General features: G+C 44.0%; 1 protein-coding gene across 1 annotated transcript; it reads left to right on the top strand.

Moving 5' to 3' along the window:
- Positions 1-22,315: 22,315 nt before the first annotated feature.
- NDFIP2 (Nedd4 family interacting protein 2) lies at positions 22,316-65,709 on the top strand. Its single transcript, XM_056862136.1, has 9 exons — positions 22,316-22,528; positions 38,873-39,032; positions 42,893-43,029; positions 45,088-45,147; positions 50,741-50,828; positions 56,306-56,430; positions 59,828-59,894; positions 64,037-64,142; positions 65,616-65,709. The coding sequence occupies exons 1-8, from the start codon at positions 22,316-22,318 to the stop codon at positions 64,138-64,140; spliced, it is 954 nt and encodes a 317-aa protein (XP_056718114.1). The 3' UTR covers positions 64,141-64,142; positions 65,616-65,709.
- Positions 65,710-72,089: the final 6,380 nt, after the last annotated feature.

Raw genomic sequence — 72,089 nt, 5'->3', positions numbered from 1 at the left:
CACGCATCCGGAAATAAACCTTGTGATAATATTTTTATCTAACATTTTGTGTGGGTTGATGTAAATTCTTAACCCAAATTGTGGGTCTTGCCACGTTGACAGTTTCTCACACACCCTGATGCACAATGAACAGCGCTTCCAGATGTGTGTACATCAACCTGTGATGAATCTGAATTGGCCAATGTGGCTACAGAATAGGGTTGCCAGCTCCGGGTTGGGAAATACCTGGAGATTTTGGGGGGTGGAGCCTGGGGAGGGCGGGGTTTGGGGAGGGGAGGGACTTCAATGCCCTGGAGTCCAGTTGTCAAAGGGGCCATTTTCTCCAGGGGAACTGATCTCTATCGACCAGAGATCAGTTGTAAAAGAAGAAGAGTTGGTTTTTATATGCCAGCTTTCTCTACGGCTCAAGGGAAAATCAAAGCGGCTTACAATCACCTTCCTTTCCCCTCCCCATAACAGACACCCTGTGAGGTAGGTGGGACTGAGAGAGCGTGACTTGCCCAAGGTCACCCAGCTGGCTTCGTGTGTAGGAGTGGGCAAACAAATCCAGTTCACCAGATTAGCCTCCGCCGCTCATGTGGAGGAGTGGGGAATCAAACCCGGTTCTCCAGATCAGAGCCCACCACTCCAAACCACCACTCTTAACCACTGCATCATGCTGGCTCTCCTACAGGAGAGCAGGAGATCTTCAGCCACCACCTGAGGGTTGGCAACCCTACTACAGAAGTAAAAGGTAAAACCACTAGTCATGATTTATGTCCATAGAGAATGAAATGGGGGGGGGGAAACATCCTACGTACCGAGGATAGATGTGAGCTGACAACCTTGAGGTGAGATTCTCCATGTTCCTGGAATGCACAGAGTTCCATAGCAACACACTTACAGTCTTAACTGTTTAAACCATTGTTTGTAGAATGCTGTGACAGTGCTTGGAATTTGACATCGGTGTGGAACTTGACATCAGGATGGGCTGTGAAGATCCTGGAGCGGCTGAGATGTGAAGCCTGGTCGTGACACAATCCGTCTGTAGGCCGGGTTCTGCTTCCTCTATGAAAATGAGCACAAGAGGAATTTGCCCAACTAGTATAGAATACAGGCAAAATGGATTGCAGGTACTTTGTCTTCCTTGATTCCAATAAATAAATATCCTGAGGAGAATCGTGATAATCTCCGAGTAAACAGAACAGAATATAGGCGGTTGAACTCATTTTCCTCAAGTTTAGTGGAAAGAAATTGCCGATTTAGTGGAAATGTGAAAACATTTCATGTCAATTTTCAGATCAGGTGACTCAGAAGACCATCACAAATTCAAGACGAGCAGAAAAAAAACAGGCAGAGTATTTTTATTTTTATTTTAAAGCTTTGGGGAAAAGATTTGAAAGACCCAGTAAAGCCAGAGGTTTGGGCATTCGTGTTAAGAAGTGGTCTAAATTTTTCTGTAAACCTCTCTGCCAAAGAAAATTTAATAAAAATGCTATACCAGTGGCACCTGTCGCCCTCTAAATTGGCAAAAATTTATCACACAGCCTAAATTAATGAGCACATGCATTTATCAAGGGCTAAAGGAGATTGTTGGGTATGTGGGTAGGGTTACCAGGTCCCTCTTCGCCACCAGTGGGAGATTTGGGGGAGGGCTGAGGGGCGGGGTTTGGGGAAGGGAGGGACTTCAATGCCATAGAGTCCAATTGCCAAAGCGGCCATTTTCTCCAGGTGAACTGATCTCTATTGGCTGGAGATCAGATGTAATAGCAGGAGATCTCCAGCTAGTACCTGGAGGTTTAATTCTTTCTTCTTCGTTACAGGTATTTCCAATTAATCACAGCTTATTCAATATCAATATTAACGTGTGATTAATTAAGCACACTTCATGAGATGCAGAGAAGGAATGAACAGCCGCAGAGGCGCTTTGAGATTTCCAAATAACCTTGGACAAATCTATGAAAAAATTCATTAACTTGAAAGAAACACTGAGTTGGAACCTTGGCTGATGAAGCTACGCTATAGTAGCAAAAGTATGATAGTTAATCCAGACACCGTTCTCTTCTTGTTCCATGTTAGAAAGTCTTAAGACTGTTATTGAATAAGCTGTGATTAATTGGAAATACCTGTAACAAAGAAGAAAGAAGTACAAAAAAAGAGTATTCATACTTACCTTATATTTCTGTTATATCTCACATTTGGCTTTCTTGTATTGTCTTAGTGCATACCTGCATATAAGTTGTTATTTCACATTGTTCACACTTACTGTTGGTTGTTGTTATGTATAGTTAAACGTGATTTTTGACAAATATATATTTGTTTGAACTTGAGTTATTATACAAAGAGCCTAGTACTATTACTTTGCTTAAACTTGACTTATAGTATATGGTGATTTCTTGTTAGTACCTGGAGGTTGGCAACCCTATATGTGGAGCAGCTCATGCAAATTTTATACATTTATGGTGGGAATGCAGCAGAGCAGTACAATACTGCAATATGATTGCTACAGTGATCTCTTAAGGTATAAGGGGAAAGCTACCATTATCCGCTAAGGATTTCTTGTTGAATTACACAGCCAAAAGTCCAAAAAGTTTGAAAAATGGAATATTTTTTTTCTGTCCAAAATGAGCAGTTAGTTCGAGCTGGTATATTTCAATTATGTATTTAGCAATTTATGTTTGCAACCGTTGGTTTTTTATTGTATTTATTTAAAAATTAAAAATATCAACAACAAAAACAAGTTCAAGACCAAACTTTTTTTTCATTCTGAAACTCAGAATCTTGATAATGGGATTCTACAGAAATTTGTGGCCTTGTTGGACTTCCTGTTATTGGACTAGAGATCTTGGTTAGCAACATTAATCTTGAAATAACTTGTTTTCAAATTTGGCTTGCATATGTTTGAGTTTTTAACCTTTTTTAAGCGTTTGGTTTCATGTTTTAACAAATTTCCTTTCACCTCAGATCCTTCTAATTTGACCTGTAGCTGTCAATATGAGACTTTATGCTGCATGAACTTACTGTCATCTTTACTATTCCCACCACTGCTTGATCTTGGTGTGATACTTCTTGTTGTTTCCCAGGTCGTTTATGTACGGGCACTTTCACTATGTTTGCTCCCGGTCTGTCTCGGTTGTTTCTTGGAGTTATGCATGAGTTTTCCGTCCATTAGAGTAGGGCTGTCAAAAAAAAAAAAATTCGGTACAGTTCGGATTCGGCCGAATTTGGCCCTTGTGGGTTCGGTACGTGCCGAAGTCCGAACTTCCCCACTTCGGATCCATTCAATTCGGCGGGAATTCAAAGTTCGGATAAAAAAATTCGGCCGAATAAAGCCATTAAAAACACAACCGCGCCTTTCCGCGGCTCTGGGGGGGCATTTTTGGGCTTAGAGGTCCCAAACTTTCAGCAGAGCTTCAAAGGACGTATATTGAAAGACTCCCCGAGTTTTGTAAAGATTGGGTCAGGGGGGGCTGAGATATGGGCCCTGAAAGGGGTCCCCCCCACCCTTAATGTGTACCTCTCAGCAGAGCTTGCCGCCCACGCACAAAGCTCCCAGCCCCGACAAACAGCTGATGAGAGCAAGGGTGGGGCAGGTGCTAAGAACTTTGCAAAGCAACACAACTGAAAAGCAACACCTTTGCAAACATGCAAAGGGCGGGGCAGGTGTGAAGAATTTTGCAAAACAATACAACTGCAAAGCAACACAAGCACGCAATGCAACACCTTTGCAACAGTGCAAAGCAACACCTGACACCTGGGAGTTTGCAAACCATGGAAAGGGACAGAGGCAGCTAGTTATGCATAATGAGCAGGAGGGGGTGGAATTTCTCCTTTTGCATTGGACTTGGGACCAGGCAGATGCATTCTTTAAGTCACCATTTGAAAACCAGTTTTGAGCAAGCATCAAAATAACCTAACTGATCTTATGAATGAGGAAAAACCTGAAGAATAAAAATGAAGCCCCCTCTCAAACCAGGGAGAGAGAGACTGGAGGGGGAACACACACCCCAGGCAGAACCGGCAAAAGCCCCCTTTGGCTCCCCCCCCCCACCCACAGAAACTGCTCCCTCCCCACACACACACACAGAAAAGAAAAATTATAGATTAAAGCCCCCAAAGGGGTCTTACTGTGGCTGTCTTCTGTTCCAGCAGGAGGGGCTGGGAGGCTGGGTAATCCAATATGATTCCATTTGTATCCAATATAAGATCCATATGTATGCATCTCTCGAGGGTGATCCATTCATCCCAATAGGGAAAAGGGGAAAGCCCATATCTCGGGGGGCCCTGACCCAATGTTTACAAAACTTGGGTGGTCTCTTAAAAAGCCTTGACTGAAGCTCCGCTGAAAGTCTGGGGTCGGCACACCCAAAAATGCGCCCTCTGCAGCCACGGAAAGAGAAAAGGGGGGAGCCGATATTTCAGCCCCCACTGAACCCATCTTTACAAAACTTGGGTGGTCTCTTAAGAGGGATTCTCTGAAGCTATGATAAAAGTTTGGGGGCTGAACCCCCCAAAAAGCGCCCCCTGCAGCCACGAAAATGGAAAAGGGGGAGAGGAAAAAGGGGTGGAGCCCATATCTCGGAACCCCCTGACCCAATGTTTACAAAACTTGGGGGGTATCTTAAGAAGCCTTGTCTGATGCTCCGCTGAAAGTTTGGGGTCGGCACACCCAAAAATGCGCCCTCTGCAGCCATGGAAAGAAAAAGGGGGGGAGCCCATATCTCGGGACCCCCTGACCCAATGTTTACAAAACTTGGGTGGTCTCTTAAGAAAACCTGTCTGAATATCCCCTGAAAGTTTGGGGTCTGTACCCCAAAAAATGCGCCCCCTGCAGCCACGGAAAGGAGCGAATGTGCACAAGCACCCCCTCACACACACATGAGGATTTCCCTCTCTCTCTCTCTTTCCCCGGCCGGCCGCACATCAGCTGATTCCTCCAGTACTCAATCCTGACTGATTGGCCAGAAGAAGACCCAGCTTGGCCACCGATTGGCCAGGGGAGGAGAATGCTGCTTACTGAAGGTTATGCTGCTTACTGACGGCCCCGAATTGGCCGAATTTATTCGCGAACTCCCGAACTCGCTGAATTCGCCCCCCCCCGGTTGCCCGCCAGTTTTGAGTTCGGTTCCTCCCGAACTAAAAACCGCCGAATCAAGGGAAATTCGGCTGATTTTCAGTTCGGGCCGAACCAAATTGACAGCCCTACATTAGAGATGACCTCGCTGCCAGCCCTAACAAATCCCGGGACTTCCTGTTCCTTTATTAACCTGATTCTTCCATCTCCCCTGAGCTCAGCCCGGGTGAAATCCCCATGCATAAGGCAAAGCGCTGGACACAGAAACGTTGGTTTCTCTCACAGACAGAACTACAGCCAATTACAAAGCAGCGTGTCAAGGGGCGGGGATTCAAATGCTTCCTTGGGTTTCTCCTCCTGTTCCTTTCAAATACCTCCATTTTTGTTGTTGTTCTTAAAATGCTTTTTTATTAGGCAATTGGGGGGTTTTTTTGGGGGGGGAACTTCTTTCTCACTACAGCCAATTACAAAGCAGCATTTAAAGGGGCGGGGACTCAAATGCTTCTTGATTTCAGCTTGGAGACTGCTGGTGCATAGATTCCCAACAGGAAAGTGTGGGTCCAGCGAGCAACGAACCTCAGGTAAAACTACCATGCATAAACGACCCCAGTCTCTCCTTGTGGCATAATGTGGGCTGGCTAGCACTTAGTTTTACCAGAGGGTCACTTAGAGGTGGTGGATGGCAGGTGGAGAACCTTCCTCAACTGCCAGAAAGGAGTTTCTGGCCAACCCTGTATCCATAAAACTCTACCCCCCACCAACACACCCCTTTGGGCAAGATAGTTCCTGAAGATGCTGGGTTTGGTGTCAGAGCCCTCACTTGCTCTATCTCAAATGCAAAAACAAAATCAGGCACAACATGCCCTCATAATTAGGCCAAAGCTAATTTTTAAATATATAACTGTAGTGAAATTATTGCTACTCTGTGTAATTTCATTAAATAGAGCCCTTAGTGAACTGCGTTCTCAAGATCATGTTTGCTGAAGTAATAGCCTTCTCATTTAGGATTATTATAAGGGCTGCATTTTCACTACAATTTCATTCAGGATATGGAGTATTCAGGATTTTGATCTTATTGACTGTGAACTAAAAGAGCCAGCGTGGTGTAGTGGTTAAGAGCGGTGGTTTGAGCGGTGGAGTCTGATCTGGGGAACCTGGTTTGATTCCCAATCCTCCACATGAGTGGAAGAGGCTAATCTGGTGAACTGGAGTTGTTTCCCCACTCCTACACATGAAGCCAGCTGGGTGACCTTGGGCTAGTCACAGCTCTCTTAGAGCTCTCTCAGTCCCACCTACCTGGGGAGGAGAAGGGAAGGTGATTGTAAGCTGGTTTGATTCTTCCTTAAGTGGTAGAGAAAGTCGACATATAAAAACCAACTCTTTTTCTAAAAAAAAAATTGGTATCGTAGTTATTAACTGAAGCGTCATGCATTTGGTTTTTTTGTAAATGCACGTGCTCATTGCTTCAGGCCATCTGTGTGATAACTCCTTTTCTAGAGATGTTTCAAGTCTCTTTTCTCAGTTGCTCTTACAATCCCACCAGAGGGAGCTCAAACATTGTTTGTTGCTCTCAGCTCCCTTATCTTATTGGTTGCCCTGTCCGTTTTAAATAATGAAATGTCTTTTCCCATACTAATGGGGAGAAAGTTCAGAATTGAACCAAATGGTAAAGCTGAAACTTTTCAGGCTTTTTGTAAAAAAAAAAAAAAGAAAGAAAGAAAGACAAAATACATTTTCTTATATGGAAAAGTATGTATGGATAGGGCTTTAAGAAAAGTGTCTAACAGCATTTGAAGCAAAAACACGGCGCATGATTATGAATAGCAACTTCTTTCCAAAAGAATGTGTCATATTTATTTTAAATCATAGTTCTTTCTGAGCCTGTCTAGCATGTGCGTATTGAACATGGGCTTGCCAGCCGCCGTTCTATAATAAACCATAGAGATTTGGGTGAGTCCTAGAGTGTCACCCCCAGTGTAATAATGTCACTTCTGGTTTTTGCTGGAAGTGAGGTAGCATGATGCCGTTGCCCCACTTCTCCTACCTGCCTTGGAACCACTGTTGGAAAATGGGGAAGCAGTGGAGTAGAATGTCTAGTGGTTAGAGTGACTAAGTATGATCTGGGAAATGGATCTCCATTGGCTCTCCATTTGCTCTCCATTGGAGAGAAGATGGGGTATACATTAAATAAATAAATGAATTGGAGAAACTCTGGATAGGATTGTTGTTGCTTTGAAAGAAAATGCTGATGCATCCGAGTTGCACAAACAATACCCTTTTAATGGTAATATACGTTCAGTTTGCACTGAACAGAATGCCTTCCTGTTGCCATTCATCATTGCAAGGACCAACAATCACTGAAAAGTCTGTTGCCCTGTAAATCTGAAATCAGAACCACTTGGTTAGGGTGGCCTAAATATGCAGTCCAGATAAAAATAGAAATTAGCACCTGACCGAGGGTTTCTCCGAGGAGACGATACGGTCTATATATGTACACAAAGATACATGCAGATTAGGCTAATCTTGCCAAGGAGACGCACAGCCAAAAGAACAACATTGGGGCTACAAAGCAGTGGGATTGATTTAAAAACGTCCCAATTGAATTGCAACTCTTATATGAAATCGATACAATACAATGTTGTTATGCAAACCAGTGAATGCCTCTGGAGGAGCCTTACAGATAAATCCAAAATAATTGCAACTTTACACAGTGCTTTATTACATCATCTGCGCCCACGTGGCTGTCTTAGTGAATTTCGGAACAACATTATTGCTTAAACAAAAGGGTGGGGGGAATCCTACTATCTTCTAATGCACAACAGATTCCATGGCTAGTTTACGAAGGGGAGCGGTTGTTACTGTACTGTTGCCTACAGCAAGTGTGTATACACTTATTTTTTAAAATATTTGTTGTCTGCTTTTCTCCCTGGTGGAGACCCAAAGTGGCTTGTTTATTATTTATATTTATATCCCGCCCTCATTCCCGGCAAGCCGGGCTCAGGGCAGCTTATGATACCATTCCCCCTTCCTCCATTTGGGAATCAGGACAAATTAGGTTTCACAGACATGGGTAAACGGGTGTGTAAAGATACATGCACGTGAATGTATGACATTCTCACACATTATGTGCTTTGCTGCAGGAAACCCCTGTTTGGTCACATGAAGTTGCCTTATACTGAATCAGACGCTTGGTCCATCAAAGTCAGTATTGCCTACAGACCAGCAGTGGGTTTCCAGGGTCTCAGGCACAGGTCTTTCACATCACCTACTTGCCTGGTCCTTTTAACTGGAGGTGCCGGGAACTGAACGTGGGGCCTTCTGCATGCCAAGCAGATGCTCTACCAACTGAGCCACAGCCTTACCTTTAACAATGAACATATGAAGCTGCCTTATACTGAATCAGACCCTACTCAGTCTGGCAGCGGCTCTCCAGGGTTTCAGGTAGAGGACTTTCACATCACCTACTTGACTGGTCCCTTTAACTGGAGATGCCAGGGATTGAACCTGGGACCTTCTGCATGCCAAGCAGATGCTCTACCACTGGCAATCATAATGTGTGGATTTGTCTAAGCTGCCTAGTTTAATGCCACTATGACTAACACACCTGCTTTCTGTATCTATGCACTGATTAAATAAAATTTCTGTGTCACATTGTATGATATTAGTCTGGTTATGACACCCTACATCTTTCTACTAACTACATTAATCACAGAATTGATTCTGCTTTCAGAAGTGAGTACTTTTTGACAAACCTCATCTTTCCACATGTTGTATTTTGCTTTCAAGAGATATAGCCCCCTAAGGCAGACAGACGCCTCCGTTGGGGGTGTTTTCTTTTGAAGCCCCCCTTTTGCATTCCTAAATCACAGCGAGGTGCAAAGTTATATGTGAGCACTTGAGAAAGGACTGATTACCATTATTCATTTCCTGCTTTCGTCCAAAGACACGTACAAAATGTCTCAGAATTTGTTGTCGAATGTTAGAAGGAAATCATTAAAGGATCAAAAGATGAAGCCTGACTGAAGGTCTAATTCATTATCAGAGCAATGTGTTTCTTTTGCTAATGAGACACATGAAAAGTGCTGCAGATCAAATGAGGTCAGCATACGATCTCATATTTTACCCAGGCTGATTGGCAGCTGGCTCATAAAGCTTAACCAGGAAGCAATCCAAATGGCAAAATGACCTTGATTGGGGGATCCCTGATTGGTTACCTAGACACATAATTTAGCCCAAAATGGTGGGAGAGGGGAGAGTCTGATTGGAATCAGGGCCATGGCCCATGGAAGAGGCGGTTTAAATATCTTCCCTTCCTTTCTAGCATCTGTATCAAAACTACCCCACCCTCAGATCTTTTTGCTCTATTGAAGAAAAAAAGTAGCCACATTATGCCTCTCTTTCCCTCTAACATAAGATATTGGGAGTCTGGTAGGGTTACCAACCTCCAGGTACTAGCTGGAGATTTCCTGCTATTACAACTGATCTACCAGTTTTTAAAGAGAGTAATGTTTTGTATAGTGTTTTAACCAAAATGTATTGTCTTATACTGGCGTTTTGGGTAGGGTAATGTACCTGCAAATATTTTATGTTTGGTCTAAGGACCGTAATAATAACTAGTGTGTGTGTGTATATATATATATATATACACACACACAACTAATCTCCAGATGATAGAGGTCAGTTCACCTGTAGAAAATGGCCGCTTTGGCAATTGGACTCTATGGCATTGAAGTTCCTCCTCTCCCCAAACCATGCCCTCCTCAGGCGCCACCCCCAAATCTCCAGGAATTTCTCAATCCAGAGTTGCCCCCCCCTAGTATGGGCCCATACCAGCTTGCTTTCACCCCTGTTCTTGCCTAGTTTATATCCCATGGCAATATCGTTTTCAAGCCCCTCCTCCCCCCAACAAATACAGTGAGTTTGTATGAAGGACGCTTCTCTGGCAGCATGCGCAGTTCTTTCAAAACAAGTCAAGCCTGCCCACAGAAGTACAAGAGAAGGAAGTGTGTGCACTGCAAACAGACACGACATCCAAAGAATATGAAGCATTTGGCAAGGGCCCAAGATGGATCAACGTGTAAACTAAGAAATGCTATAAAGGAGTGCATCAGAAGTGCATGCATGCGAGCAGGCATGGATTTATGCAAATGGAAGTTGCTTGGTGGAGACCCGTTTTCCCTGTTTACTTGAATACTGTCTGTGCGGACATCAAGGACTGATCTGACCGTAATTAGATGCCCACCCAGCTGTCTGCTGTCAGCCAAAGCGATCTGCTAGATTGGTGGGTGTTCAGTTTGCCCTTTCAAGTAATCCTAGTGTGGGGAACCTTGGAAGTAGATAGTCTTCCCTTAAGGAATGTCCTGGCTTGAGAGTGATACCAAGCTTTCCGTTTTAAGGTTCTAAAAATTCTGTTCCTTAAAAAACAACCACAATGAAACAAAAATCCAATTCGCAGAAGTAATGTAAGAAAATGGCAGGGACATGTATGCATGTCCGTTTAGCTCACAGCAGCAAAGCTTTTATTTTAATAGAGTTAACATAATTAAATCTGCACTTTGCTTTCTGGTGTGGTAAACACGATGTTAGCAAGAAAATGCTGATTTCTTAGTAGTTAGAGAAATCTTAGGCACATGGACCTGAGAGTCTGTCTCACAGCATTATGTCGGATGTCCTGCATAGACATGCATAGGGTTGTTAGACAATACACATTGTAATCAATATGTTATTTAATCTACTACTCTGATCTAATATTACTTCAGAAGAATAATTAAGTAATACGGAATTGTGCTGCATCTGTAGATCAGGCCTAAGAGAGTGAATGCCAGCTAAGAATAACTATATATATTACAAACAATAAGCAGGGGAGGGGGGTAATGAAAAATGCTGTCTAGTTGATTGGCACCTTTTCAAAGTGTTTTTATTAGGTACTCTAACCAATTAATTTACTAACGATTGTAATGCCACTATTTCCCCGTGAGTTTCTAGTACTTAATTAGCCATGCTGGGATTTGGACCAGCCTCTGCAAATAGATTGCAAATAGCTTTGAAATTTCATTTTGCTGGGGTCGGGGAAGGGGCTGCATTAGGATGGGGTGGGGGACTTGGAAGCTTCCCTGCCTATACCTGAGGATCACTGCGTGGTCTTCTGGATTCAGAATGTAATTTCTCATGTTCCGTATTTATTATATTTTTAGCTAGCTATCAAGTTGGATGTCCCACCCTATCAGATTACATGCCGTCTCGTCATATGTTCTTGTAACATGTTCCTGTAACATCTTTTAGAATACAGTTGTGCTAACCAGGTGTTTCTAGCTTGTCTCTCAAGGGAATCTAACAGTTTCCGGAATGCACTGATTTATATTTGCCAACATAAAAAAATTCTCCAACGTATTTTGTCAGAGAGTAGTACGAGAAGAATGTTAACAAAACCAAGAGGCACATTTTGGACTGGGTTCTCTCCTATCCTCACAAAGCTTGGGCAAACCACAATGTTGTTCTTAACACGTCATCTCATCGGCTTCTCTAACTTAGGCAATCAATGATGTGGATCAGGGGGAGGAAATGTACCGTGTGGTGATATTTTGCCGTGGGTCTTTGAAGATTGTTGGATTACTATATCTACCTGACCTTCTTGGCACTCTGTTCCAGAGAAGGAAGAAAAGTTACGTGGTCATTTAAAGTTACAGACTCATTTATTTACCTGTTGAACTCTCGGGTTTGCTGTTACCCCCGTTGGGGGGTTGGGTTTTGTGCAATTGTATATGTTATATGGAATGGATACTTTATATTAGGTGTCATCATGTTTGAAAGAATTTTTTGTTGATATAGCATATAATATTATAGCCTAGAGTTATTGTTTTTTGATTACATGATATCTTGACACAGCATGGTGTGCCTAAACATTATAGGCAATGGGGGCGGGAATGCCCTCTTTGTTGACCCTTTGGAACAGCTAGTTGGCCAATGTGTGAAACAGGATGCAGACACATGGGGCAAGGATTAGACTAGGATCTGGGAGGCCCAGGTTCAGATCCTAAGTCTACCGTGGAGGCTTGCTGCGTGACCCTGGGCCAGTCCTGGTCTCTCAGGCCACCCCTCCTCACAGGATTGTTGTGAGGATGAAATGGAGGAGGCTCAGGAAGCAAGGTTATGATTGCAGGATTCTGTGTCCAGGTACTAGCTGGAGATCTCCTGCTATTACAACTGATCTCCAGCCGTTAGAGATCAGTCTGCCTGGAAAAAATGGCCGCTTTGGCAATTGAAGTCTCTCCCCTTCCCAAACCCCACCCTCCTCAGGCTCCACCCCAAAAACCTCCTGCTGGTTGCAAAGAGGGACCTGGCAACCCTAGGTGATGTATGTATCTCCAAATGATCAGTGTGCAGCTTAAACATTCCAGCATGGATGGTAAAGGTAAAGGTCCCCTGTGCAAGCACCGGGTCATTCCTGACCCATGGGGTGACGTCACATCCCGACGTTTACTAGGCAGACTTTGTTTATGGGGTGGTTTGCCAGTGCCTTCCCCAGTCATCTTCCCTTTACCCCCAGCAAACTGGGTCCTCATTTTACCGACCTCGGAAGGATGGAAGGCCGAGTCAACCTTGAGCCGGCTACCTGAAACCAACTTCCAATGGGATCGAACTCAGGTCGTTAGCAGAGCTTTTGACTGCAGTACTGCAGCTTTATCACTCTGCGCCACGGGGCTCTTGCTCAGCATGGATGGAGATGGCCTTAAATAAGAGAATTTTATTTTCCGTTCAAGAATTGTAGCCTCCACTCTTTAGAATATATTGTGGGTTTTTTTTACACTTTAAAAAAAATTCTCCATAAAGTATCTTTAACCTAATGAAAAGGAACGACTCTGTTTTCCTAACCACCCACCCCCAGAAGCCCTCCTTCCAGACTGCATCGGTAATCCGCAGGGAATTGACTTTTTCATACCTCAAATGTTATGACTCAATATGGCTCAGGCCAGCAACTGATCATGATGGTAAACAATCCGAGGAAACAACGGTGTCTACATTATAAATAAGAACTAAATGAATGTGCCTGACGGCCTTGAACAAAGCAAATGTGTGGGACGGTGCCGTGGGTGGCGAGAGAACTTTTCTGTTCGGTGGTGACCTAACTTCATTTTCCACTGCCTCCTACCTTATGCAGTCATTTACACAGTATGGCAAAGTGCGTATAAAATGGTAGCTGCGTGTATAAGAAAAGACCTCTGTTGCTATGGCATTTTAGGCAATTGTGAACAACAAGCCCTGAAGTGTGATGCAGACAAGGACGAAGTCCAGAAACCCCTTAAAAGTCGCACCGGAAAATAAACAACCCCACACCTCCCAAACATTAACTTTCTGCCAGATCCCTAAAAGCAAGGCTGATGAGATGGGGTGGAGCAGGGACTAAGGGCACAGCATTCTGGGGGTCGGAGTCATTCCTGGGCCCCTGAAAGCCAGGCACAGTTCTGGTGTGGGGTAGTAGCAGTTCATCTGTTGTAATCAAGGTCTTCTGAATGTGAGGTGGTACTAGCCAGCGTGGTGTAGTGGTTAAGAGCGACGGACTCTAATCTGATGAACCAGATTGGTTTCTCCACTCTTACACATGAAGCCAGCTGGGTGACCTTGGGCTAGTCAGAGTTCGTTCCGAACTCTCTCAGCCCCGCCTGTAGGGTTGCCAGGTGCCCGCTGGTGGTGGGCAAACCCCCGGCAATTGACCCCTCTGCCTGCCGACCACCTGAGGGTCGGCGGGCAAATGTGCACGTTCACATCAGTTCCGCCTACCTCAAAAGCTGTCTGTTATGGGGAGAGGAAGAGAAGGAGATTGTAAGCCGGTTAGATTCTCCTTAAAAGGTAGTGAAAATCGGCATATAAAAACCAACTCTTCTTCTTGGGTTGCCAACCTCCAGGTGTGGGTTGGTGATCTTCTGAGAGTACAACTGTTCTCCAGACAACAGAAATTAGTTCACCTGGAGAAAATGGCTGCTTTGGAGGGTGGATTCTATGGCATTATACCCTACTGAGGTTCCTCCCCTCTCCAAACCCTGCCTTCCCCATGCTCCACCCGCAAAATCTCCAGGTATTTCCCAAGCAGGAGTTGGCACCCCTAGGGGGTACCCAAATACACTCTGATTAAGGGCCCCAGGAGGAATGGTTTGAATCCTACTAGCTTTTATATTGGTGAAAGAGGGAGGAAGGTCCCCTTTCCATAGGAGTGCCAACTCTGTGTTGGGAAATTCCTGGAGATTTGCAGGTCGAGCCTGGGAAGTGCAGGGTTAATTTCTCAGCAGAGTATAATGCCAGAGTCTACCCTCCAAAGCAGCCATTGTCTCCAGGGGAACTGATCCCTGTCATCTGGACATCAGTTGTAATTCTGAAAGATCTCCAGGCTCCACCTGGAGGTGGGCAACCTTACCTTTCCACTTCCCCAAAGGATGGGGGTTGTGTAGGGTTGCCCACCTCCAGGTAGTGGCTGAAGATCTCCCGCTATTACAACTGATCTCCAGCCGATACAAATCAGTTCCCCTGGAGAAAATGGCCGCTTTGGCAATTGAACTCTTTGGCATTGAGGTCCCTCCCCTCCTCAAACTCCACCTCCAAAATCTCCAGGTATTTCCCAGCCTGGAGGTGGCAACCCTGGGGTTGTGGGACGTGTGGACAAAAAGCATGTGGGATGTGGCCTGCAACAAGAAGGGGAATGGGGCAAGATTGGGTGGAAAAATTAAGAGGATCCAACCCAATCAGTAGGGTTGCCACTCCGAGTTTCGAAATTCCTGGAGATTTGAGGGTAGAGTCTGGGGAGGGTGGGGCTTGGAGATGGGCCTCAACAGGATATAATACCATAGAGCAGGGATGGGGAACCTCAGGCCCAGGGGCCATATGCGGCCACCAAGGACATTTTTTGTGCCCCTCGGGAGCTCCGTGGCCCTACCGTGGAGGCGGGGCGCAGGGCGGCCCTCCCCGAGTGTGTTCCTGGGGCCATGGCTTACAGGGGTGCTGCAGCGCCCTTTGGGCCTCCTCTCACCACTGTTGGTCAGCGAGAGGAGAGGGGGAGGGACGCGTCCCCCAAGGCTGCCCCCTACAGCCGCGGCGTGCAGGAACACCGCAGCACATTGTAAGCCCCTCTCACTGCCTGTCGGCTGTTGAGCAGCGAGAGGCAGGTGGGGGGGAAGATGCCGGCAGCTCCCGGCGGCAGAGCATGCATGCGGGAGCCGATCGGGCTTCTGGGGGGGGGGGGGGCTTTTGTGGACTCTGGGGGGAGGAGGGCATGGAGACTGGGGCCTGGTTGCGGGGCTCCATGCGCCACCGTGTGTGTGTGTGGGGGGGAGGCTGGGGCCCAGTCGCACGGGGCCGGTGTGTGTGTGGGGGAGGGGAAGGCTTTTCTCTCTTTTCTTCCTTTTTTTCCTTTCTCTCCCTCTCTTTCTCCCTCTTTTCCTGTCTCTTTCTTTGTCTCCCTCCGTCCTTTTCTTTCTTTCTCCCCCTCTCTCCATTTCTTTCTCCCTTTCTCTCTCTTTCTCCCTCCCTCCCTTTTCCTCTTTCTCTGTTTTCCTTCCTCCCTTGCCGATCGACTGTGGGCTGCACCCCCCTGGCACCTCGTTTGCGCCGGCCCACCACTGGCTGCCTTTCCGCCTGGGAGGGGGGAGCGGGGGCTCTCTGCAGGCCTTCACTGTGTGGCCTCCCCTGGGGTTGCCAACCTCCAGGTGGTGGCTGGAGACCTGGCAACCCTAGCCTCTCCCCCACCCCTCTGGGAGATCTACACCTGGTATGGCCCCTGAATGATGTTATAAATGTGCAAATGGCCCTTGGCAGGAAAAAGGTTCCTTGCCATAGAGTCTACCCTCCAAAGCAGCCATTTTCTCCAGGAGAACTAAATTCTGTAGGTTGGAGATCAGTTGTAATTCCTCTAGGCCTCACCTGGAGCTGGCAGTCCTTCCAATCTGTCTGGGGGCCTGTAGGGAGTCTGAGTTTCTACATCTAGTGTACAGGGTCTCCCTTATGAGGAAGGGCTGGAACTCAGCCTTTTAACAAGTTTAATTGTCCAGTTTTGCTCTTGCTAGCAGCCCGTTCATAGCAAGTTCTCCTCCTGTTGTCATTTTTGTGGTTAAGATTAAATTCCTGGTTTATTTATTTATTTATTTTTGGTGCATACTCTCCTTTTTATGATACACAACTCTGGCAACGAGGATTTGATTCTTCTCAGGCACACAGGGTGGCTCGTTGTGGACTAGGGAAAGCACAGGTTCTAGAGCTGGATCTAAATAGTGTCCAGAGCTGTGTGGGAATGATTTCAGAGTGAGCCTGGAGTTTTACGTAGCAGCCAATGGCATCACAGACCCAGTCAGGAAGCATGTTGTATTTACTCAGCGCTACTTAGCTCAAAGAGCCCCGTGGCGCAGAGTGGTAAGCTGCAGTACTGCAGTCCAAGCTCTGCTAACGACCTGAATTCGATCCCAACGGAAGTTGGTTTCAGGTAGCCGGCTCAAGGTTGACTCAGCCTTCCATCCTTCCGAGGTCGGTAAAATGAGGACCCAGCTTGCTGGGGGTAAAGGGAAGATGACTGGGGAAGGCACTGGCAAACCTCCCCACAAACAAAGTCTGCCTAAAAAACGTCGGGATGTGACGTCACCCCATGGGTCAGGAATGATCCGGTGCTTGCACTAGGGACCTTTACCTTTTCTTAGCTCAGGCTCTCTTAGCACCAGCTCAGCATGCTAGCTCTCGTCATGGGGCATATCCTGTCTATCTTAAGAAAGCATTTCTTTACTGCAACCCTGAAAAAAATACAATGTAATGCATTCTCAAGTATAACCAGAGCTCAACAGAAAGTGTTTCTACATATGCTGCTGAACCATAGCATATAGTGCTGCATTGCAGTTTCCCAGACCTGGAGGAGATCCTACATAAGAAAAGCCATACTGGATTAGACCAAGGTAGGGTTGCCAACCATTTTATTCAACAGGACTTACTCCTATCAAAGTATTCTTAGGATGACAGTCAGTGTGAGCTGGGGAGTGTATTAGTCCTCTTATCTTACTACACAAGGAAGTGCTGAATTCAGCCTCTTGGCAAGAATAGTTTAACTATCCAGTTCAGTTTGGTTCTTGCTGACAGCCCCTTCAGTTCAAGGTTTCCTCCCGATGTACCTTTGTCGTCAAAATATCCAGTTGTTTATGCATGGTCTATGTGGCCTCCTTTGCATAATATGTAACATGGAACAATTATTTATTCAGCAAAAAATAAAAGATTAAACATTATGTTTCTAGTATCTTTTTAAAAAACGGATTAGCTGCTGCAAACCATTTATTTGATCATATGACCACTGTATCACAGGAGGAGAACATTTCTTCTCCTTTTTCATGACTGCGGTTTTTACTCATAGGAGAGAAGGAAGTTACATTATATATACCTATTCTATATAATTATCTTAGAAAAGCAGATCTTGAACTTGCTTTGCCCCTTGATTTGTATACATGCACAACTGGCGAAGCAAAGATGGACTGAACAAAAAGAGGTGGTAAATTCCTCCTTTGGATATCTCCATATTGCTATTTTCTGCTTGGGAATGAGCAAGTTGTTAGAGAAATCAGCCCACCTCATCTGTGGTGAGTGTAGTTGTGCGTTCTCCTTGTAAGTTGCAGTTACACTACTAGACCAGCCTTATAACAGGCAAATCTATCTGAGGCGGTAGATTTTGGGTGCTGGCTGCCAATAGGCAGTTATTTGATTATAATTTCACTGATGGGATGATGCTTGGGCCTTTTTATTATTATTTTTAAAAGATGACTGTGTGAAGACACGACAAAGGTTTACAAAACTAGGAAAAACGCAGACCAGGAAATTTCCTCTCTCACTGTACTCAAGCTCATCTTAAGCTGTTCCTAGCTGGAAGCTCGAATCCCCTACAGTACATGGAAGATGGCTGCCAGGAAGAAAACAGGTACTTATTGTTGAAAAAACCTTGGGAGTGGGGTTAGTACTGCACATAGTTAGGTGCACTTTCATCATGGATATACTCCAAGCTGGAAGAGAGCATGCTTCAGAACTGAGGCTTCAATCCAAAGAATGTTTTCCTGGGAGTAAACCTAGGGTTGCCAACCTCCAGGTAATAGCTGGAGATCTTCTGCTATTACAACTGATCTCCAGCCGATAGAGATTAGTTTCCCCGGAGAAAATGACCAATTTGGCAATTGGACTATGGTATTGAAGTCCCTCCCCTCCCCAAACCCCACCCTCCTTAGGCTCCGCCCCAAAAACCTCCCGCCGGTGGCGAAGAAGGACCTGGCAACCCTAAGTAAACCCCTCTCTCTGAGTAGACTAGCTTAGGTTTGTTTCCTGAAAATATGACAGTGTGTGTGTATTGTGAAGCAGAAGAAGCCTGAACTACTGTTCAAAGAGGCATTGAAAGTAGGGTTGCCAACCTCCATGTGGTGGCTGGAGATCTCCCACTATTACAGCAGGCAAAAGATCAGTTCCCCTGGAGAAAACGGCCGCTTTGGCAATTGGACTTTATGGCATTGAAGTCCATCCCCTCTCTGAACCCTGCCCTCTTTAGGCTCCACCCCCAAATCTCCAGGTATTTCCCAACCTGGAGCTGGCAACCCTAACGAAAGTCTCTCACTAGGCAGACCTTTTGTTTAGGGAGCATGAAAAGGATTTAGCCGTGGGGTCAAAGAGTCTGGAAATGCAGAAAGTACAGGGTTAATACCACCTCACAAAAGGGGCTGCTTTCACTCCACAGCACCCAAGGTTAGGATGATTTCCAGCTCATACTCCCGGCTGTTTCAGCACTGGGCGAGAAATGTCATCCCTGGTGATTTTTAGGGAGAAAGGCAAGGCTGCACTATTTAAAAGAGCCTTTGAAAGGGGACCCGTTGTGCTGATTGATAATTTGTGATTGTTTAAATGTTATGGTGTATTTATTGCATAGCAGGATTTTATTATATTGTTGTGTTGTTTTAGTGATGTTAGTCGCCCTGAGCCCGGCCTTGGCTGGGATATAGGGTGGGAGATGAAAGAAAGAAAGAAAAGAAAAGAAAAGAAAGAAAGAAAGAAAGAGAAAGAAAGATTGTCTGTATAGATGAAAAACGGTTTGAGCATAGGACAGAACAACGCTAAGGAAACATTTTAAAGAAACCCTTATAATGGATGGGGAGTCCCAGATTTTGCAAAGCTACTTAACATCTGAAGAAGCGAACTGTGGCTCACAAAAGCTCATAGCCTGCCAGAAATTTTGTTAAGTCTTTAAGATGCTTCTGGACTCTTGGGCCATTTATGCATGGGAGGTTTTGCCATGGATCTCCCGCTCTCTAGACGCTCATTTCCCCCATCCGAATTCTCAGAACTCTAAAATAAGCCCCCCAGGTAGAGTTCTGAAAATTAGGATGGGGAAAATGTGCATCAAGCGCAGTGTTTCTCAACTTTTTTACCCCTGCAGAACCCTTGAAATAATATTCATGTCTCAGGGAACCCCTACATATGATTAGCTTATTCATCACTATTTCTCGTGGAACCCCTAGTGAGTTCTCACGGAACCCTAGAGTTCTGGGGAACCCTGGTTGAGAAACGCTGATCTCTCTGAGTGTGTGTTAAATGCTGTCAAGTCGCTTCCGACTCATGGCAACCCTATGAATCAATGTCCTCCAAAACGTCCTATCCTTAACAGCCTTGCTCAGATCTTGCAAACTGAGGGCTGTGGCTTCCTTAATAGAGTCAATCCATCTCTTGTTAGGTCTTCCTCTTTTCCTGCTGCCTTCCACCTTTCCTAGCATGATTGTCTTTCCCAGTGACTCTTGTCTCTCAATAATGCGACTAAAGTACGACAGTCTCAGTTTAGTCATTTTAGCGTATAGGGTCAGTTCAGGCTTAATTTGATCTATAACACACTGATTTGGTTTTTTGGCAGTCCACGGTATCTGTAATACTCTCCTCCAACACCACGTTTCAAAGGAATCTACTTTCTTTCTATTAGCTGATCTACAGAGTGGCAAATCCAAGGCAAAATCTCCCATGCATAAACTGCCTTTTGCTCCTTTCTACTTCTGAGCTGTAGCTCACGAAAGCTCATACCCTACCAGAAAATATTTTTGTTAGTCTTTAAGGCGCTCCTGGACTCTTGCCCTTTTCTATTCCTAAGGATGAAGGTAATTCAGAGCTCTCTACTGGTGAAAGGCCGTACCAAGCACAGAGAGCATGCTTTGTTGGTTCATGGCTCCCGGATGCCAACGTCCCCAAAGCTTCCATGAGTGTGTGTATGAATACATAGTGTTCTAAACCAGCACTTATATCTGGGCATTACACTATCAGGCTCACCCAGGATAGGGCCGACCCACCCCAGCGCCGTGGTAACCCACACCGAGCGCAGCTAATGTAATGCCCAAATATAAGGGCTGGTTTAGAACACTATGTATTCATACGCACATGCATGTAAGCTTTGGGGAAGTTGGCATCCAGGAGCCATGAACCAACAAATCATGCTCTCTGTGCTTGGTACAGCCTTTCACCAGTAGAGAGCTCTGAATTACCTTCATCTTTAGGTATGTGGTTTCTAGTTACTAAGATCACAAGACCTAGGACTTGCTTAGAGACAGCCTTCGACCAATGTCTATGGCTATGCTAATTAGAGTGAAGTAGACACTTAATGTGCATTGGTGCTTTTGTGTATCAATCTGCTTGTCAGCAGCCATGGGCCTGCCCCATGCGAATGCATAAATGATGCTAAGCTTCCTTTGTTTCTCTGGGGTGAGTAACTCTGCATCTTATTTGTGGGTTATTTCACCCCCCAGGGTCTCTGTTTAGTCACTGGTTCCCAACCGGGGGTCCGTGGACCCCCAGGGATCCGCGAGAACCTAATTAAGGTCCGCGAAACAAAGTCATACACCCATAATAAATTAATATCTTCAATTAAAAGTTCTCTATTATATATATATATATATATATATATATATATTCAAATATTATTCTAAGCACATTGCATCGTCAAACCACCCTCACCGTCAGAAAGTTCTTCCTAATGTTTAGATGGAATCACTCGGTGTCCTAGTCTCTGGAGCAACAGAGAACAAGCTAGTTCCCTCATCAACATGATGCAGCTTAATTAGTTCTTTTCCTCAATTTACTACTGCAATGACTACTGGAAACATAGGCCATTTATTGGATGACAAAAGCTTCGAAGTTACCACTCAAGTACCCGGGTCCCTGGCCAAGGTCCTAAAGGAGGGAGAAAGAAGGAGGGGAACCCTCATGTAATTAAAATATTGTCGAAGGCTTTCACAGTCAGAGCTCATTGGTTCCCGTAGGTTATCTGGGCAGTGTAACCATGTGGTTACCCAGCCCAGATAACCTACGAGAACCAACGACCTCATGCAATTTTTTTTTTTAATAAAATTTACTGACGAACTGTGAATTCATTCCTTTTTTTTTTTTAGATCCACATCTAGCTGTTTCACCTGTTGGTTTTGTTCCCGGAAACGCCAGTAAAGGTTCTGCATTCTGTAATCCTAAATTTAATTCGCAGTGGGCCGCCGTGTTAGTCTGTTTGCGGTAGTCAAAAAAGGGCAAGACCCCAGTAGCGCCTTAAAAGACGACCAGAAAAATATTTTTCGTTAGTCTTTAAGGTGCTCCTGGACTCTTGCCCTAAGTTTAATGTTCCACTAACAGGCGCGCTCAAAAGTTTATTTTCAAATGATTGGAATTTTTTTGTTTTGAACCTGCATTCTGTAATCCTAAATTTAATTTGCAGTGGGTCGCCGTGTTAGTCTGTTTGCGGTAGTCAAAAAAGGGCAAGACCCCAGTAGCGCCTTAAAAGACAACCAGAAAAATATTTTTCGTTAGTCTTTAAGGTGCTCCTGGACTCTTGCCCTAAGTTTAATGTTCCACTAACAGGCGCGCTCAAAAGTTTATTTTCAAATGATTGGAATTTTTTTGTTTTGAACCTGCATTCTGTAATCCTAAATTTAATTCGCAGTGGGTCGCCGTGTTAGTCTGTTTGCGGTAGTCAAAAAAGGGCAAGACCCCAGTAGCACCAAAAACAAAAAAAAAAGCGAACAAAAAAAAGCCCTGGTGGTCCCCCCCCCCCCAAAAAAAAAAGAGAAAAAAAAAGAGGTTGGGAACCAGCTCAACAAAGAACGGTTGCTTTGTTTTCACCTCCTCCTGGTTGTCTTCATTGGACTGTGCAAGACCACCAGCCAGGGCGCTTCGCTAGGAGGCGAAAGGCGCGTGCGCAAAAGGCGTGCGTTCAGGCGCGTGCGCAAACGGCGTGCGTCAAGGCGCATGCGTCAAGGGAAGGAGGAGGCAGCGGAGGAGGAGGAGGAAGCAGGGCGGCAGGGCAGAGGAGCCGAGCCAGGCGGTTTGCGGGGCGGGGAGAAGACCCCCCCTCACCCCACCCCCCGGAGCCGAGGGACGGGGCAGCCAGGCCCCCCCAGGCCGGAGCCGGCCGCCGCGACCATGGAGCACCACCACCAGCCCGCCAGCCGGTACCAAGTGGTGAGTTGGGGCGGGCGGGTGAGGCGCAGGCCTCGGGGGCGACTAGGCCCGCCTGGTTGTTGTTGTTGTTGTTGTTGTTTTGGGGGGGGGAGGGAGAGGAGCTCCTTCCGCCCCCCGGCCCCGGGCCTCCCTCGCCCGCCGTCGCCGGGAGCTGAAGAAAGAAAGCGCCTTTTTTTTTTTTTAACGCACAAAAACTGTGACCGTGCAGCAGAGGCCGGGCCGAGCTGTTTCTTCGGAGCACGGGTGTTGGGGGGTGGGGTGGGGGGCGTGTGAATGGGTAGCCGTCCGGGGTTCTCCTCCTCCTTGAAGGGGACGGAGGCTTGGAGGCACTTGGGGGTGCAAATCCTGCGCAAGGGCTGGAATGGAAGCGCAAATCCTGCGCAAGGGCTGGAAGCGCAAATCCCAAGCAGAGAGGGGACTCCTCCTCCTTGATGGGGACGCAGGCTTGGAGGCACTTGGGAGTGCAGATCCTATGCAAGGACTAAAAGCGCAAATCCTATGCAAGGGCTGGAAGTGCAAATCCTATGCAAGGACTGGAAACGCAAATCCTATGGTGGGGGGGGGAGCGTGTGAATGGGTAGCCATCCGCGGTTCTCCTCCTTCTTGAAGGGGACGGAGGCTTGGAGGCACTTGGGAGTGCAAATCCTATGCAAGGGCTGGAAGCACAAATCCCAAGCAGAGAGGGGACTCCTCCTCCTTGAAAGGGACGCAGGCTTGGAGGCACTTGGGAGTGCAGATCCTATGCAAGGACTGGAAGCGCAAATCCTATGGTGGGGGGGGGGCGTGTGAATGGGTAGCTATCCGGGGTTCTCCTCCCCTATGAAGGGGACGCAGGCTTGGAGGCACTTGGAAGTGCAAATCCTATGCAAGGGCTGGAAGCGCAAATCCTGTGCAAGGACTGGAAGCGCAAATCCCAAGCAGAGAGGGGACTCCTCCTCCTTGATGGGGACGGAGGCTTGGAGGCACTTGGGAGTGCAAATCCTATGCAAGGACTAAAAGCGCAAATCCTATGCAAGGCTGGAAACGCAAATCCTATGGTGGGAGGGGGGCGCGTGTGAATGGGTAGCCATCCGGGGTTCTCCTCCTCCTTGAAGGGGACGCAGGCTTGGAGGCACTTGGAAGTGCAAATCCTATGCAAGGGCTAGAAGTGCAAATCCTATGCAAGGACTGGAAACGCAAATCCTATGGTGGGGGGGGTAGTGTGTGAATGGGTAGCCATCCGCGGTTCTCCTTCTTCTTGAAGGGGACGGAGGCTTGGAGGCACTTGGGAGTGCAAATCCTATGCAAGGGCTGGGAGTGCAATTCCCGAGGACTCCGGTTTTTCAATCGGGGCTGTTTTCAGCCCTGTTTGCGTGCTGGGGTTGGAGGCACTCCGCATTGGGGTTGCATTGCCTTGTAAACACATCTGTTGTGACAGAAGAGCTCGCTTCATAGGAGACCTGAGCCATTTATGCATGGGAGGTTCTGCCTTAGATTTGCCGCTCTCTAAATGTACATTTTCCGTATCTGAATTCTCGAAACTCTGCATGGGGGGTTTCTATTTTTGGGTTTTGAGAATTTGGATGGGGAAAATGTGCATCTAGAGAGAGGCAAATCCAACGCAAAACCTCCCATGCATAAATGGCCCTACACTGTCGCTGTCACTCTCCATATCCTTCTCCCTCCTTTAATAATGTCTAGATGGCAAGGGAGGTCGTCTTGTGGACGTTTACTCGGGAGGAAGCCCCCATGAACGTAGCGGAATCATGAAAAGAAGCAGGTTGTGCAACTGTCAATCCGGCTAGATATACACATATTTTAAAGAGCCTGAGCCTATTTATGTCTTCTCGGAAACGAGCCCCTGTCTGAGCTCAGGCAGGCTTACTCCCAAGTGTATGTGTGTAGGACTTGCTGAATAATTGGCTTGCTTGATTTTTATGTTGATTTTTTAAGCTTACTCCCAAGTGTATGGGTGTAGGATTTGCTGAATAATTGGCCTAGTTGATTTTTAAGTAATAGATTAGTCATGCAAGATGTATTTTAAATTGAATTAGCACCCCCCTCACACTTCCCCAGTTACTGAAGGAAGAGAGAAAGGAGAGTAATAACACTTCAAGCAGATTCCCCCCCCCCCCAGCGTGTTTACATGGGCCACTTCTGCAGATGCAGTCAGTGGATCCTCACTAGGCAGAACTTTTAAGCAACAAAACTGTAAACAGAGGGGGTGAAATATAATTATGCAAAATTAATATCTAATTCGAGAAAGCAGAGAGACAATTCATGACTTGTAGTTAACAGATAAAATGGGTGGCGAGTCCCAGGTTTTGTTAAGATATAAAAGGTATTCTAAGAAATCTCAAGTCTTTGTTCAGTCTTTATTTGGTAGTGGGGGGGTAGTTTTATGCTGCGACAGGGTAGCTCAACTACTTTTCTAGAGGAAGATAACATGGTTTAATAAATAAAAGGTTGGCTCATCTTTGGAACAGGCTGTGTCTAATGTTTTCATGGCCATTTGCTATAGTAACATGCCAGAATTGAAATAGAATAATTAAGACTATCCTCTGCTCAAAAACCTACAGATTAAAATATACCGTTCCCAAAATAAAATTTACACCCACCAATTAATTAACTAAAGCTTACTGATTATGGTGATAAAAAGTTTGTAGTCCTGTAGATAGCTTTCAGTTTTTACGAACATCTCTCTCTTTTTTTTAATGGCATGTCCTTTATGAGCATATTAGGCCCGTAATGTTTTATAACAGTAAAACACCACAACTACATACTTTGTGTCCTCTTCATTCAAAAAATCTGGCAAGGCTAATAGTAGTGAGGATTTTAAAAATTGCATTTGAAAACACATTTTTGCACTGGAGATGAATGGTCGGAAATTAGTTACTGCTGTATCCTTCCCAAGAGGCCCATGGCCAAGGCACAATACTTAGCTCCAGTTGTCTATTTTGAGAGAACCCCTCATGCCCATTCTTATATTACTAACCACAAAAATCATAGTACCCCCTTTTTTCCTTTCAGTCTGAGTTAATACATCTTCCTAGTTCTGTTGTCTGAACCCCTGAATCACTAGGGGATAAGAGAGCTATTTCGTTCTTCTGAGAAATATTTATGTATTCTGGTATTCTACCACCCTATAAAATGCTGTGGAACAAGAGAGATGCTTTTATCCAGAGGAGTATTTATATATGCCAGTGTTCCTATACCGAAAATGATAATTTTACTGTGATTTTTTTATGATTACTCCCTCCCCCCCCCCCAAGCAACATTCAGAGCTTTTGGGGGCTGTAAATCTCAAGGATATAAATTTTTAAATTCTCTTAAAAGCCTCCTGGCAATTCTTTGTGGACATGATTATTTATTTTCCTCTTCTAATTCAAGTTTGATCCTTCTAGTGGACGTATGGGATGGCTAGGATATGATAAAAGGGACTTTAACAATTGATGTTAAGCAATCTCTGTACATAAATGATTTAGGAATAAACCCCTCCCTCTCATCTCCCCTCCCCCCCCCCCCGGTATTTTATATGTAGAAGGCGAAAATATGTTGGAACATTTCAACCCCTAACCAACCTGTCCTGTGAGCGGATAGTTGCATTTGCTAGTGCTGGAAAACTGTAGGTGGTGATTTCCTGATGCAAGGTGGGAGGGAGTTGTAGTTACATCACAGGTCGTTCTGTGGATTGGATGCTTCTGATGCTTAAGGAAATGAACCTGTGGCACTTAGCTCACTTGCATGCTCGATGACTGGCATTTTTAGAGTTGAGTAATTCTGCTTCAAGTGAACTCCTTCACCTAGAATCATCGAATCACTCATAGAACCACAGAATCCTGCATTGCTAGTTCTTGTATTTTGTTTGTGCTGGCTAGGAAGAAAAGGTGCTCATATTTATGTATTTAAAGAGTCTTTGCAGGATTTTGATTTGACATAATTTTCAATCCCCTCCAACATCCCCCCACACTTGCACTCAAAACATTGAAAGAACGTTTTGACATTTCCCCATTTGTTTGACTTTATATGTTGTGTTTGTGTTGCCAAGTACTTATCTTAGGGACATCGTTCGGTACACGTAGTGCAAGATAAATGTATTGCTGAAGACTGTGCTGATGTCAATTTAAAAGAACATGACTGGTGCACACTATATTAAAGAAATTATATGCCGGGGAGAGAACTGTATCTCAGTTTGCTTGTACAGTTAGAATGTTAAGCTACATGCTTTCCAGTGCTTGGTATGTATACTCTTTGTTTAATTTTTATGTATCACGCACAAGTAGGTAGATGTGATGTGTTACGTGTCCCATTTAATTGTATTCTAGAGATAGATTTGCATCTCTCACTACCTGCAAAATTTACCTGCAAAAGAAAATTACCTGCTACTATCCCAATGGATAAAGCCTCGGCAAAATGGGTTTTACCGGAGTCCCATCTCGGGATATGATATAACCACGCCAATAATATAACATTTGGCTTCAATTGTGTTCCATTCCAGCGGAACTATCTCCAGGTTTTTCATACTTCCTTTTCCCGGAGTTCCACAGAAACATCGCACCAGCCGGAGCTCCCGACTTTTTTGCTTCAAGCTCATTGCTACTTTTCGGGACTTTGCACTTGAATATTTTGAAATTTGCAGTTTGCATATATGTGATTTATGTGATTGTTTATTTAAAATTGAATTACATTTTGTTTATAACTCCATCAGTGCTTGCTCTTGTTTATCAACTTCTATTTAAGCACGAGGAATTTTTTGACAGTTAGAATGGCAAGCCTATTGTACATGTATATCTGCCCTTCTTAGACCAGATGTTTACCTTCCTTCCCAAAAAGTTGAGACGCAACTGGTTTTTATTTCAGCTGAAACCAGCTGGGCAGTATGCCAGTTATGTCCACGTGTGCATATGATTGTCACAAGGTCCTGCTAATCATTTTAAGCTTTTTAAAAGACAACAAATTAATGTTTGTAAGGGTAAAATAAATGTTTTCCTGGGTAAAATGTGTCGGGCAGCTTGAAAATGTACAGCTGCAGACCTGCCCAAAGCACAGCAAAAGAGGAGTAGGTGAAAAATCGGGGCTGGATTTGAAGTTGAGTGCTTGTGTTATTAAAAGAGTACATTGGGGTGGGGGAGAACTGTACTGTCAGCTACCTGTACTGTCAGCTACCTCTTTTTAAACTTTAGACCAGCCCCTGTGTGTGCGTTTAATGGGGCTAAAACTGTATCGAATGCCTCAGAAGGATGTCTTCAATGCTTCCCTTTTCAGAACTGCACAGAAGATGCATTTGCACAGTACCGCGGCTGGGGTGTGCAGCAGGAATCTTGCAGTAGCCCCTGAGACCTGCCGCTTCTGTACACAAGTTTGTAAACCCTGCCGTTAGCCATGTTTATAATTGCCGCAAGCGTATAAAGCTGCGAGTTGGATTCTTAACCCAGCAGCTTGTGCATTTCATGACCTCCAAAGATGAGGCAAGCAAAATGTGTCATAATCCTGCGTGCAGCTGAACGCATGGGTAAGCGCAAGAGTTGGAAGGGCCTGGCTCAGATCTCAGTAGAGCTATGAATTTCCTTGGTGACCTTAGCCCAGAACCTGTCTGTTCACCTCAGCCCCTCATCTGCCGCAAAATGATAATAATGCCTACCTACTGAGAGGTCATCAATTAGCACTTCACATACACTGTTGTACATTGTAGTAATCATGTGATTGGACACAAGTCTTTATGTTGTTGTGTAAGTCTTTTTTTTTTTACTGTTCTTGAAATGTCAGTTTACTGCTGCCTACTCTAGGGATTACTTCTTCGGGTGCCTTCATTCCTGGTAACCCAGTAATTTCCCTTTTCTCTGTAGCCTTTTTTTAAAAACTGTTTTGTGTACTGAACTAGTTTTCCAGGCATTTATTTGAAGAAACGAGGTGGCTGCTATTGTACTAATTTACATTGACCTTGGAAATTAAGTAGGTAATCAGTTGTTTATAAAACAAGGGAACAATGAAGAGGACCGTATCCTGTTCTTCCAGCATCAAATACATAACAAAAGAAATGAAACTGTGGCGGAGATTGCTTTTACAGGTTATAGCTCAATCCTGTCAGATCTTGGCAGCTAAGCAAGGTCAGTACTTGGAAGGGAGACCACCAAGGAACACTGCAGAGGAAGGCAATGGCGAACCACCTCTGCTTCTCACTTGCCTTGAAAGCCCCTTGCTGGGATCGCCATAAAACGGCTGCGACTTGTTGGTACTTTTCACACACACAGGTGTGTAAAGCTGAGTACAATGTCCACCATAGTTTTTGTGTGTATTTGTGTGCATAATCACCTACATAACATAGCACTGCATAGTAAATGACATAATGGGGTTGGGAGCAACAGCTATTGCATGGTGTAATATATAGCTAAGTTAATAATGGCTTTTTCCTCACATGAGTCAGTACTGAATTTTTGGTTACAGACATTCATATTTTTTTTGGTAAACACCAGTGGTCTTGTAATGTTTGACATGTATAGTAATAAAGGGAGCAATCCCGAGGAGGTCTGCTCGGAAGTAAGTTTTATTCAATGGGGCTGACTATCAGAAAAGTGTCATTTAGGACTGCTGCTCAAAGCACTATTTTAATCCTTTTAGTACTAGTGTTTTGGGGGATCCTGGGTTCTTTGGAAGCCTGTTGGAGGTTTCACAACAAAAAGATCTGTAGTAGTGTAAAGGCTTCTCTGTAAATCAGCTTGCCTAGTGATTCCCATCTTCCCACAGAGGAATACACGTGTGTATTGAGTTGAAATCTCTGTTCCCATACAACCAACAAGACCGATCCAATAGCATGTGTATGTCCTAAAGCAGGAGAAGCTGGATGTCAGTCACATGTGGTTGTCCATTCCCCCTTTCTACCAGTATTCATACAGTCTCTCCATTTATAGATCAAGTGGGTATACCTGGGATTTTTTTAATCAACTAGTAAGGCATGACTGATTTGTCTTAACTAATCCTGAGTATGCTCCTTGCAGGAACGTACCAAAATTTACTTAATCCAAAATTCTTTAAGAACTCCAGAAAGCAGTAGCTAGCCCTCCAGAAATTGTCCTTTGGTCATCTGTGTCCTAAAATGAAGGAATTATACAACAGAAAAGTCCATACGGAGAGGATTCCTTGAAAGTAAACAGTCTGGATACCATGGGCCTTTTGGTAAAGGATGGTGATCTGCGTTCCCTTAAGCACATAATACTTCCTCTCTCTTGTGAATCATGGCCAAATTTTTCACAAAGTTACCTTCTGGCTGTGATACATATGGTTTAAAATCTAGACATAAAACTGAAAAGTGAGAGTGTTGATGTCTTATTTGCTTACTGCAATCTATGAAATGTAAACGTAACTATACTCTTTGACTATCACCTTAGTTTCCTTGCTTTCTTTACCTTGCATAAAAATAAAAAAGAAGTACTTAGTCCTTGTGCTAAATTATTTCAAGCCAAGCAAGAAAAAACCCTCTTAATTATATCACAGAATAATTTTTTTTTCTAGAAGTGCAGGGATTAAAAGAAAAAAGGTTTGTGGTTATCAAACCAGCCAGGCGTGGCCATTGATTTTTCAGTCGCCTTAAGAGTTCTTCATGATGGTGGCTGGTTACCTGAAAATTTGAGGTTTATTTTCAATCCTGTTCAGCTCTGGTGTTTATAATTAGATATCTGTCTGACGGAGGGGGAGAGACTTTCTAAAAAAGTCTCAAAGGCAAATTTTTATCCATCATATATAAGAAAAATGTGAATCCATTTATATGCAAGAAGATTTTTTTTTAATGCAGGAATTTGTCACAGAACAGAAGTCTTTTTTGCAGAGGCAAGCATGTCAATCTGGTAAAGTTCATTTTTCCAGTAAGAAGGGTTTTTTTTTTCATTCCTCTGTCCTTGATATTCCTGTCTCCCCCCTTTTTTGTTTTTAAAAAATCTCGCTATTTAATACTCTTGACAGAATGAACAACGTGAGAAGCTGTTATAGACCAGAATCAGTACAAACCTGAATCCTTGAATTTAAACTCATATTCAGCTGTCTCTGATGAACTTCGTAGACCTAACTTTGTTGCAGACCTAGATAGCAGAATGGTACTGATGTCCCTGTTGACAAAATTATAGACAGGGGACTCATTGTGTATTCTCTGATGGGATCGCTTCTTACCATGGTATTCCCATATAGTTATGCTAAATGTATGTGTATGTAGCTCTCCTGGCTTGATTAGAAAAAAATGGCATTGGCCTTCTCCCCGCCCCCCACCCCCACACAAATGTTGTACCGTCATTTAGAAATTCAAAGTGCTTCCCCATTCCAAATCTCTTATGTACCACACTCTTTAATAGTCCGGATGTTGCAGAATTCCAGTTCATCTGTATTTCCTGCTTCCCTGTTAGCTCTTCCCTCCCCCTTGCCTTTCCCCAGGCAATTTTAATTGCAAACCCAACCCGTCATATCATTAATAGCCAAGAATTTTTGTTTAGGGATCACTGTTTCTCTCCCCCCCCCCCCTTTTCATTGGCAGGGTATATTCTTTTTCTTCTAATTACTGTTTGGCTTAATTAACTTCCATGATCACAGAAGCAGAAAGTTGTGATTTGAGCACACTTTGCTTGACTGTGGCGTAGGAGTTAGCCACATAGATAATTACAAGGACATCAAAGCATGTCGCGCTCAGTTTCCATGCTTGGAAAATGTTCACTTTACGCATTATTATTGCCTGTGTCACACTGGTTGGATTAGATGGCTTTGGAGCTGTTTCCTGATTAAGAGTTGGTGTCAGAGGCAGGCAACACGGCTGTCTTTTGAGTGTGTCACTACAAAGCAGCTACAAAAATCAGCATTACTTAGCTGTGAATTGTTCTTTCAAAATAATTTGTCCATGGACCTGTGTATAATTATTTTCCCATTAATATATGTGCAATATGTGAAAAATGAGTGATCTTCAAGTTATCACCTACAGGGCAAGGCTTATGTTCATATTCCATTGTGCCAAAAAAAAAAAAAGCCATTTCGGTAAATTTTAGGTTTGGGTTTACCGAATTCCAAAACCTGGGGTGAAAGCCAAAGTCGAATTGGCCATTCCCAAAAAAATTGGGTAATTATCCGGCTTTTTCGGGTTTTCCCCAGGCTTTTTGAAGCTCCTGGGGGGCATTTTTTGATGTAGACCCCTCAAACATGCATGGTAGCTTACAGGGACTCTCCTTGGAAAAAAAACCCAAGTTTGGTGAAGATTGAGTTGGGGGGTCTGAATTTATGGGGTCTGGAAGAGGTCGCCCCCTCCCACCTCCATAGACAAGCATTGTAAGGTAAGAGATTCTATGTTCGCTAATGGGCTAATGCTTGTCTGTGGAGGAGGGAGGGGGCACCACTCCAGAGGCCATAACACCAGACCCCCTGACCCAATCTTCACCAAACTGTAGGGTTTGTGCAAGGAGAATCCCTGAAAACTACCCTGAAAAATTGGGACCTCTACCCTCAAAAATGCCCCCACAGAAGTTTCACAAAACATCCCCTTTGTTTCCTATTGTGGGAATCTTTCATTAGCAGACTTTCGCTACATAGACGTAATCCTGCGGAAGTCGGCTAATGGAAAATTCCCACAATAGGAAACAAAGGGGATTTTTTGCGAAGTTCTCTGGGGGCATTTTTGGGGGTAGATGTCCCAAATGACCCTGGTATTCCTTGGAGGTTGCCCATCCAGTTACTGACCAGGGCTGACCCTGCTTAGCTTCTGAGATCTGATGAGATCAGGCTAGCTTGGGACTATCCAGGCAAGGGTTTTTTCGGTACTCTCTCAAATTTCATTTTTTTTCCATCTGATTTTTTTTTTTAAAGGCCTTGGTTTTTTTCTCTCCGATTTTTTCCCCAGGACTTCACATTTCTAGGTTAGCCTGAGAGAGTTGGACAGCCCCAAAGTTACCTGATAAAATTCCATGGCACAGCAGGTGTTCGATCCTGGTTGTCCCAGGTTCTTGTCCAACACTGTTAACTGCTGTGCCATGCCAGAGTTCAGCATACTTGAGATAATTAAATTACCTTGGCTTTAAACCCAGTGGGGAGCGTCTGCTTTCCCTTGGGAGAGCTTCAGCATTTCAAGGCTGCCTGGGAATACCCAGGTCTAGACGAGGTTCCCAACATCCTCAGCCTATGCATGAACTTTACAGACCACTGGGGCAAGTCTTCCCTTTTCTGTGGCAGTATTGTGCAAATTCAGAATAAAAGAACTGTCAGAACTACTGGAAACTAGTAGCTTGTGTCTAGATCATGCTCCCATAGACTACTGACAAGAATATACATTATATTTCAGGTAACAGAAGCACACTTAACAATTCAAAGGGAGATGCTTAAACTTAGTGCTCGCAAGTGTCTTTTTAAATGGTCCCAACTTGTCAGCCTTTCCGTCCCACAGGAAGCTATGTCTGTTTTTTCCATTCTTAACAGTAACCACTTTTTTCCATTCTTGCGTCATGATGTTAGCCAAGATACCATTGCGTTGCTTGGCATTCTGACTCTCTCTGTGTAACAACTTCCACCACCATGCTGTTCCTCTTTTTTTTTTTTTACTGTCTGTGTGTGTGTGTGTGTGTGTGTGTGTGTGCGTGCGTGCGTACCGGTGGATCTGCCAACTAACGGCGATGCTTCATGTATCTGAAGTGCTTTCTGGCCCACAAAAGCTTATGCTGCAATAAATTTTGTTAGTCTTCAGGTTCTGCAAGACTGTGACAGACTCATAACCACCCCTCTGGAATGCCTGTTGTAATTGTCCTTTAGTAGGAGATGTCGCATTAAGAGATCTGGAAGTGGTCTGGTTTATCATCTGTGCTGTGATAAGAGCACAGTCTCAAATGCTGTCATTCCAGTGTCAATAAAAGACCCTTCGCTCTAGCTAAGGAAGTTTGCCCTGCCCCGGGTGGCAGCAGCCGTTGGTACTGATGTAATAACCCAAGTATGACCCCAAAATACCAGACAAGAATCTTTTGGCAAGAGGCTGACTGAGAGTAGGGCAGGGATGGAAAGATGAACTTGAACCTCAGTAGTATTCAGCACAGCATCCTGAAGGGCATGGGAGGAAAGGTATCTTCTCAGCATGTGAATGTGCTAACAGAAAGATGCTCTAATGGGAGAGTTGGGCTTGGATCCAAAGCGCCATAAGCAGAGTCACGCTAAAGGGGGGGGGGACTTCTCTACCACCACCTCTTGCAGATGCCATTTGTACTCCCTCCCCCATTGTCCTGTTATAAATCAGTGGATCCCAAGGAATAGTGTGGGGAGCAAACGGAGAGTCTGCAGCAGGAGTAGGGAGGAGTGAGGAAGACCTTGCTGGCAAGAAGCTCCATCTGAGCTAAGTTTATCATCCTCTCCCTGCAGGTCACTATTAAGCTTTGGCTTGTCCAGAGTCGTGAGCGTGAGCCAGAGCTCTTGGTCCTTTAGCTCTTAGCTCATGGCTGGTAGCCAGTGCCTTTGATTCAACCACCTTGTTGAGTCTTTGCAAACCCACGTTGCCGTTTTTGTCTGTTGGGCTTATTTATATTGTATTTGATTCATAAACTGCCTGGGGGTCCCTTTAGGGAGAAAAAAACAAGATATAAATAGTGAAAATTAATAAATTGGGAGTTTGCTGCTCCAAAGGAACAATACCTTAGGATCGAACCCTTATTTCCCCCCACCTTCTACAATCAGGTCTTTCCCCCCTGCAAAGTGACAGCTGACTTATGCAACCCCACAGGGTTTTCAAGGCAAGAGACTATGGTTTCCATTGCCTGCCTCTGTGTAGCAACTTTAGACTTCCTTGGTTGGTCTCCCATCCAAGTACTGTCTGGGGGCTGCTCTGCTTAGCTTATGAGATCGGCCTTTCTGATCAGGGCAATCAAATCTTTACAGCTGTTTTCCTCCCCATTTACTTAATTTAGGAGGCCTGTAAACAGCTACAGTAAAAGATGGTCTGTTCTTGTTGCCACTGTAAGATCTGATATTATTTATTTAAAGTATTTGCATGCTGCCTCATAGCAAAGTCCTCAAAGTGGTTTGCAACAAGAGAAATCCAATAAATGCTATAAAATACAATACTAAACTATAATAGTGTCCGGGAACAGCCGCAGATGCAGCGGCAGAGATCAACCTATGCAATTGTTCAACTGCTGGCTCCCACTCCTCAAGGCATAGGTGACTGTGGCATCGATGCTCGGCAGGGGGCGGAGGGCCAATGAAAATTGTCCACCTGTGGCCATCTAGACCAAAGCTGCTTCATCTGTGGGTAGTAGAGGTCCTGAGCCGCTGCCTAACTGCAGTGGATAAATAGCTAAGGGAGAACAAGTTGAAACTGAATCCTGACAGAGGTCATGCTGATTGGGAGTGCCAAAGTCTTGAAGCACACTGTGCTTCAAGCATGCTGATAGTATTTGTGTATGTGAAATTCACATTGTGGTTGAAGACTTCGTCAACATGTTAATGAAATCCCCAAGGCAAATAAATAAAGAAATAGGATGGCTGTTGGATCTGGTTTCCACCCCCGCCAAAGACACACCCCACAGCTGCTGATTGGGGGGATAACTGCGGGACGGAAAACGAGATGAAGTTTGTTAAGCTGCAGCAGCATGATGTAGTAATTATTGGTTCTATTGTGTTTTGCGTTGAGGGGCTTTTGGAAAGGCCAGAGGCATTGGATAATTTCTCACGGTTCACTCACCGCAGGGTAAACACTTTGTGATCACTGGTAAACACTTTGTGATCACTTTTTACTAGTTACAGCAGATGGCGGTGGAATTTTTCATCTCGTGTTGAAGCAGAGGTTTAGTTATAAACCATCAGCCTGTGACTTGACATCGGTTGTCGCAAGACCACACTTGGCTCGTAGGGCTACATAGTATAAGTGACAAGTAATCATTGTTAATGAACTGGCTTTAATAAATGATATGTGAGGAGGATTCCCAGCAGGGGTGAAATCATCTTTTCTGACCACTGTTCTTTCCGATGTCACCCGTTCTCAGGTAATGTTTATCCTCTTTGGACGTATTGCTGGTCTCGGAGCTCAGCTAGGTGAAAAGCATCTGGAAAAAGAGGTGGGGTGGGGGGGAAGCTATTGGCAGAAGAAAGGGTTCCACACTTTTTATTCTTTTCTGCTTGAAAACTGAACCCTTATTTCCTCTGCTAGGCAGCTGTTTTGGTATGATTGGCAAACCTCTAAGCTCAACTTCAGGTTTTGAAAACAGGACCACTTAAACATAGTAAAGGGGTTTTAAGTAGCTTGTTCGTTTCATGCTGTTACTTTCACACCCCATACCAGCAAATTACCCGACATTTAAAAAAGTGCATTTGACTCAACTAAATGTCCTAATAAAAGCTTGATCACAATGGGTAGCTGTGTTAGTCTTTCTGTAGCAGTAGAAAAGAGCAAGAGAACAGTATCACCTTCAAAGACTCACAAAACCTTTGGCAGGGTATGGACTTTCTTGAGTCACAGCTCACTTCTCTAGATACATATCTGAAGAAGTGAGCTGTGACTTACGAAAGCTCATACCCTGCCAGAAGTATTCTCAGTCTTTAAGGGGCTAGTGGACTCTTGCTCTTTTCTAATAAAAGCTGGTTGGTGATACATAGTAAGAAAAATAGATCAGACTCTCTGCCAGCGTTGCAGTGTGTTTGGCTTTAGATTTGATGATTAGATATCCAGCAGGAAGAGTGTGCTTGACAGGAGATCAATTTAGACAGCATTCTGTGACAATCTTGAAATAGCACAGGGGAGATTGTGAAAAGGTAGCATAACATGGTTTCCCTCCTCCTCTCTTTCCTTTAGTTTGGGTCTAACTGACCTTATTGCTCTTATAGTGAAACCTCATATAACCAAACCAACCAACAACAGTATGAGCGGGTTGAAACACCACAAAAGCACATCACATTCTCCAACAAAGTAGCTCATATCAATGGAATGTGTTGCAAATATTTACTATCGTCAACATAATTCCAAAATGCACAGGGGAGTTCAATATGTTGTTACTCTGGCTGCCAGTGAAATTCATTTCCTCCTAACAACCAGAACTCTCTTTGATTTCTTTAAACTGCATTTGCTGTTTCCTCAAAGAACTTGGTATATGTGGGGCTATCCAATTTTATCCTCAGCGATTTTCAACAAAGGGCAGGTTGAGGCATAGACAGGCCCCAAATCACCTGAGTAGAAGTTTGCATCCAGGTCTCTCACCTCCAGATCTGATGAGTTTCCAGTATAACATACTGACTGCTTGGAAAGCCAATACATGAACCTATGTTTACACTATGCAGTTGTTGCTGTAAAATATGTCTCCTCTAACTAGGGTAGAATCTCTGAGTTAGAAAAAGGAACACAGGAAGCAATTTAAAGTAATAAGTTTGCATCCTAACTATTGCTGGTGGAGTAAAACTCCTGCAGCATGGTACTTCCAACCTCCCCATTCTTACTCCTTTATTGAGTATGAATGTGGTTGGATTTAAATTGTGCTTGTGCCCAGGAAACCGAAACTAGCAGATTGATCAGTGCACCATAGTAAGCAAGAAATCCAACATCTCCCAATTTAAGAGGGTTTTATAAAATAAATTAAATTTTTGGATTTATTGAAGCCTAAACTTGAAAAGGAAAACCTGGATGATGGTTATAAGTAAACTTTATATTTTACAAAAAACACTTTTACACAGTCATAAAGATTGTTATTCTGACATATATTTGTATATCTGTAAAATGGTCTAATTGCATTATGGATTTTAATGGGTTTAGACCATTAAGGAGGGCCACATGGCCACAACGCGTTTGGTCTTAGTTTTGGTCTAATTATCTAGTGGTTGTTTTGTGTCTATTTGTGTTTTATGTCTATATTTATAATTGAAATATAGAGGTTATAGCAGGGCTGTATACAAGTTATTGATTTTTGTTTTGTAATAAATTTGTTACATATTATTGCAGAAAATCATTTTAACTTAGTATTAATTTTGGCCCTCATGTATGTTTGTTCTTGACCTTAAAAAGGCAAAGGTCCCCGGTGCAAGCACCTGGTCATTCCTAACCCATGGGGTGACGTCACATCCCAACGTTTCCTAGGCAGACTTTGTTTACCGGGTGGTTTGCCAGTGCCTTCCCCAGTCATCTTCCCTTTACCCCCAGCAAGATGGGTACTCATTTTACCGCCCTTGGAAGGATAGAAGGCTGAGTCAACTCATGAGAGAGTCTCATGGGAGATTACCGACATTGTGGTTCCTTCTTACACCAGTGGTGCCTCAATATACAGAGAGGGGGAGAGAGAGCGAGAACAGCATGGGGAGCCAGTGATTCCCAAGAGAGGGAGTCCCAGATTTCCCTTGCCCACTTATTCATTTTTGGGTGGGCAAGATTGCCCTCTTTACCTCAGAGTGCCTATTTGATTTTAGCTTATAAGCTGTTGGTTTTAAACTTACAACTTGCTTTTTGTTTATTCTTCTGTACATTTACACTTTTATTGTTGTTGTTATAGTTTTTATTGATGTTAGCCGCTCGGAGCCCGGCTTCGGCCGGGACAGAGAGCAAGTTAGAAGTCCAATAAAATAAATAATAATAATAACCCCTAAGCGATGGCATTTCAAAGGAAAACTCAACTCCCAATAAGAAGGTTTGATAACAAATATTGTAATTTGTTCCAAGAAATTTCGGAATACATTTTATTCACAGAAATAGTTTTAAAATGTCCTATGCATTTTTAAAAATCCTGAAACAGAAACAAGCCAATATCTTAAGCGGGTCGGAGGGGGGAAGATGTCAGTATCACAGAATTGCTACAGGCTGCTCTGTTTTGGTCATGCACCCGGGTCTGGGAGGAGAGGGAATTCGTTTATGTTCGTAGGTTTCCTTACATGCAAGTGTTAAGAGGATCTGGCTATAGATCAGAATGTAGATTCTATACATATAGAATATTTTGAGTATTTAATAAAGATGTAATGTAAACCTGGGGTAAAGGTTTTGTCCCTGATTATAATTTTGTTTGTTCATCATTAGCCAGTGTGGTGTAGTGGTTAAGAGACGTGGTTTGGAGTGGTGGACTCTGATCTGGAGAACCGGGTTTGATTCTCCACTCCTCCACATGAGTGGCAGAGGCTAATCTGCTGAACCGGGTTGGTTTCCCCACTCCTACACATGAAGCCAGCTGGGTGACCTTGGGCGAGTCACACTCTCTCAGCCCCACCTACCTCACAGGGTGTCTGCTGTGGGGAGGGGAAGGGAAGGTGATTGTAAGCCGGTTTGATTCTCCCTTAATTGGCAGAGAAAGTCGGCATATAAAAACAAACTCTTCTTCTTCATTGTGGCGATTAATGCACTGTGCTAGAGTACAAGAGGGTTCTCTGACTGAATTTGTCTCTTCCGTCTCTTAAAAGCTTCATAACGAAGATGATCCCTCGGAATCATTGGCGGTTGAACAGCCGTCCACCTCTACAGAAACTGCCCCAGCTTCGCAAGCGGAGGCACCATTACCTGAAGCAGATGCTTCACCTCCACCTTACTTTAGTATTGCCGTCGAAGCAGCTGCAGCATCAGGTATTTCCTGTTGGTGACATAATCCCCTTAGGTATTTTTAGCGTTTATAACCTGGATAGGTATTTTTAGCATTGATGGAGGAGTAAATGTGGCTTGAATCATTTGCTCAGCCAGAAAGGCCTGGTGTTGCTGTCTCTTTATGCCTGCTTTGACCTATTTTAAAAGACGACCTGCAAAAATTTTTTGTACAGGAGTTTAGTGCTTGATATGCTTAATGGCCAAACTAAAATAGCATTCGTATTTTTTCTTTGTATGGGTAAAACTATTATGTCTTACCTGATAACTGCTAGTCCTAGTGAAACCTAAAACATAGGCTGTTAATGCATGGCTGTGTTCGAATTTGTTTGTCCCTGTCCTGTCTCACACTTTATGATCCTGCGTTCAAAAAATTGAACGCATGGGGACAAGGACAGGGACAAACAAATGACAAGAGGGGCGCCTTCACCGGCGAGAGAAGCTGTGGCACCTTTCCGCCCCCTGGACCCCACGCCTCTCTCTCTCCCTCCCTCCCCCACCCCTGCCTCCTCTGTTTCCCCCAGCCCTGGCGGCAGCCAGGGTTTTAGCCCACCTTGCAGCAGCCTGCAGCCCAGAGCCCCAACATTAGAAGAGGAGCTGCGGCAGCTCCTTCGACACAGACCAACGACACAGACTTCCAGCCCCCGCCTTCACCTGTCAGGCTGGTGGAGGTGGCTGGAAGTTCGCGCCATTGGCGCCAGAAGGAGCCACCACCGCTCCTCTTCTGATGCCGGGGCTCCGGGCTGCAGGCTGCTGCAAGGTGGCTCAAACCCCGCCTGGGGCTGGGGGAAGTGGTGGACGAGGAGGGCAGGGGGCAGAGGGGGATATGCTGCTGCTGCAAGCAGGGAGTTGACCCAGGCGCTGAAACGCACCATCAAACTCCCACAGCTGCAGCGAGTCTCCCTGGAAAATTCGCCACAACCCTGCACTTCTAAAACCCGGGGAAGAACCGGAATCGGGAGGGTTCATCCCGCGGCCAGGCAACGGCCATGCATGTGGCCTTGGGAGATTCGCTACACCCGCGGGAGATTTACGGGACAAAATGGCCATGCATTAACGGCCATAGTGTCTTGTCTTCTGATCTTAGTTGATTGATTGCACAAATTCTGAATTTGCATAAAATTGCAAGCAGTTGTTTTTAAAAAAAGAAGAAGCCTACTTTCTTTGGCTCGAGATGATGCATGCATGTGTTGTAACTGGAACCATTTTACAAGAGGCATCCACTCTTGTACAACAGAGGAGGGGAAATGCTTCCTCAGCGATGGGAGGGGCCATGGCTCAGTGATAGAGCATCTGTTTGGCATGCAGAAGGTCCCAGGTTCAATCCCTGGCATCTCCAGTTAAAGGGACTAGGCAAGTAGATGATGTGAAAGACCTCTGCCTGAGACCCTGGAGAGACGCTGATGGTCTGAGTAGACAATACTGACCTTGGCGGACGAAGGGTCTGATTCAGTAGAAGGCAGCTTCATGTGATAGGGTTGCCAACCTCCAGGTGGTTGGCTAAATCTCCTGTTATCACACAGTATTTCAACACGCAGCCACAAAAATTCCTTTTGTTATTTTTATAAATATTTTTCTTATGCTCACATAGACAAGTACTTCCAGTTCACAGAATCATCATTATAAACAAAGAAACCTTGTAATATTACAACTAACACAAGCTTATCAAATAACTATAAAGAGACAGGATCAAATTACTGTTCATCAGAGTCACACAAGTCTCTACAGCAACACATTCACTTGCTGCGATCCTCTGTGTTGTATAAGCACTGGGCTCCTCCGTAGTCAGCTGATGGTGGCTGACCAATAATGTCTCTTTCTCTCTTTCTCAAGGCTGTATTGTTGTCCGTGTGCAGCAAGCACCGTGGTAAAAATCACAGCCAGAAATTATGTCAACAATATGACAAGCCACCGGTTTAAGCTTTGTTTCGCTGGTGATTGCTTCATCAGATTAATAATTTCTACATCCGACCGCCATTTTGTGGTTCACACATCCAAATCTGTATTGTTGTCCGTCTGCTGCACACGGACAACAATACAGCCTTGAGAAAGAGAGAAAGAGACATTATTGGTCAGCCACCATCAGCTGACTACGGAGGAGCCCAGTGCTTATACAACACAGAGGATCGCAGCAAGTGAATGTGTTGCTGTAGAGACTTGTGTGACTCTGATGAACAGTAATTTGATCCTGTCTCTATAGTTATTTGATAAGCTTGTGTTAGTTGTAATATTACAAGGTTTCTTTGTTTATAATGATGATTCTGTGAACTGGAAGTACTTGTCTATGTGAGCATAAGAAAAATATTTATAAAAATAACAAAAGGAATTTTTGAGGCTGCGTGTTGAAATACTGTGTGATAACAGGAGATTTAGCCAGCTATTATATGCAACACGCCCTTGCTTAATAGTTAAACCTCCAGGTGGTGGCTGGAGATCTCCTGCTATTACAACTGATCTCCAGCCGATAGAAGTCAGTTACCTTGGAGAAAATGGCTGCTTTGGCAATTGGACTCTATGGCATTGAAGTCCCTCCCCTCCCCAAACCCTGCCCTCCTCAGGCTCTGCCCCAGAAATCTCCAGGTATTTCCCAGCCTGGAGCTGACAACCCTAGCGATGGAAGGAAAATGCACAGCAAGCATCATCAATGGGGGAAAGAGGCCTTGTTTGTAAATTGAGGTCTGAAATCCCAATTTGTTTTTGCTCTTCCTCATGAGAGCTGACAGTCATGTGTGATATTGACGGACAGTATAGTGGTTAAAGTGTTGGACTAGGATCTGGGATCTCCACTCTTCCATGGATCTGGGATCTTCACTCTTCCATGGAAGCTCTCTGGGTGAACTTCGGCCAGTCACGTACCCTCAGCCTACCTACCTCGCTGGGTTGTTGTGAAGATTAAATGGAGACGAAAACGATGTAAGCTCCTTTGCGGCCCCATTGGGGAGAAAGGCGAGGTATAAATAAATAAATGTGCAATTCTTAGAAGCAATTGAACACATGATCACACATGAAGATTCCTTATACTGAATCAGACCCTTGGTCCATCAAAATCAGTACTGTCTGCTCAGACAGCCAGCAGCTCTCCAGGGTCTCAGGCTGAGGTCTTTCACATCACCCACTTGCCTAGTCCCTTTAACTGGAGGTGCCGGGAATTGAACCTGGGACCTTCTGCATGCCAAGGAGAGGCTCTACTACTGAGCCACGGCCCTCCCAGCTCACAGATAGAAGTTAAAATGTGTGTGTGAAGTGCCGTCAAGTCGCAGCCGACTTATGGCGACCCCTTTTGGGGGTTTTCATGGCAAGAGACTAACAGAGGTGGTTTGCCAGTGCCTTCCTCTGCACAGCAACCCTGGTATTCCTTGGTGGTCTCCCATCCAAATACTAACCAGGGCTGACCCTGCTTAGCTTCTGAGATCTGACGAGATCAGGCTAGCCTGGGCCATCCAGGTCAGGGCAGAGTTAAAAAACAGAGTATATTTTTATCTATACAAAGACAGTAACAAAATAAGCTTACAAACAATAGAAAATGCACAAATAAAGCAAGCTCTTCAGAAAGCTATAGTCATCACAAATGCTATCATGTCTTATAACTGGAAACGTTGATCGTGATTTTACAATCTCATGTTTTCCTCTGTTTTGTGTCAGTCACCAGGTTCCTCAGACCTGGTGATTTCTGCAAAGCAGACTGTGATGAGAATGTAAAACCACCCCTCAGAATTCCCCACTACAGTACACGGTAGCATTTGTGATTAATATTACTCCCCCCCCCGATTATTATGAATTGTGATTCTGCAGATAAATGATCATTTGGCCAGCAAACAGTGACCCTCTGTTGTCTTCTCTTGTAGAAATGGAATCGCCTAATGATTTTTACCCAGTGCCACCTCCGTACAGTGTAGCTACCTCTCTTCCCACGTACGACGAAGCGGAAAAGGCCAAAGCGGCGGCGATGGCGGCCATTGCGGCAGAAGCGGCAGCCCAAAGAGTGAGTGAGCAGTTTGTGCGAACTACCAACGCATCTCTTTGCCGCGTGTGGTTAATGCCGGCTTCAGGATTTGTATGTTGGCCACGTTAAGACGTCATGAAAAAAATCTCTGCCTGTCCATGACAAATATAAAAGGCTTGTCTGCCTCACCCTCTTCCCCTGGTGCACATGGAGCATGCTTGAAAGCTTCCTGCTTTGGGCAGCTTTCAATCTCAGTTTAGAAACTCAGCTTGTGAAGGAAACCCAACTCACCTTTGCCCAAATGCCTGCATTCAGACGTCCTGGCAACCTGGGAGTTTGTTTAAAGGCTTCCTGAATTGCGAAATGTTCAGCTGTGCTCCGCATGCAAGGGGGCGAAGGAAAGAGTGTTCCAGCACAGTAAACAAGTCGTGTTCGGGCTCCTTGTGAACAGGCAGAGGGTTGTTGTGACATCCGAATGTGGCCGCCATCTTGACATCCGCACTGTTTATTAAGATGTATATCGGTTATCCAAAATAATGAAGGCTGGGTTTTTGTTTTTTTTAATAACCTATGTGGAGAGCACCTTGAAAATGAAGTATGGCCGTCCAGCACTTTCTAATAATCGAAATTGGCCAACTGCACAGCTTCGAGTTTATCTTCATGTTGTGCATATTTGTTAGCCGTGGCCTATGCAATGAGAAGTCCACCAAACCACAAACTTCTGCTAACCACATTTTATGATGAAGAGGAAACCCAGGAAGTCTCCCTGATTTTGCAGTTCTGAGCTGGCAGCAAAAAAGACTTTGAGACCCGGCTTGGACCACCATATATAGTATGTAGTTTGTATTTTGGAAGTTGCAAGGTTTTGACACCAATTGTTCCGCATATGTCACAGGGCTAAATTGCAGGTGCCTGGCAACCCAGGCTTTTAATAACATGTACAGGTAAAGGTAGTCCCCTGTGCAAGCACTGGGTCATTACTGACCCATGGGGTGATGTCTCATCCCAATGTTTACTAGGCAGACTATGATTTTTTGGGTGGTTTGCCACTGTCTTTCCCAGTCATCTACACTTTACCCCCAGCAAGCTGGGTATTCATTCTACCGACCTCGGAAGGATGGAAGGCTGAGTCAACCTTGAGCCGGCTACCTGAAACTGACTTCCGTCAGGATCAAACTTAAGTCGTGAGCAGAGCTTTTGACTGCAGTACTGCAGCTTACCACTCTGTTCCACGGGGCTCTTGTACTAGAACCTAAATTGTTAAAATGTGTGTTCTAGTCTTGTACACAGGTGGCACCTAAAATCTGATATTGGCAGCTAAAAATATCACTGCTTTTAGAGAACTTTTGTTTGAGCTTTGCCGATGGCCATTGTATGGACTAATTTTTTTTTTGTATTCAGACTTTTCTAGTTTGGGGGATTCCCATTTGGTTAAAAAAAAGAAGACAGTGGTTTTTATCTGAATGAAAGCCCATTCAAGTATTAAGGTTCTTAATTGGGCTAATATTTGAAGAGTGAAAAAGACAAAAGTATCCGATCATATAAATCTTGTTTTTTATGTATAAATAAATGAATGAATCAATGCTAGTAGCTTTGCAATCTTAGTGGCCCTCTACTTTCTAGTAACAGTTGAACTGTAACCTTACCTTGACGAGTTCACTGTCTTTCAGCTTCCCATCTGTAAAAGAGCTATTGCATATTGCATAGCAATATGAATGAGGTATTGAAGCCAGTATCCATGGTGGGATTTATGTTCAGAATTACATGGGACAGTATCAGAAAACTATCTTAAGTTTATCATAGAAATAAAGCACCAGATAAACAGCAAATGTTCAGGTATTGCATACATTAAACTGTCACCATGTTTTAACGTATGTAATACCTAAACATTTTAATTTCCCCATCTATTATAAGTAAAAGTAGATTATTGTCACACTTGCTTTTCAGTGTTTGGATATTTCAATTTCGAGGTTTCTCTTCTAATTGACATTGAAACTACAATTTTAGTTGAGCAGAAACGATGTTTGAATGTCTGTCTTGTACTGAATGGCTTAACACTTCTTTAGTTCTTCTGTCTTATTTTCTTTACATGCTTAGCACGGCCAATTTAGGGAGTCTAGGAGTCTGTTTGATGAAATATTCCTGAGCCCACCAGAGGTATGGTATAGTTCTACCAAGTTTAGATTTTTGCAGTGAATTTCTTGGCTCACAAAAACTAATGAGATCCTTGATCACTTTCCGCTGTCAATAAACCACCACTATTTAGTCCCTAAAATAATATACTGAAGTCCTCATTTCTTTCCTAAAACCCACTGACTTAGAAAAATATTCTTTAAACTTCATACTGGTGGAGGTATGCTTGAAAACACAAGGGCATTTTACCTGAAAGGCATGGAACTACTTTCCCAGTAAGAGACGCCACCATATGGAATGCAGATCAAGGCCTCCCAGTTCAGTAAGTTTCCGGAGTGGTTCTTCTTACTGGAACAAACCTTAGGATTGGACAAATTGATATAATTTTCAAGTGTTTGTGGGAGATGAAAACCCCATTTCCTTTGAAACAGAAACTTATGGTAGAAATGATGGAAGGATAGCGTTGGCAATCTCCCTGTACTAGCTGGAGATCTCCTGCTATCACAACTGATCTCCAGCCAATAGAGATCAGTTCACCTGGAGAAAATGGCTGCCTTGGCAATTGGACTCTATGGCATTGAAGTCCCTCCCCTCACCCCACCCTCCTCAGGCTCCACCCCAAAAATCTCCCGCCAGTGGCGAAGAGGGACCTGGCAACTCTATGGAAGGACATTTGTCATTGGATGCAACATTCACTTTCAGTTTGTTAACGTTTTGGTTACAGATGGTCCTTGTCAAACCTGAATGGTATTTTGCAGTTTTTAATTATGAGCCACATTACGTACATTGTCTAGCAAAGCTTAAGGTCTTTAGCGGTGCTCACAGTCCATGCAGCAGTTTGCATGAAGCATTAGTCTAAGGGTAGCACTACTTTACTTAGCCCTTACATCTGCTGTTTTCTAAAATATGTTTTAAGCCAATTTGTGGCAAACGTTCATTCATGATGGACCCTCCCATACACACCAGAATACTAAAGAAAAGTATAGGTAATGGTGGAATATCATATATAAAAATATCTAAAGTAGGCACCTTTCACATAATCACAAAGTTACATATTGAAATGGCACATCAAAACTGATGAGTAAAGATTAAAATAAAAAAGCCTTGCAAAGATTTCACTTGTTCCTTAACAGGGTCAGCGTTAGAAGCTGAATTATACTTGGGTCTAAGTATAAAGTGCACTTCTGGGGGTGCAGGGGAAAAAACCCCACACATAATATGATAGCGGTTTTAGAATTCAGTTTCCTGGGAATCCAAGTTTCTTCCCCCCCCTCCTTTTTTTTTCTTTGTCGTCTTAAATAAGAATCAAGTTTCTAGCCATTATGGCTGCACATACATGATTTGAAAGCCTGTAGGCAGCACCAAATGACACACAGAAGATGGAAAAGAGAATGAAGAAGATATCTGGTAGTTGGAGACCATAATTTTCCGAGCCAGAATAAATTACACAAAATGTTTTTTTTAAAGTGCAAATAATTCATTCGACATAATTTGTAGGGGCTGTGAAAGTAACCTGGCCTGGGATTTGGATTGCCTGGGTCCAGAATTCTCTAGCTTGAAGTACACACAACCCTTGTTGTACACTTCTTAGTGTTCACACTGCACCCCTGACTTTTAGATGCAGTGGAACACGCAGCCCTGAGACAAGTTGTTGCGGAAGAGTGATGACCTCAGCGGCATGTTGTTGATTTTAACCATCCGAAATGATTTGCCTGCAAAAGTAGCATTTGTTATGCTGTATGCAGCTCCCTCCCCCCTCCATTATAGCGCTTCAGTTTGGACAACGTGGTATGCTTGGGATTTTTTTTAGTGTGTGAGCACCCTCTGGTGTTAAAATAGTAACAACACATTTGGCTCTTAGCATTCTTTGGGAGTCTTGTCGTGAAGCCGCTCTGTCCTTGGCCTCGATTGCCAGCACGGTTGCACATTGCACTACATTGTGTAGGGAGAAGTTTTTTTCTCTCTCTCATAATACTAGAATGTGAGGTCATCTGTTGAAGCTGGAGGGTGAGAGATTCAAAACAGATAAAAGGAAGTATTTTTTCACACAACGCATAGTTAAATTGTGGAACTCCCTGCCCCAGGATGTGGTGATGGCTGCCAACTTGGAAGGCTTTAAGAGGGGAGTAGACATATTCATGGAGGAAAGGGGTATTCATGGCTATTAGTTAAAGTGGATACTAGTCATGCTTCACACCTATTCTCTCTAGTATCAGAGGAGCATGCCTATTATTTTGGGTGCGGTGGAACACAGGCAGGATGGTACTGCTGCAGTCGTCTTGTTTGTGGGCTTCCTAGAGGCACCTAGTTGGCCACTGTGTGAACAGACTGCTGGACTTGATGGGCCTTGGTCTGATCCAGTAGGGCCTTTCTTATGTGCTAAATATTTCTGGAGCATAGGGGGTGGCAAAAATTCAAATCACCTGCCTGGATATTTAAGAGAGAAATGCGTTTATAAGCCTACTGGGATGCTATCGCATTTAAATGCTACTCGGATGTTGTCCCAGTGTGTACCACCAGATAAAAAAAGTAGCTCTTTCAAAAATCTGTTGGGAACCAACAATTCTCTTATCCGGATGGAGCTTGTACATAAAGAGAAATATTGTTAGGATCTCAGGAGCCGGTGCGGGTCATTAAGGCATCTGATTAGAACTATGGTGGTAGTAGTAGAATTTATTTGTATGTGGCCATAGGCCTTAACAAAACATCATACACAGGGTAGCACAATGTTAAAAAAAGAGGCATGTATAAGAAAATAAAATCTAGTAGAATTAGCATTGATACGGCCCACCAAAAACAACATTGTTTGTGGGATTCTGCTCTAGAGCTAACTACCTTAGCTCTTATTCTTCTTGCTGCCAGAGCAAACAATGGTGTTCAATGAGAAATATACTCATTGGAGTCAGACAGCAAGAATATGATTTTCTCCTTTTCTGAGTGGCAGTTTGATTAGGACTATGGAGATCCTATTTCAGATTCCTTTTTAGGCACGTTCCATGAACAAAATCTGGCAACTTGGTTATAACCCCGATGCTTATTTGTGGCGTTTATATGCTGCCTTTCTCCCAAAAGAGACCCAGAGCAACTCACAATCCCTTCCCCCCCCCAAACAAAATACAATAATACAGTAAAATCACAAAAAACACACTCACAAGGTGGTGCCTGCCGAACACAGCCCCTGGGCGAAGAGCCAAGCCAGTAGGGGTAGGGGGGAGGGAAATGCCCCCAAACCTTAAGCTTTCATTGTGTTAAAACATGCAAATGTCCACAACTGTTAGGACCATGTAAGGTTTTCAGAGATGCTTCCCATTGGTATCCACTTTGTACATTGTGGAAGACAAACGTGTATGCACGTGTGTTTTAACTAAGTTTACATGCCACTGAGAGCCCCCCGCCCCCCAGGCAATAGGTGTTCGTTACGTATTTCTGCGTCTCCCAAGATTTGTGACTGTCCACTTCGTGAAGTGTCTTATGTATCTGTTAACAAAAACTTCACCCGGGAAACCCCTCTGGCTTTGCAGAGGTGGGGCGTATGTCACATCGTGGTGTAGCCAGGGATGGTAAGGGGCTTCACTGGAATAGCGTAGGAGTTGCGGATATTTCTTAGAGCTTCCCTGGCAAAGGCAAGAGAGAGCTTCCGGCCACCACAGTGGGCCTGATCAATCCCTTCTTGCTTTCCTCGGGGTGGGGGCTTGTATCCCCACGAAAGAAGGAATGCGGCTGTTGTGGCCTCTTGCTGTAGTTAAAGCATCCTCAAAAAGGAAAAACCCCAGCAAGCAGGGAAGGCCCCACCACACTGTTACCTGTTGAGGGCTATATAAAATCGGGAGATTCTGGGCATAGGCCAGTCTCCACAGCAGTCGGTGACCATTTTGCCTTGTGTGCGAGGGCAAGACATACAAACTAACAGCGCGATCATAAACATGATTGCACCCTTCTAAGCCCATGGACTTCAGTGGCACAAGAAGGCTGTAACTGTGCTTGGGATGGTTTCAGAGGGGAGCCGTGCTGGCCTGCAGTAGAACAGCTCGATTCAAGTCCCGTAGCACCTTGGAGACCAAGAAGGTTTTTGGGAGTATGAGCTTTCTAGAGCAGGGGTGTCAAACATAAAGCCCGTGGGGCGGATCCGGCCCCTTGAGAGCTCTTACCCAGCCTGTTGAAGCAGCCCCCCCCTCCCACTCTTGATCTGGGCTGGCGAGGCACGGCCCAGCCTGACCAAGTGACATTTATGTCATATCCAGCCATCATAACTATTGAGTTCAACACCCCTGTTCTAGAAGAAGAAGAAGAGTTGGTTTTTATATGCTGACTTTCTCTACCACTTAAGGGAGACTCAAACCAGCTTACAGTCACCTTCCCTTCCCCTCTCCACAACAGACACCCTGTGAGGTAGGTGGGGCTGAGAGAGCTGTGACTAGCCAAGGTCACCCAGCTGGCTTCGTGTGTAGGAGCTGGGAAACAAATCCAGTTCACCAGATTAGCCTCCACCGCTCATGTGGAGGAGTGGGGAATCAAACCCAGTTCTCCAGATCAGACTCCACCGCTCCAAACCACCGCTCTTAACCACTACACCACGCTGGCTGGGTGAGTCCTTTGTACCCCATGCACTTCCCAGAGGAAAGGCCAAGATATAAACTGACCACGTGGCCAGCCATTCCAGCTGTGTGCTACCATGCGAGGCAAGCTTGAGAGTAACTGCGGTTGTCAGTATTGGATGAACTCAAGCCGTTTGAGTCTTGCTTGCTTCTGACCCCCACCTGGATGAGTTCAGTCATGGGAATTAAGGGAAAGCCTTTCTCCCCGGCAGGTTTTCGTAAAGTCTGCTGCGGCCACTCAGGCTGTATTTAAGCCGTTGTTTCCATAACGGACATAGGCACAGCAGCAACTCCTTTGACGGACAGCTTTTCCATCTGCAGAGGAGGGGCAGGAGAGTTTTCCCCACACCGACACCTACCGCGGACTTCCACTTTTCCCCCCACACGGTTTCCTTTGGGTCCACTGAGCTGCAGGATGGGTGGGGGGCTGCCTTCCTCTAGCACAGCTCTCCTTGTGCTGTTTGGGATCCGAGCCATCAAAGCTCAGAGAGGGACAACAGTATTGATAGTTTTTTCTTTATTTCCTGCCCCCTCCCCTGAACAAAACTTTGCTAGCCGCTCCGTCCATTTACAGCTGCATGGTGTAGTGGTTAAGAGCAGCAGAGTGTAATCTGGAGAACCGGGTTTGACTCCCCATTCCTCCTCACGAATACTGCTGGGTGATCTTGGGCCAGGCGCTGTCCTCTCGGAACTCTCTCAGCCCCATCTGCCTGTTGTTGGGAGGGGAAGATAAGGCGATTGTATAAGCCTCTTTGAGGCTCCTTAAAGGTACAGAAAAGGGGGGTATAAAAACCAACTCTTCTTCCAAATCTAGCTTTGTATAAACTTTGGCAGGACTGGGTTTGCTGATAAATACTAGTTATTACTCTTACAATTTGAGTGGTGAAAGTGTGTGTGTGTCTTCTTTACGTGTGTGCTGTAGCTGTGTTTTTCTTTGTGTTGCTTAACCTGATTGATTGTGAGATCCTAATCATTTTAGTTTTTTGACACGGTGTGTAAAGTAAATTGTCATCACCTTAAAGGAAGAAGAGTATCCCCCAAGAGATGACTTCAGCGATGCAGACCAGCTCCGTGTGGGCAACGACGGCATCTTCATGTTGGCCTTTTTCAGTGAGTAGCCCTTGGTGGCAGTCTCTCTAAACCGCGTTGGTTTATCCTATTTACGGTTGGGTGCTTCGTGGGACTGGGAGAAAAGGTGCGCTAAACCCATGCGAGTCCATTCTGTCCACAGGGGCGCTTACTGCTAACACATGCGCGTTAGAGCAAGGCTCCTTGCAGCAGGGAAAGGCATCACTGTTAATGGACTGCCCTTGGGGGGGGGGGAGATCTGGGAATCCCAGGTTTGAATCCCCACTTTACCAAGGAAGCTCACTAGGTGAACTTGGGCCACTCACTCACTCTCTGCCTACACCTACCTCACAAAGCTGTTGTGAGGATAACATGGAGGAGAAGGGAAGCATGCATGCTAGTTTGGGTCCCCATTATGGGGGAAAGGCTGGGTAAAAATGAAGTAAATACTTGCTTCACCTAATAAACAGTACTTTCACCTAATGCAGATGCCAGTAGTGGACACTGCATGTCGACACAGATGCATCATAGCAGAGAGCTTTCAGATTTGCAGGGAAAGAGTTTTTAAAACAATAGGGAATGCACGTGTATTATGCTAATCATTATTAGGATGGGGTTCTTGGGACAGTCTTGCATCTCTGCCTGGCAGACAGTTCGTTGGAGGATAGCAATGGGTGCCCAGGGCAAGGCATCCTTCTTCTCCCCCAGTAGACAATTGCTATAGTGACATAGTTTTGAATTGAGGGAGTTTTGAATGAGAGGGAGGGCATCTTGGCCATCTTCTGGACATGGAGTAGGGGTCACTGGGGTGTGGGAGGGAGGTAGTTGTGAATTTTCTGCATTGTGCAGGGGGTTGGACTAGATGACCCTGGTGGTCCCTTCCAACTCCATGATTCTTTCAAGTCCCGCACACTAACACTGGACAGGGTGTAAGCAAACGGGTTGCCAATCTCCCGGACTGGTCATGGCAACCCCAACAGATGTGTGACACCACCATTCCAGACGTGACAGCCAGCCCGAATCGCCACTGAAAGGGCTCCTATCCCGTCCCACGAAACAGGCAGCCAAGGAACCACAGCCAGGTCAACCCCTCCTGTGAACCAGAGGGAACCCATTTTCCTGTGCACCCGTTCCAGCAGAATCCATTTCACAAGGAACACGTAGTCGTCGTTAATCCCCCCCTCCCCGCATCATCTGCATGATTGATGGGCCATTGGAAAACATCAAGATAGCAGTAACGGAGGATCGCTCCCTCGGCTATGCAAAGCGACCCCCTCCGGACCCAGCTGCATGCGTCTTTGTTCCAGCTCGTTGATCCCATCTACAAAGGACTCCCGGTCCTCCTGGAATTGCGCAAATCAGTAGAATAGCTTGTTTCAATTGCCCACTTGCCCCACCCCGGCAGCCGACCATTAGTGTTATTGTCACCTTTTGTGTCACAACGGGAACCACAAAGGGGAAAACTCATTACCCCGCCCCCAGAAAAAGGTATATCTGGGGTCTCCTTAGTCCATACCTTACCTTAGGTCTTCCCCCGGCATACCTGCTGTCACTTTGTTGGTTTAGGTTTTGCGCAGCCTGACCACGCTCCCCTTCCGCCTCGCTGGTTGAGTCCCGGGAATCCCTTTTCCTCTCCCCACTTTCCCAGTATCTTAGCCCATGGAACCCCGGACGTCTCTGTTTCTGGATCAGGTGCAGCATTACCTGTCTTCAGAGGGCCTGCCACATTGGCAAACGTCTCTACACTACTCTCTTTAATTCCTAGACTCTGTGTGTTGTTGTGTACATGTTATTTGAGTGTCTGTGTACATACGAGTAATAAGTAAATCCTTGAAGCTAAAACCATTGACTCCGCTTTATTCTTTGAATCACAGATTGAACTCCCGTAGACACAGGTTAGGTCCTGCAGGTTATGTCCAGTCCCGGTTATTGAATGCTAATTCCCCCATATAATAATTCTTAACCGAGCATTTTGGCTAACAAGGGAGCTTTTATTCCTCGTTTCCCGGTGGCTGAATGTGTGTGTTTGAACTTTGGTCGCAGAGCTGATGGGGAACTGGTTGGGATCCGTTTGTGATACGTGGCTGCCACCTCCTGACAGATCTCTGCATTGCAACAGCTGGTGTTTAATGTTCAAGTCATGGGGTTGCAGGTGGCATTTTTTCCCCAGTGTCCTTGCTGATGCTAGAAATTGCCTGCAGTTAGTCTGAGATTTGATGTGAAGCTATTGAAGCCACTCTGGAAGCTATAACAGGTTAATAGGACAGGGGCTTCCTCTGGCCAGCCGAGTGGCCTGTGACCCATTAGCCAAGCGGAGCCTACTCACTGTGTGTTAATATTGCCAAGTGATTGACGATCCCTGTTTTTACTAGCCCAGGCAACAGAAATGGGAGGCTTGTTGAGCCCCTAATGGACTGTCTGACACCACTGTTGTCTTAGGTTCAACTTATGCAATCCAGATATACTATAAAATTATTCATGGTATGGAGAGAGTGGACAGGGATAAGCTTTTTTTCTTCTCTCATAACACTAGAATGCGGGGTCATCTGTTGAAGCTGAAGGGTGAGAGATTCAAAACAGATAAAAGGAAGTATTTCTTCACACAACACATAGTTAAACCGTGGAACTCCCTGCCCTAGGATGTGGTGATGGCTGCCAACTTGGAAGGCTTTAAGAGGGGAGTGGACATGTTCATGTAGGATAGGGCTATCCATAGCTACTAGTCAAAAATGAATTCTAGTCATGATGCATGCCGCTTCTCTCCAGGATCAGAGGAGCATGCCTATTATATTAGGTGCTTTGGAACACAGGCAGGACAATGCTGCAGTAGTCGTCTTATTGGAGGGCTTCCTAGAAGCACCTAGTTGGCCACTGTGTGAAGAGACTGCTGGACTTGATGGGCTTTGGCCTGATCCAGCATGGCTTTTCTTACATTTTTATTTTCTTAAATATGAAATACTATTAGAAAAGTAAAATTAACACTGATACATATATTTGGGAAATATTGGCTAAATGGGTATAAAGTAGCACTTACTACTGCTGAAGTCTATCAAAGTAGACATTTAGAATGGAGAAAGTTGCCTCTTCTAGGCAAGAGGAAAGTTTGTGCCTCTTAGTGTGATATAGAAAACCTGCTGCTCTTTGCAGTAGTTAGGTTTTTCTCGCAGTGTTTTGAGCAAAGCTTGGGTAGATAGAAATGCAGGGGAAATACCTCTGGACAGCTGGCATCCTGGTGAACAGGCCCTCCGTTGTCGGACCACGGCCAGACTGATTCACTTTGTTATTAATTTGGTGTAGACGTGGTCATATTTATGTTGCTTTCGGAATGGCAATTGGCATATCGGATTCATGGGCAGGACTGAGTCTTCAAACATTTGGAAGTTCAAGCAACCTAAAATGCAGAAGAGAAGATAGGATTTCTGTCATTTTTCCTTCCAAGAACTCAAAATACTTAGTGACTGAAGAATGAAACAATAAACTTCTGTGTGCGTTACAGAAATCCTGAAAGTACTGAGCTGTCTTATTACTAAATCTGATTTTCCAAGAGCCCATTTCAAAAAAGAAAGTCTGACTAGCCAAAATAGTATGGAAGCTTATGAAACCCCTAGATCTGGGGCAAATAATTTTGAAATTGTATCAGTTGCTGCTCTTTGATGCCTGGCTGAGTCTGACAAAAAGGAAAAATGGAAGAATTCATGAGGAACAAGAATTGTTTGTAACATTTAGCTTTGCTTTGCACAAATGATCCTTTGACTCACTGCTCACTGTTAGTTTCTTACCTTGAAACACACTATTTTTTTAAATGTATGTTCTTGCAGGGCTGATCAAATTCCAGGTGCCTTGGCACCTAGAAATTTAATTGTGGTGCATAGTATTTTCAGCAGTCAATTTACTGTATGTGCCTCTTGATGATTCTCAGTAGAAGTACAAAGCTTATTTATGGGTACAGGGTAGAAGTTCGCTTTTTCTTGTGATGACAGTCAGAGTTACCCCATATATATTTATATACTACAACACTTTGGCTGAAGCTTTTAACAAATGACAAGAAACTGTGAAGGATTTAGGATTAGGTGTTTTGTGGGAGCAATAATTAGAAAGTATGTTCAATTAAGATTCAAACCCCGTGAAGGCTGAAAATTAAGTCTGGTTTCTAAATTTTTGAAGTGGCTTATAAAGCCTCCCAAAATTGTCAAGGCCTGTATTATTGTACAATTTTTAAATTGTACATAGGTTTTTTGCACCTCTTATGGAAAAGCAATGTAGTTTTTTAAAAACAAAACAAAAGCGTGGAGATCACACACAAAAAATCTAGAGTTCCCAGCGGGTCTCCCTTATGAATCTTCCCAAATGTATATAATTTAAACTAGGTGTAAAAAAAAAAAAATGAATAGGAGTTCTCAGAGCTGCAATAAAATCCTTGTTCCACACTTGAAACACAGAAGGAATTTGTTGGTGATGGTACCCATTCTATGAAACGCTCCCCAGAAATCCCACACAATCAGTTTTCCTCAGACTGGTTAAGCTATATTTGGTCGCGATTCAGCAAGTGCCACACTTTGCAATCTCACTGAGTTAAATGGGAGATTAAAGCATCAGCAGTAAGGTGGGCATTTTATTTGTGTTGATGAGGGATGGGGTTAACCGTCCTTTCTTTGCCTTCCTTTTTCTTGGCAGCTCATTCGACATGGGCTCCCTTTATGGGCAGCAGGGTTTTTTCTGCTGTGTATCATAGCAGATGTAATTTGTACGACGAATTGGTTCAGTATAAGGGGCATGGCCCTAGCTAAAATGAAGCACTTCGAAAATTTCCATAATGTTAAAACCACACGCTTAGATCTCTCCATACTATTATCAGTGAGGCTCAGAAGTGCTTTGGCTGGATCCCATCCCGAGGGATTTGATAAGTATGCTTCTGTTGACAGGACACTTCATTCAAGGGGTGATAAAACTGTTTCTTACGGTGAGGTTAGGATGTGATACTTACAGCCAGCAAGCGATATGCCTGGCTGTGTGAATTATTCCACAGTGACTGTTGAAAGTTAGAAATGGAATCCTGGCCCTTTGGGTATTAAAACACTGCTTACCTTCATGCCCTCTTTCATATGGGACTCTTGTTATATGAGATGTGTGGAAGAAGCTGTGTTCTTAACAACAAGATCTTTATGTCCAGGTTTTTCTCCCCCCCCCTCCCCCAAGTATATAGAATTAAATATTGGCCACATCAGAGCATTACCCACTGCATGTACATCAAGACTGTCTGCTGGGCTTTGGATATCTCCGTATTTTACTGCAGTTTAGCAACACCTTCCCAAGGACTGTGACCTACTCCACACCACAGTGATGAATCCTTTCTAAGTGTCATTTTTCATGCCCGCTGATGAGAAAAGTTAAAGTTTGGAAGACCGTTTGCTGACATGCTAGTTGGGGAGTGTTTAAAATAAAATCGAGTTAGTGCAGTAAAACTTCAGCTTAACTGGAATACAACTGAGTCTTAACAAAGGGTGTTTCTTTCGTTTCAGTGGCATTCATTTTCAACTGGATTGGGTTTTGCTTATCGTTCTGCATTACTAACACCATAGCAGGGAGATATGGTGCCATCTGTGGATTTGGGCTGTCTCTCATCAAATGGATTCTTATTGTTCGAGTGAGTACTTTGGTGATGGCTTTTGAGGGGGAACCTTCAGGTTTGTTTAGAATGAGTTAACTGTATATCTAATAGTGACATATGGCCTTCATCTGCGGATACCTAAATCCGCAGATCAGAGCCACACCTATGCTAAACAAAAAATTTTCTGCAAATTTGGGGGACTCCCCACATTTGCAGAAAAATCTGAAATGTTAAAAAATACATTGAGGGATTTAAATTCCCTATAGGTTTTTTTTTTAGCATTGTCTGTGCACATACAATTAGAGCTGGCATCGGCTGCCAAAGGAAGTCACTCTGGGCCCGGCCGTGGTGGCTGAGGATGCCGGGAGTCACTCTGGTAAACTTTTTTTTTTTTGCAAGCGTCACGAACTACCAACCTTTTTTAAAAAAATGCCACATGAAATCATGTCAATTACCAATGTGCAAACTTATTTTTCTTCTATCTAACCTTTATCACCTGTGGGCCCTACGTTGTGTATGAATGTTAATGTAACATAATACGGTACTTTCCCCAGGCATACCAGCTATTTGCTATTTCAAGGCTTATTTCTTCTCTCACAAAGAATTGACATGCAGGAGAGGGAAGTTCGCTGTAGTTTAATGCAGCGGTTCCCAAACTTTTTGAGTCATGGAGCACTTTTCAGGAGAGAAATTCGTAACAGAGCACTAATTTTCACCTAGCTACCTATATACTAAACCAAATGACCATAGTATTTTTCTTTCCAATCTCTTCACAGAGCACTAGGAGATGTTTCGCGGAGCACCAAGTGCTTCATGGAGCACAGTTTGGGAACCGCTGGTTTCATGCAATAAAATGGCTATCTCGTGTTTTGCTTTTTAAAAATAGCACTAAACCTCTACTGTACAACTAATATACTTCCTTCTTGCCTTGGTTATTTATGACTGCTTTGTTGTCAAAATATGGCACAACTGCGGATGTGACCTGACTCCTCAACGGATGACTCAGTTTGCTTGCAGGAGAAGAGTAGTTACACCTTGAGGCTGTATCCAATTATCAGGCGACCTTGTGTATCCAAACAGCAGCCCCCCCTTTTTTGATCCTAACATTTTCAGTCACCAGAGGGTTTCTAACAAACCTTATTTAACCTATGAAGATAGATAGCATAAGTTAGAAAAGTGCAATATATATGTCTATCATATAGTACCAAGACCATAAAATATACACAACAATCATCTTCATATAGACAGCAACCGATCCACCATGATGGAAGTAATAGTGATATAACACTGTATATGAGGATGAGTCTACAAGAATATTCTTGTGGAGAATTGAAAAAGCCTAGCTCATTTGAGCAATGCGAAATGGTTCTTGAATGAGGCTGCCAGGCCGTCTTCCCTTCTTTGAAGTTTTCTCCTTTGGAAAGACATTATCTTCTGTAAAAGTTACCTGGAAAGAAACATAAGCTTCAAGCCATATGGTCAACTGTATTTCTACTCACCTTTTTTCTGTGATGCATTTATTTCTCAAATCTCCTGCAAGAGATAGAGAAGATACTGCGTGTTAGTCTGAAGACATATATATTGCAGTTTTCAGACATGCTGTCTGTTTTTATTGACTTTAACACAATAGCATAATGGTATTCCAGTTTTGTACCCTTATTTATCCTATGTCATTCAAACCTTATTGGGGGTGGGGGGTGAGAAACCAAAGGCTTTGTCTAAAATAAGTGAGGCTATTGGCCAAGCTTCATCATCAGGCTTGGTTGCTGTCAAGCAGAGAGCAGGAATGTGGAAGCGGAAGGTTGAGCACATCAGACGGAAAGCCGGAGGAAAAATTAGATGAGGCAAAAGCAGCCCAGGAAGCTTAAAATGGAGATTCTTACTGCTCAGGCTGGTGGACAAAGCTGCCCTGGAAACTTTTACAGGAGCCATGGAACGGTTAAAAGGGTTTGCTAAAATAATTATCAAATGGGGTGTGTGTGATGCTGGCATACCTGGTTTTTGTTCGTTTGCCTGCCTGAGTGTAGTGGTCAGATCCCCATGTTAAGACCCTGCCACGGGTTCGAGCCTCCGTTCTCTTCGGGCGCTGTGGTTGCAAAAGCCAGGCTTCTTAGGGAAGACAGGTGGGGGCTACACAAAGATAAGAAGCAGTCGCAAGAACATTGAACTCCTAGAAGTAAGTGGAAACAGGAGATGGATGTTTTGCAGGGCTACCAAGCTCTGATTAATGTGTGGCAATACTGAAGAAGGTTTACTTGTGTCTGTTGAATAAGTACACTGGTTAACCTTTTTTTTTTTTTTTGCAAACATCACGAACTACTAACCTTAAAAAAAATGCCACATGAAATCCTGTCAATTACCGATGTGCAAACTTATTTTTCTTCTATCTAACCTTTATCACCTGTGGGCCCTACGTGTTGTATGAGTGTTAATGTAACATAATACGGTACTTTCCCCAGGCATACCAGCTATTTGTTGGTATAAAATAACCTGGAATTGACTGATGTGTTGAGCCAACCGTAGTGGCGATAGAGGAGAAAAACGATGAAGCGGCTTGACTAAATTGTTTCGACCCCCTTTGAAAAGTTGCAGCGAGGCTCTGCGGTTTTGGAAGCTCAAGTCTATATCTGTACCGAGTTCTTGGAGGCGTTTTATTAGCCCTTTTTTTTATCAGTGAAGCATGCAGTCTGGCGTTTGCTCAAGGCAAGATACTTGTCTCCGAAATCCTCTTGCCCTGCTCTCCAGCTGCCTCTTCCGATTCCCACATCACGGAGAGAACAAAACTGTCTGCCATGGTCACTAACGGAACGACTGAATCGGCCCTTCAAGGTTCATTTAGCCGCGTTCAGCTCTCTGCTGGGAACTGAATGCGAGAGCATCTAGTTTGAAAATGAAAAGAGTTTAATGAATCAGGAGTCTTTATGGGACCGGTATTCTTGGCAGCGATTATCAGTAGGGGGTATACAGAAGGTCAAAAGCTCTTCTTTTGTGGGGTCAGCCAAACATCCCCATCTGATAAGATTAAACTAATGTGACTTTTGGTGTTAATATCGAAAGCAGCAGGCTGCTGTAATGTGTTTGGGATGGCCGACTCGGGGGTGGACGGGTGGGTGGGGGAGAAACGCCAACGGGGGATTAATTTATAATGGTGAATGTTGGATGATTCTAATGAGTAAATACTAAATACATTTTTTACAGGTTGGCTGAGACTTTATTTAGGAAGCACAAAAACCCAACAGATGCACAACAAATAAACAAAAATGCTTTTGCATTCTTATGCTTCCCAGAGTTGATCGTTTCCAAAATGTGTTCACTGGGCCTTCTTCTTTATCTCTCTGTATGGTTGTGTTGGTTTAAATGTGTACTTGTTCTCAAATGTAATATGAAGTATCTCACATGGTTTGATGCATTTTTTTTCCTCCCCTTCATCCAGTTCTCAGATTATTTTACTGGCTATTTCAATGGGCAGTACTGGCTTTGGTGGATATTTCTTGTACTTGGTAAGTCCTAATCAAAAATGTTTCAATTTGATATTAAGTTGACTCACTGGCTGAATAGAAAAATCTAAACTAGGATTTTAAAAGACTGAAATAAATTTCCCCCTCAACAGTAAGTCTGCAGATCAGATACAAACAAAAGGGGAATAATGCATTGTTTCAAGTAGATTTGAAAAGAGGCATTTAGCGTATTTCTCTGCGAGTCATCAATGGTGTACCTGAAATCAGTTGACAACACAGAAAAGTATAAGCAAAGCAACAAAATATTTTACATTATAAAAAAATCCCTAAGGTAACTCAGTACTAGGGTTCGCCCATATTTTTTTTCTTCAAAGGTCTTCGAAAATATTATTTCATTTTTTCCCATTTTACTTTGATATTCTGCATCTTACCTTTTTTGATTTCAAGGTCATAAAAATAAAGTTCTCCATTGATACACTTGTTGGCTTTCTGAGCATTTTTATTACATCCTTGCTATTTTTGACTGGATCTCAACTGTGGGTAAAACTAATTGCTTCAGCCACGCTGAGATTGTGTCAGTATAAAGGCCTGGAGTTAAAAACGTGTAAGCCTGTATTTATGATTAGAAATCATCTGCAGCAACACTTTTAGACAAAACCTTGAACGATTCTGAATGCTAGCGTGTCTGTCACTTTGCATTCCCCCTTAGAAATGCACCATGCATTAATCATTCTTCGCTCGGGCAAGGGGAAGAAGGGCTTTATGCTTTCTGAACACAGTGCTTCTGTTCCCTCGGTTTTCTTTTGAAAAGCCTGTCTGCTGAGCCCGCAGACTCAGGGAATAGGCTTCCCAATGTATTCGCGCATCAAGCTTAACTTGCTTGCTTGGTTAGCTGGGGGATTCTGCCTTGTAGGTGGGAATGCTATCCAATCCTAGGATTCTGGTATTATCGGTAGGTGTCAAACACTGATACTTTTCTCAATTATTGCTCTATTGTTTTTAAAAAAATAATAATCTAGACTGCCTTTTCGGGGGGAGTGCACCTGTGGTAGTTCACAAATTAATTAGAGACAAGCAGAATGGAAGCACAAGTAAACAACAATTGAGAGCCAGCCTGGTGAAGTGGTTAAGAGCTGTGGTTTGGAGCGGTGGACTCTAATCTGGAGAACCAGGTTTCATTCCCCACTCCTCCACGTGAGCAGCGGAGGCTAATCTGGTGAACCAGGTTGGTTTCCCCACTCCTCCACATGAAGCCAGCTGGGCGACCTTGGGCTAGTCACAGCTCTCTTAGAGCTCTCTCAGCCCCACCTACCTCACAGGGTGTCTGATGTAGGGAAGGAGATTGTAAGCTGGTTTGAGTCATTCTTAAGTGGTAGAGGAAGTTGGCGTATACAAACTAACTCTTATACTGTCAAATTGCAGCAGTATGTTTTGAAGAGCTGAAAAGTCAAAAGCCCCTAGCTTGGATAGTTGGACACTATCAAATCAAAGCTCAGTGCAATTCTGGTTTTAAGGAATGTTTTGATGATGAATCATCCATCTTTTAAAATGATCATGCAGCTAAATTGCATGAAACCAGTGCATTACTGGTAGCTCAATACAGATGCCCCTTCAAGCGTTCTGAGGAAGAGTGGGAACTTACCACTGAATAAACCAAAACATTAGCATTAGAAAGAAAGGCCATGATCAGTAATCCCTTCTCTATTACATTAGTGCCAGTGTAGCCCCATTGGTTAAAATTGTCCCTGGCCAATTAATCAAAATAAAGTTCTAGTTGTTGGCCTGTCAGTCAAAAGGCTTAAAACACTCACCCCTACTGAAGAAGAAGGAGCTAAAGGTGGAAAGATCAAAGGGTGTAAATTTAGGAACAAGGTGTGAAGTACAAACAGTTTTTTGAGGGCACATAATTACTAGCTGCTGTTGGCAAAAGGCCTCTAGATGTGTGTTCATAAGAAATACTTTCCCCTCCAGGTGGGTACAGAGTGAAAAACACTCCAGCAGGGTCTTGTGCTCCCTCATCACATGTTGACAGTCTGTGCTTATTTGTCATTGGCCTGTGGAAATGTCCCTCCTCTTTTTCAGCCGAGAAACACTGTGGGTGGTAGAAAGTGCCCAAGTAACAGCTGACTTATGGCAACCCTGTAGGGTTTAGAGGCAGGCAGTGAACACATGAAGCTGCCTTATACTGAATCAGACCCTTGGTCCATCAAAGTCAGTATTGTCTACTCAGACCGGCAGCAGCTCTCCAGGGTCTCAGGCAGAGGTCTCTCGTATCACCTACTTGCCTAGTCCCTTGAACGGGAGATGCCGGGGATTGAACCTGGGACCTTCTGCATGCCAAGCAGATGCTCTGCCACTGAGCCCCAGCGGCAAACCACCGCTGTTCATCTCTAGCCTTGAGAAACATTAATAGCTGATATTTACATAGCCGATGAAGGAGAGTGATAATACAGTTCCCCTGTGCCATATTTGCTTGCTCTGTAGAACATACGACCCAGGTGCAGGTTACTGGATGGCTAGGTTTAGGCCTATCACAGTACTGTCGTGCATAAAGTTTTCTACCCAGTAACCTTGTATAATCTTTCACCCAGCTCTTTATTTTGAAAAAAAAAATGAAGTAGCAGATTGCAGTGAAGGGCTGGGCCTCCTCTGACAGAGGAAGTGATGTATATAGTTTATGCATGATCAGAGTTGCAGAGCTATGTGTTGGAATATGCAAGGAGGTACATTCTTCAGATATGTATCATGAGCTGTGGCTCACGAAAGCTCATACCCTGCCAGAAATGTGGTTAGTCTTTAAGGTGCTACTGGACTCCTGCTTTTTTTAATATTTAGTGTATGGGTCACCTGTCCTGCCCAGTGATGAGTTTTGCAACTCTAGATTTCTTAGCCCAGTTTTGTGGAAGTGTGGTAGAATTCTCCTCACTGCTTGCCAAGACTATTGTCGAGTAGCTCCATGCACTCTGTGATGATTTATCACTTGGTAAAATAGCCATCTGAATCCCCTCCCCCTGTGAAACTAAGTAAGTAGGGAGTGAAATAGATAACGCGAGTTTTCAGATAATAGGGGTCAGCTGAAACAGATTCCTATTTTGCAAAACGGTTTTCCCTCGTAAAAGGAGGGGCCTCCTTTCAAAGTCTTCTGTAAGTACACAAATAAGCAAAAGAGCTCTCTTCCCTTTAAAGCCGCCATCGTGGCTTTAAAAGGAAGCAGTCTGCAATGTGATGCCCACCACAACCCTCCTGCCTCTCAGGAAGTGTTAAGCCAAGAAAGGCGGATGGGTTGTGATTGCACAGCAAAAGGCGATCCATCCTTCCTCCCCACCTCCCCAGGAGCACTCCCCTTCCGGAGAATTTCACACATTCCCAAATGGCACATTTTTGACACTGCAAAAACAATAACAACAGCAACGACGATGAACTCTGTGGACATTTGGTGCAGCCCCACTTTTGGATTTGTCAGAAATCATGTTCCTAGAAGCTTCAAGGGTCACCGAGGGTAAATAAATAAAAAAAAAATTATTTGCGGCTAGTATGCCAGATAAAACAGAAACTGACCATACAGAGTAAATATTTACAACCAAGGCCAAAAAAATTAGGAATCACCCAATTTCACATTTCCACAGATTAAGGAAGTACATTAAGGCTACGTAGCTTTCATTGCTACTGCACAATATTTTGCGACCTGGGTGGTGACTGGTGAGCTGTCTCCCAACAGAAACCTTTTGGTCCATTCACCCTCATCACCAGAGCCCATTTCCCTATTCAATAATACTGAAGTGGGCTGACTTGTAGAGGGGACACCTAAAAAAATACCTGCTCAGTGGTTTCCAGCTCCCCTGTGTTAAACGGGCAAAGTCTCTCTACCCTGGGGATCTTCTTCCTGACTGGGGGTAGATTATGCAGTACAAGAAATTTAAGCGTTATCCAAATTGCCCCTTAGAAAAGGTTTTTCCATGTTCTCTCTCACTTCCCATACTTTCCTTATATTTTCAAGGTGTGTTGATGGGACTTTGACTAAATACTAGTTCTTCGTATGTGTATGTGGAATACCAAATTCTGAAGACTTGCTGCCTTATAATTAATTCCAGACAGGTTCCCAGTTAGTCTGCTGCGGTAGAAACAACAAACAATCCAATGACAGATTCTAACTGATACATTCCGTATTGTATCTCTGCTTTTAGGCCTCCTCCTATTTTTCCGAGGTTTTGTCAATTACCTGAAAGTCAGAAATATGTCTGAAAGTATGGCAGCTGCTCATAGAACAAGATTTTTCTTCTTGTACTAGAGGTAAGTCACCTTCTTCCCTTTGTAGGTAAATACTTAAGATGTATTCCAAGGAAAATGCTAGCCATTAACCCACTTCAGGGAGATCAGAAAAAAAGTTTTTCAGCAGAAAAAGGAGATGATACGTGAATATTGTGTTCTGTCAGCTGTGAAATTTCAAATTACTCATTTTGGGTGGAAGATTAATGATGATTGAAATTAATTCTGAAAAGAACCATGAGATCTCTGCAATATGGGAGTAGGAGGGTTTTTTTTTACTTTCCTTTTTAAAAGTATATATGTAATTCTCAGATTTACATGCAGTATTTACATGAATTGTTAGAAGCTGTGTTTGGTGAATCCAGCAGGATAATAAGCTAATATTAAACAGCCAAGAGTCCAGTAGCACTTCAGAAGTGAGCTGTGACTCACAAAAGCTCATACTCTGCCAGAAATTTTGTTAGTCTTTAAGGTGCTGCTGGACTCTTGCTCTTTTCTACTGCTACAGACAGACGGCTACCCATTGTAAGGTAGTATCTAGTTTCCCTTTTTCCCCTGTCGTGGACGGTCCTTCACAGGTAGACCCATGCCTTGACCAACTTAGAGAACAGTATCTACTAAATGCTTTCCATTAATTATTGTAGTAACAAAGACTCTGATGGAAAACTGCGTTTGCAGTATGTGTTATCTGTTGCTTTTTCCAGCTGTTGCAAGGGTGTATTTAAAGGGGACCTGTTCTTCCATTATAGATCACTAGATGTTACAATACTCTTGTAGGCGGCAAGGTGTTTGTGACTATTTTAAAGGTAACGGTAGTCCCCTGGGCAAGCACCAGGTCAGTAGTGACTCATGGGGTGACGTCACATCGCTACATTTACTAGGCAGACTATGTTTACAGGGTGGTTTGCCGTTGGCTTCCCCCGTCTGACCATTTTACAGTGGGGTTAAGTGAGACTTTTCTTTCCATAGCTGACAGGCTTAACCAGCATGTGTCCCAGTGTGCATGAGATTTGAACCAGGGACGTCCCAGCTCACAATTGGTGATTTGCCAGTTCTTGTATTCGTATCAAAGTATGCTCTGAAACATACATGAAAAACCTCTTGCCTCCCCAGGAATATAGGTAGCCAAGTGAAAACAGAATGTCTAAAATGTTACCGTCTCTTGTATCAACAACTACATTTAATTCAAGGGATGGTTATAGGAAGGCGAGAGCTACTGCGGTTTGGTGGTTAGGGTGTCAGGCTAGAATCTGGAAGACCTAGGTTCGAATTCCCCACTCTGCTATGGAAACTCACTGGGTGACCTTGGGCCCGTCACACACTCTGTAGGGTTGTTGTGAGGATAAAATGGAGGAGAGGCGAATGAGGTCAGCCCCTTTGGGTCCCCTGTGGAAAAAAAGGAGAGGCATAAATGAAGTAAATAATAATTTAATTTAGTTAATGAGTGCTTGATATCAATTACGGGAAATTAACTAAAACACAACTCTTTATTTCTAGACTGCATCGACTGGGCATTCCTTTCTCATACCAATGTGAACTTCCAGCCAATCTGCAACCTTCCAAATGATTAAGGAAAGACTACTACTAAAAAACAAGATGAATAACGAAGCAGGATCGTTTCGACGCTTAGTGAATGGCAGGGTGGTTTTATGCTTAAGTGCCATTTCTGTTCATTCTAGTAAATATTTATATAAAGCATTTGCCTTTTGTCTTGCACATAAATGCATATGTGCTAATTAACAAGAACTTTAAAAAGAATAAAATCCATGCATATAGTCTGCTAAGCAGCTGAATACAGCCGGACTTGACTAATCTGTGTTTGTATCTGAAAGACTTATAAGTGGTAGCTCCCCTCTCCTATGCCCACAATCAGTATGTACATACCGCTGACTTTCTGGTCTGAAGTTTTGTTAAGTACAGATGGTATATACTGGATGGTTGATACAAAACTGCTAAGACTCTGCTAGCAAGTATGCAAGTTATACTTTATCTGAGTATGGACAGACAACTCTTTTCACATAGTAATTTCAATAAATGCATTTTGGTAAGCATCCTCTGAGGACTCACCCAGGTGTTTCCAGTGCATTCCTCTTATGCTGGTTTCGTAGACGTGCATTTTCTGACATAAAGGACAGTATCAACAGCGGCTTCTCTGCTCAGTTAGAAGTTGCCTACGCTGCCACCATCTAAGGTTCATTTCATGCGTTAGAGGAAGTCAGTAGCTCAGTCTCAGCTCCTCTGGCAGGAAAGTAGAAACCACATGGAAAAAAGCTTGCACCATGGAAGGTGAGATCAGAGAGGGGCTGGGATTGCTGTTATTATGCAATGGTAGCTTCTTAACAGAGATCTGAGACTGAACCACAAGCCGTAACTTTGGAATCAGACCCTTGAATTGGTGAAGAAACATCCATGCCAGGTGCCAGTTTCTACAAATCATGGCGAAACAGTAGCAGTTGCAGATATAAGTACACTGATCTGCATATAGCTCTCTTCAGCTAAGTAATCTGTAAAAACTCTGCAGAAATCCTTGGGTGTAAAGCTGCAAGCGTCCAAAAGTACTAAAAATGTGCATCCGAACAATAATATTGTCTATCTGCATGAGTTTGAAGAATGGATTTGGGACCCACACATGAAGCTGCCGTATACTGAATCAGACCTTTGGTCCATCAAAGTCAGTATTGTCTACTCTGACCGGCAGCGGCTCTCCAGGGTCTCAGGCAGAAGTCTTTCGCACTACCTACTTGCTTAGCCCCTTTAACTGGAGATGCCGGGGATTGAACCTGGGACCTTCTGCATGCCAAGCAGATGCTCTATCCCTGAGCAATGGCCCTTCCCCAATACTTCCCCTTCCTGTGGATCAGCCTTGGTCCCAGTTAGTCATTTGTTCTCCTGTTCATCATCTCATTGGAAAGTCTAGCATGAAGAGATCCTAGCCTGACCCTGCACTTTTCTGGGTAGGCGTGTATCTGCCGCACCCTTCCGTTATCCCTTTCAGTCCTACAATGAATTAGGTGTAACGATGGTTCAGGAGTGTAGATGATCCAACACCCCAGCTTCATAGGCTCCAATTTATTTTTAGGCCAGTTGGGAAGGGAAGCGTTCGTGTTTCCTTCTGAATGGAATGAGAGTTGCCCAGCACTGGTGGATTGACAATGGTAGCTTGGAGCATCCATTTCCATCATTCAGATGTTACTCAGAGATGCTTTGCGTTTTAATCATTTAAGAAGTATCCCAAAACGGTTTTAACTGGTGCTTCGCCATGCTTCTTTGCGCGAATGAAACAGATCAGATATGTTCTAATAGGTGTGTTTTTGTGTGTGCATCCTCCCAAGGCTCTGATAGTAAACATATAAGCAATGCACTATTAACGGTGTTCACACAAGAGTAATGATGTTCCTTTTGAGTAAGCAAATATGTCTAGGGCTTTGGGGGGATGCAAGTGTTCTCTTGCCTCAAGCACATGCATTCCTTCCCCCAAACATCTCCGGCACTGCACGTTCTGGCGTGAAGGGAGATGCATCTCTCCAATATCTGCAACAACTCATCTCATTTGCTGCCCATCACCAATGCGCTCTGCATTTGGGGAAGGGGCATGGGGGGGATGCACTCTCTTTTTTTAATTTGAGCTCTTGCATTTTTAATACTAACACATAGAGGAATTATATGTTGTCTCATTTAGTGCTGTATCCAATTTTGTATCTATTGTATGCCTAAGGTTGACGGTTTATATTCTTTAATATTTCAGGAATTCTAAAAGATAGCTTAACACTTGGAGAACAAATGCCCATTCCTGCTTTTCATGAAAACAAAACGCTCTCTTATGAGTTCCCATGTGTTTTCCCCTCTGAATTCATCAGTATTTTTCTATGTTTTATTTTTCGCATTATTTGTTCTCATGAGAGAGAGAAAGAAGTGAATAAAATTTTGTTTTGGAATAAAGGCTCCTGGTTTTCACATTGTACGTTGGAGAAAACTGCTAGGCTTTTGAGGCCTTCGTTCCATTTCTGCCAAGTATGTTATCCTGTCCACACCATGTAGCATTGAGGGATCCTTTACAGCACGTATGTTTGGCCCTGAATGATAGTTACATTGGTGTGATACCCACCTTCTAATTCTCGACACAGCCTTCCTCACCAAACCAAGTTTTCCCCAAGCCACACCGCTCTATAATGATGCTGGATCTTGCTCTTCAAAAGGCAGACTCATTTTGCCTATTCTGTTTCATGTTCTAGTTAAGCCAGCGCAGTCCTCGTCAGGAGGTCAAAAAAAGAACTAGAATGTAAATCTCACATCAGAACCAACTGGACTGTTCCCTGGAGGAGCGAGACCAATAAAATTAATGATCATTCCCTAACAGCATTAAAGCTCCTTTAAATGGCCCATGCTCAACTCAGAAGAGAACCAAACAAATGGAGACCAGCATGATCTGTGACTACTCTCTGTAGTTTGAGCCTCTCTGGGTTTGTATAAAGCTACAGCGTGGAGAGAGCCAGTGTCGTGTAGTGGTTAAGAGCGGCAGGCTCCAATCTGGAGAACCAGGTTTCATTCCCCACTCCTCCACTTGAGCAGCAGACTAATCTGGCGAACAGGGTCGGTTTCCCCACTCCTCCACAGGAAGCCCGCTGGGTGACGGGCTAGTCACAGCTCTCTCTGCTCTCTGCCCCACCTGCCTCATGAGGTGTCTGTTGTGGGGAAAGGAAGGGAAGGCGATGGTAAGCCAGTTTGGATTCTCCTTTAAAAAGGTAGCGAAAGTCAGTATATAAAAACCAACGTCTTCTTTTACCGTGGTTCCTGCCTTAAAACTGCATGATGAAAGAGGAAGTTCCCCATCCTCCAGATCTGACTGCAAACCATCCGTGGAAGTCTGACCAACAAGATTCAGTTGTGGGCGCAAACTTGGTAGCCCTGCAATTGTATGTACGTTCTTCCGAAAAAGAAAAAAAAGAGGTTGTTTAGTAAAGTAAAGTTGCTGTATTGGTTTCTCTCAAAACCTTAAAAATCAAGTGACAAGCCGAATATTGCTGTTCATCCCTAATCACAGGGTGTATTCATTTGAAATAAAAGCATATTCGCCAATAGGAGGGGGGGAATCCCTGAATTATTAATATATATAGTTTCCCCATTTGTAATTTATGTTTCCGGTTCCAGTACATTCAATAATTGTTGCTTTAGTAGTTGAAAGATACAGTTGTGCATCTAAATAGAGTATTCTAACAATAAGCATAATTCAAAATCTTTGGCCATGTGGCACGCTTGATGTCACTCAACAAAGTTGTCTTAAAGGCAACTTTGGATGGGGGAGGTGGTTGAGAAAACATGGATTTTGGTTTGATTCTTTTGGTACACACGAAAAAGCAAGGCCCGACGACTAAAGTGTACAGAACTTTCCAGAAGAAAGTGGCTGATGCTTATTGGCCAGCACGGCATCTTACTGTGAGGCGGAGAATAAAGTTCTATACTGTTCACTTGGCAGAGACATAAATATTGGTTGTTCATCACAATAAAATACTGTCATTACATAAAAAAAATACATGTCTCCAAAGGGCTCACAATACAAAAGTTGGGAGTTGGCTGGGCATGGAGTAGGGGTCACTGGTGGTGTGAGGGGGAGGTAGTTGTGAATTCCCTGCATTGTGCAGGGGGTTGGAGTAGATGACCCTGGTGGTCCCTTCCAAATCTAGAATCATAGAGTTGGAAGGGACCACCAGGGCCATCAAGTCCAACCCCCTGATTCTATGTTCCACAACAGCTCTTCTACTAAGAGAAGTTGGCCAACTCCATGTTTATGATAGGCACAAATGCCATTTTAAAAGATGGTAAGTATAAATTCAGAATGCATTACTTTTATATTAGATTCCAACTTAAACCAGGGTCTTTTTAAAAAAAAACACATTTAATATAACTGCAACTTAAAACAAAACAAACATTGGTTTGGATACTGCAGATTTGTTCTGCTAACTGAGGCAATTTCCTCTGCCACTAGGAGCCGCCTTATGACACAAGAGAACCGCCACTGTTAACGGAATGGGCTTACAGGATCCAACCCAGTTCTTTATCCATCCTGCCTAATTGTCTATAGACCCTACCCATTAAGCTAGCTTTAGGTACAGGACCCAGTTCCTAGCAATAACATCCTTTTCATCTCTTCTGTATCCTGCGTCAGAATGGCCCTAACCTAAATCAGCTCGTTGTAACATTCAAGAAGGAAGATTTATTATAATGGCCACCTATGACTTCCAGTATTTATCTCCTGAGTTCATTTTGTGCTCTGCAGACAAAGCCAAGAGATTAGCAGGCATTGTTCTTGTAAAAAGCTATTCGAGGAAAATAAAATAAACAGGCCTAAGATAATATCTTGTGAACTTTTAATGGGTTTTGGCTGGAGTTACTTGTTCTAGCAATGTTGGAGAAAGTCCTCTGTGGCGGAGGGGTTGCTGCGTTTGTTGCAGCAAAAACCAGGCCTAAGTCTAAAGGCCAATGCATTTGTATGTTGTTTCTCAGTGACAAATCGTTTAGAGCATAATTCTGCCATCAGGTACACGGCTAATCGGGTGTAGAATTGTAGCTCTGATCAGATGCTGATACATTGTTAAATGCGCCTTTGCAGTAAGATCAGAGATTTAAATGGACAGATGTATACAGAAGTGATACGTCTTTCAGCAAATATTCCAGCGCTATGTTGGATCTTCATGTAGAATGATTCCTGAAATGTGGAGTATCCACCTGTGTTCAGAACTCTTGGCTTTTCTTCCCGGGCAGTGTTCTTGCTTGAGTACTGTCTGTTTTATGAAGCTTGCAAAATAACTGTGATTGGTTGCTCAGGGTCAGTAATGGTGTAGTGGCTAAGAGCGGTAGTTGGGGCGGTGGAGTCTGATCTGGAGAACCCGGTTTGATTCCCCACTCCTCCACATGAGCAACGGAGGCTAATCTGGTGAACTGGGTTGAATTCCCCACTCCGACTCAAAAAGCTAGCTGGGTGACCTTGGGCAAGTTACAGCTCTGTTAGAGCTCTCTCAGCCCCACCTATTTCACAGGATCTCAGTTGTGGGGAGGGGAAGGGAAGGTGATTGTAAGCCGGTTTGATTCTCCCTTAAGTGGTAGAGAAAGTCGGCATATAAAAACCAACTCTTCTTCTTCTAAGCAGAGTTGGCCCTGGTTGGTACTTGGAACCAAGGAATTCCAGGGTCGCTACCTAGAAGTAGACAATAGATAAACCACCTCTGAACACCTCTTGAAAACTCTACAGGGACACTATAAATTGGCTGTGACTTGACAGCACTTGCCACCACCATGGGAAACTTTAGAACCACAATTATACTCTGATTTTAATAAATTTCTCAGTAGCTCCCAATAAATCCTTGACAATAATTTGGGGTTCTGGTCCACCCACACACAATTAAATGCTGACTGGATTAGTGATTAACTGTGATTAATATGAAAATATATTTAAGTCCAACAAAGACAACAACTGAAGAACAGACTATGACGCTAGAGAAAATAGCTGATCTCTCAGATTCGGAATTATAAACAATTCTATCACAAGTAACCAAATCCAAAGCAGCCAAAAAAGGCAAAACAGTCCACTGCTCAAAAGGTTTCCACAGATCCAACTGACCAGATGGAACAATTGATGGACTGCATGAAGCAGCTGATAGAGGAAAGCAATAGGAAACAAACTACTGAGCTAAAAGAAACTCTTTCAAGGGTAGAGAAGAAAATTGATGATAATACCAGAGAGATTCAAGTGTTACAGCAGAGACAGCAACAGTGTGAAGACAAACTAGCCAAACAAGAAGAAACTCTTCAATCTCATGAAAATAAACATCAAGAGACAGAGCAACTGCTAGACCTTCAAGATATAATCAACAGAGAATGGAATTTAAAATTTAGAGGCCTGGATGAAGAATTTGGGACCACGGATCTCCAAGGAGAACTCCAATTATTATTACAAGACCATTTTGGAATCAAGGA

The sequence above is a fragment of the Euleptes europaea genome, chromosome 16 (assembly GCF_029931775.1).
Source record: "Euleptes europaea isolate rEulEur1 chromosome 16, rEulEur1.hap1, whole genome shotgun sequence".
Lineage (NCBI taxonomy): Eukaryota > Metazoa > Chordata > Lepidosauria > Squamata > Sphaerodactylidae > Euleptes > Euleptes europaea.
The sequence above is the reverse complement of the archived record's forward strand: the minus strand, read 5'-3'. Positions and strand labels throughout refer to the sequence as shown.

Excerpts from the sequence above, each read along its gene's own strand:
- NDFIP2 (XM_056862136.1), top strand. The coding sequence starts at position 22,316 with ATGCGTCAAGGGAAGGAGGAGGCAGCGGAGGAGGAGGAGGAAGCAGGG. Across the intron at positions 50,829-56,305 it reads CTTCATGTTGGCCTTTTTCA|TGGCATTCATTTTCAACTGG; the intron begins GTGAGTAGCCCT and ends CTTTCGTTTCAG. Across the intron at positions 59,895-64,036 it reads GTGGATATTTCTTGTACTTG|GCCTCCTCCTATTTTTCCGA; the intron begins GTAAGTCCTAAT and ends CTCTGCTTTTAG.